At 45.0% G+C, this 72,089-nt stretch overlaps 3 protein-coding genes and 1 pseudogene across 12 annotated transcripts; 2 read left to right on the forward strand and 2 right to left on the reverse strand.

Annotated features, from left to right (window-relative positions):
- Nucleotides 1-3,364: 3,364 nt before the first annotated feature.
- On the forward strand, nucleotides 3,365-6,098 carry LOC125550584 (adenylate isopentenyltransferase 5, chloroplastic-like). The gene is made up of 2 exons (XM_048713633.1): nucleotides 3,365-3,489; nucleotides 4,760-6,098. The coding sequence occupies exon 2, from the start codon at nucleotides 4,770-4,772 to the stop codon at nucleotides 5,931-5,933; it is 1,164 nt and encodes a 387-aa protein (XP_048569590.1). The 5' UTR covers nucleotides 3,365-3,489; nucleotides 4,760-4,769; the 3' UTR covers nucleotides 5,934-6,098.
- Nucleotides 6,099-23,525: 17,427 nt separating this feature from the next.
- On the forward strand, nucleotides 23,526-27,086 carry LOC125545411 (glutamyl-tRNA reductase 2). Its single transcript, XM_048709340.1, has 3 exons — nucleotides 23,526-23,987; nucleotides 25,286-25,527; nucleotides 25,641-27,086. The coding sequence occupies exons 1-3, from the start codon at nucleotides 23,777-23,779 to the stop codon at nucleotides 26,772-26,774; spliced, it is 1,587 nt and encodes a 528-aa protein (XP_048565297.1). The 5' UTR covers nucleotides 23,526-23,776; the 3' UTR covers nucleotides 26,775-27,086.
- Nucleotides 27,087-34,785: 7,699 nt separating this feature from the next.
- On the reverse strand, nucleotides 34,786-40,461 carry LOC125545422 (protein Rf1, mitochondrial-like). 10 transcript variants are annotated; one of them, XM_048709397.1, is made up of 7 exons: nucleotides 37,953-40,461; nucleotides 37,510-37,721; nucleotides 37,198-37,334; nucleotides 36,748-37,115; nucleotides 36,556-36,610; nucleotides 35,987-36,182; nucleotides 34,787-35,287 (listed from the first exon to the last, which is right to left on the reverse strand). In XM_048709397.1, exons 1-2 carry the CDS (start codon nucleotides 40,240-40,242, stop codon nucleotides 37,582-37,584), a joined length of 2,430 nt encoding a protein of 809 aa, XP_048565354.1. In that variant the 5' UTR covers nucleotides 40,243-40,461; the 3' UTR covers nucleotides 34,787-35,287; nucleotides 35,987-36,182; nucleotides 36,556-36,610; nucleotides 36,748-37,115; nucleotides 37,198-37,334; nucleotides 37,510-37,581. The 10 variants fall into 10 exon arrangements, with proteins under 10 accessions (XP_048565370.1, XP_048565354.1, XP_048565361.1 ...); XM_048709404.1 differs by having other exon boundaries at nucleotides 37,198-37,721; XM_048709355.1 differs by having other exon boundaries at nucleotides 34,794-35,287; nucleotides 37,510-40,461.
- An 837-nt stretch (nucleotides 40,462-41,298) lies between these two features.
- On the reverse strand, nucleotides 41,299-47,410 carry LOC125545474 (annotated as a pseudogene).
- Nucleotides 47,411-72,089: the final 24,679 nt, after the last annotated feature.

Consider the following 72,089-nt stretch of genomic DNA (forward strand, 5'->3'; position numbering starts at 1 on the left):
CAGGTTCGCGGCCAAGAGCATGTACACATGCTACGAGATGCACAGGCGGATCATTGACACGACGAAGTGCCTCGTTACCCAAATCGATGAGCCCGAATCGAGCCACAAGAAGAGCAAGCGTCACAAGAAGTAGATTATGATCAGATGATTGTTTATGCTAGTTAATCATGCATGTAATATATAGTTTACTTTATTGGTATGTGTGGAAATGTCATGTGTGTAGTAGCCACCTATGTAATTATGCATGTAATAGTTTACTTTGGTGTGTGCAAATGTCATGGTTGTAGTAGCCACCTATGTAAGTGAATGTTTAATTTGGTTATGCAAGCATGTCCTTAAGCGTGTGTGTGTGTGTATGGGTGTGTATGTATGTTGTTGTTCTGTATGCAATCTCATCACACAACACACACGTCTTATTAGCAGCAACCGTCTGTGTTCTTATCGATCTTCAGACACATTTATGATTACAGACCTATTTGCTGCGTATCACAGACATCTTGTTAAGTTGAATCGTTTCCGTTCTCATGTCTCAACGCAAACAGTTCATCCGAGTGAACCGCATGTCGTATACCGCACACACCTTTGATCTGGCTGACCGTTTCTTTTGTGTTGCCTAATCACAAACAGTTCATCCGAGTGAACTGTATGTTGTGTATCGCACACGCCTCCATCTGGCTGCCCGTTTCTTTTGTTCCTCCTCATTGCAAATAGTTCAATGAACTGAATCGTATGCCCTTCATCGCACACGCAACTAAAACCTAAACTATGTTTGATGCATCCGTCATCGCAAACATTTTACACATTTCTGACGGTTTTCATATAGCACCGTTTGCGATTATGGCATCGCACACAGTTTCTTGAAGGGTTTCTGATCGTAGTGTCGCGTTAGCAGCATCCTGCAGTAGTGCTTGTTTGAGAGAGACCATCTTCATCCTATGCCTCCCACGGATTGATAAATCTTAGGTCATCCACTTGAGGGAAATTTGTTGTTGTCCTACAAAACTCTACGTTTGGAGGCCCAACAGAGTCTACAGGAAATAAAAGTTGCATAGTAGACATCACCGGTCCACGTGGCCGCATCCATAGGACGAGTGACGGAAACCTACGAGCCTGATGACTGCGGCTATGGCACGTCCAAGCCCATCTGGCGGTGTCCGTCCTAGGCCGCTTTGGGCGCCCCATGATGCTCTACAGAGAAGACTCTAGAAGCCTTGACATTCAAGAAAAGGACTGTATCCGTGTAGGACTCCTCTCTACCGACGTGGCCGACTAGGACTCTTGTAATCCTAGGCTTCCGGTATCTTATATAAGACGTGGCTGGGCTAGTCGATAGAACAAAACTATAGACAGACATTGAAAACTCTCAGTACCTTGTACTATTGATACACTCCAATGCAATAAAGCACAAGCATGATATAGCTAGGGTTTTATCTTCTCTTGAGACCCTGAATCTGGGTAAATACCGTGTCCTTGTTACCATCATGCCACATAGCCTAGCTTAGGTACCCGACCGAGGGATCTGCCAAACTTAGCTCCGACACCATCATGGAGCTCAGCCACCAACCCTAGGTTAGGAGGCGCTACCTTCGAACCCATAGTCGAAGGAGCCACCGGCCGGGCGTAAGCCTTCGGCGGCGTCAGCGGTGACCCCCACGATGGAAATTGAGGAAATGCCAGAGGGAAATGCAACGCACATGGCAACGCCATTCCTGCACGCCAAGAAATTGTAACATAGTCCATTGATAGAGATTGTGGGTTTATGCATGTTAAACTCTTCGTTTTGACTTTATCGATAATTTTCACCACCTTTCATTGCCTCAAATTATTAGGTGATAATAGCATAAGAAAAGTTGAATGACATGGCATGTACTTTAGGCGGTTGGATGCTATTGGAGACCTAAGGTGGGGCATTTTCGAGCAGCTGATTTCAGATCTGTGATTGCCAAGGTGATTGCTGTCTGAAATGAAATCTTTGAAAGGTGTATTTTTACTTTCTATTTCTAATATGTCATATGAAGTGAGCTATAGGCCCCGCGAGCATATGTCTCTGTTATGACCAAGGTTTGGCCATGCGAGGGAACATTGTATACGCACTACAACTTGTTTGAAGATTAGACACCATGGGCAATGTAAACCTTTAACCTTGGAATATGAACGTAAAATTGAGTGTAGAATTAGATGCTTGTACAATTTGTGTTAGATCTCCAAAACACATGCTTCATTATCGTATTGTAACCGAAATCTTCCTTCTGGTTAATTAATGACAGTACAACTTTCATCAAATTACATTATTCTATATGCAGTTTGCGGATTATATATGTGCACCCTTGTTATAAGTTAATCAATTGACAAATAATGGACGGCAAAGACCTACTCTTTGAGCATGAATTCGCTTGACTAAACGCCGGTTTACTAGGACCTAGTGATGTGTCAAGTGCCGTAGGAATGAGACGGTTATCTACTTATGACCGTCATCTTTTGTTTCTTATAGTGACGGAGAGAAGTTCTGGAATTGCATTTTGTATTGAAAGTTGGTATTAATCTTAATTTAGTTTACAGAAAAGTAGTTAAGATGCATTTGATTCTTGTAGATCGGTGCCCAAAATAAACATTTTGCGTTACTTAGGATTTTTTTAAACCGGCGGAGAGCTGTGGAATTCTCGAATACACATATGAACTCGGTTCATGTATACCCACCTCTATGACTAGAGAAGTACTACCTCGTTCCAAAATAAGTGTTGTGGTTTTAGTTCAAATTTGAGTACGTACTTGAAAACATTTAACTGCCATGATTTCACAATATTCGTTGTCTTCTCCTACTTTCATATTGTAGTGTTTGAACTGCAAGTGTTTCTTTCCATCCTTAATATATACATTAATTAGCAACTAAAAAAGTTCCTGCAAAAAAACTAGCAACTAAAAAAGGCATTAACTAGCTAATTTCCCCGCATACCATACATTTGATAGGTAATATTGGATATACATTCATATATGGGCATATAAATGGCAGATAATTAATGGATTCTTATCTTACTACAATCTAGATGGAAGCCTTTAAATCATGTCACTAATGATCGTATATCGGTATATGGGTAAGTATATGTACTGCTATATACTATATCTCGAGGCTCATATATCATGTGTATACCTGTGACCCGCAAAAAAAATGTGTATACCTGTGAATGTTTGACATTCTGAATTTGAATAATTAGATCCCAATTAATGTACGCTAAAAAATGGAACATTTTTATGTTATTGCAATTTCAGGTAACGTTAAGCTTGGATCAGGCATTGGGTTCTGATGCCAAGCTGCCTATAAATACAGGAGGGTTAACCTCGTTGTGATCACCCAATCATCATTCTTTCCTGATCCATCAACCCAGAAGGCAACCTAGCTAGACTAGCTCTCTGAGTTAGAAACTCCGGCGGCCGGCGACCACCGTGCAAAGATATTCCACGGCTAGCTAGCTCGTGGGTCCCCTCATCCTGGTAAGCAACTAAACATATATTCTCTCCGTTCACAAATATAGGATGTTTTGAGTATTTCAATATAGACTACATACGAAATGAGTGAACAAAGACAGTAAAATGCGTCTATATACATTTGAATCAGAAAAAAAAAACATCTTATATTTGTGAACGGACGGAGTATACAAGAAAATTACTGTAGCTTTTTTAAGCTAGCATTTAGGGGTCACTTGTGCTCGTCCTGAATCCTCTCATCATATGCTTGTGATTTTTTTATATTCTAGATCCAGTTTGTGATTTTGTTTTAGAGAACAAACAATTAAACATTGTTACCCGCAAAAATAATTAACCATGGTTTAATTTTTATCCTATGTACGTATAACTGAAGCGAGCAAACATCATCATCTGGTGATCAACATCCGATTAAAACATGGAGTTCGAAATTTTAAGCTAAGATCATGCATGTGAACTCAGGCTGGTTGATTTTAGATCTGCTCATCTACATGTTATCATATGATAGAATGGTATTCGCGAAGTGCTGAAAAAATTATGTTTTTTGTTGTAGATCTAGATCTACTGGCTTGCTACTAACAAACCTTTTTTGTTCATGATTATTTAGTGTAGAACAAGTTGAGAAATAAGGATGTACGGTCATCTATTATTTGATGATTAGTTATATTAGTCACATTTTTGAAAAAAAAAATGTCTCATTGTGATAGTGTATTCAAAATTATCATGGCACAATTTGTACTACTTCGTGTTAGACCTTATTAGAACTCATATATTTGGTGAATTCGGACTTGAATATGTATATATTCAACTTATGTACAGTTGGATGGGTGTCGTAGGTACTACAAACCATTACACATTGTGTATGTGATGGTGCGGCATCCCACACATCTTGCCAAGCTTGCTCCATCGTAGACGATATATCAGTCATTCCTTTTATCTTAGCAATGTTCTTGGAGTTGTTTAGCGCATGGTTTACTTGCACATCAAATTACTTTGTGCTTCTGTTCACCTATATTAATCTAATTTATTGTTTGTGTATGCCAATTTACAAGGTTGTACATATGTATATATGTATTTCCCCTATATGTATAGAGAGAAGTCTGTCACTGTAAATTGCCAACCTTGCGTGATTAGAATTGCCATCAAAAAACGTCAGGACTGGAGAGCCACGCACCTGATTGCGTGGCACTTATCATTTTGTTAAATTAACTATGCATGCACGTTCTTCTCTAAGTGAATAACAGTAACCATGGGTTGCCTCGTATTGTTCCATGAGCAGCTGCTGATCAATGGAGTGCAAGGGCGTGAATACCCAGTCCCCCAAGCCCAAGGTTGTTTTCGTGCTTGGAGCCACGGCCACCGGAAAGTCCAAGCTCGCCATCTCCCTCGCCAAGCGCTTCGGCGGCGAGGTCATCAACTCCGACAAGATCCAGGTGTACGACGGCGTGCCCATACTCACCAACAAGGTCACCGAGGAGGAGAGCGCCGGCGTGCCGCACCACCTCCTCGGCGGCGTGCACCCCGACGCCGACTTCACCGCCGAGGACTTCCGCCGCGAGGCCGAGGCCGCCATCTCCCGCGTCCTCTCCACGGGCCGCCTCCCCGTCGTCGCCGGCGGCTCCAACACCTACATCGAGGCGCTGGTGGAGGCCGACGGCGCCGCGTTCCGCGGCGCCCACGACTGCCTCTTCCTCTGGCTCGACGCCGCGCCGGGGATGATGGAGTGGTACACCGGCCTGCGCGTCGACGACATGCTGCGGCGCGGCCTGGTAGACGAGACGCGCGCCGCCTTCGAGGAGGGCGCCGACTACACCCGCGGCGTGCGTCGCGCCATCGGCCTCCCCGAGATGCACGACTACCTGCGCGCGGAGCGGGAGGGCGCCGTCGGCGAGGCCGAGATGGCGGCCATGCTCGAGCGCGCCGTGCGCGAGATCAAGGCCAACACGTTCGGCCTCGTCCTCCAGCAGGCGGCCAAGATCCGCCGCCTCAGCACGCTCGAAGGCTGGGACGTCCGCCGCGTCGACGCCACTGCCGTCTTTGCGGCCATGGCCGAGGGCTTGGGCGGCCACAAGGAGGTCTGGGAGTCGACCGTGTGGAAACCGTGCCAAGAGATGGTGCGCCTTTTCCTCGGTGTGGGAACCCCTACTTTCCATTCTGCATCTGTCACCCTGCCAACTGATCTGGAGGTGGATGAGGCCATGGCTGGGCTTCCCCTCCGTGGTGTCCCTGTTATCCCCGCTCCTGCAGTCGGCGACGATCATGGCAGTGTCATCCTGCTGACCCCGCCAGCACTGCAGGGGCTTGTGAATGGAGGATCCTTAAACAACGGTGCTGCTGCCGTTGTACTCAATGGCACCGACGTCGTCGTGGACAAGGAACCTGCCTGTGGTGCCGGCCACAGTGACGAGCATCATGGAAGCTATGCCGGTATTGCTGAGGCTGCTCCGGCTTAATTGCCGGCTTTGGCACATTCCATGGTGCTTGGACTACTCCGCTCGTGCTTTAGACGTACTCCACACTGTTGCATGCAAGCATGGAAGATAGTGATACAAGTCTCGTGAGCTTATTAAGCTATTTTTACTGTTTAATTTAAGGTTTATCTCTTATATATTTTCCGAATAATTATGAAACATCCCATGACTATGATGATTGTTGAATTTAAAGACATTTGTGTTGTTATTATTATATATATGTTCAATTTATTTATTTGTAATTCGCCAGAAACTATATTTGGGCACCGTTGATCTATACTTTGAGTGCGCCTTTTTCTTCTGGTTTGTTCTCTGTGCTTTTTTGGGTTTGATTTTAATTGGTTTTATCGACTGGCCCCGGTTTTGACAATTTCGATTGCTTATTGGGTGCGGGCCCATTATATGTGCAACCCAGCCTTCCTATGTCTTTTTTAAAAGTTTTTATGCGTTTTAGCATATTTTTCCTTTTCTTTATCAGTCGGTTTTATTTTTTCTTTTGTGGGCATTTTTAGTATATTGTCTAAGTTAACTTTACACACAAATACTATGTAATATGTGTCAGAATGTTACTGTACATGTGGATTGCACTAGCCTTTTTCATCAGTTCGGACATTTGGTTGCGTTGGCTAGTGCGTGAAGCTTAACATGGTATCAGAGCTAAAGTCTTGAGTTCAAGTCCTGGTTTTCGTAATTTATTAAAAAAATTGCTGGTAGCCCCCCCTTGCATCCACGTAAAGGCCTCTTGAGTCATACGTGAGTTTCGCGCGTCGCCGCTTTCTTCCGGTTGCACGTGTTGACTTGTCTCTCCCATCACACGTGACAGAGGGTGTTACAGTACATGTGGATTGCACTAGCCTTTTCCATCAGTTCGGACTTTTGGTTGCGTTGGCTAGTGCATGAAGCTTAACACAAAATTGCACTATTATATGGTTATTTTTTGTATATTTTAAAAAATACAATTATCGTGCAAATTGTTTGCAAGTTTCAATTTTTTGCACTTCATTTCTTCTTAAAAGGAAATACCAGTTCCACTAACTAATTCAACTTTAGAAAACTTTATTATTTATTTTTCTAGTTTTATTCATTTTCATTATTCTTCAAGGGTAATACCAATAACACTAATTCATTCATTCTTATGAATATTTTTTTCTGTGAAAATTCCACTTTTATATTTTTATTGTTTAATATTTTAAAAAGTGCAAATTTTTGTGTATTTTGTGCAAATTTTATCATTGTTTTTTTAATAAATATTTTTCTTCTTAAAGCATAATACCAATGCCACTGATTCATTCTTTCTTAGAAATCTTCATTATTTTGAGTTTGCTTTAGTTTTCATTTCATTTTCTTTCTCCTTTAAGAGTAACAAAACCGCCACAAATTCATTGCTTATTAGGAAACCTTATTCGCAAAAAATTCACTATTTTAGATTATAATTTTCTTTCCATTGTATCTCTTCTTAAAGGGTATACCAATGCCATATGGTTCATTCTTCCTTAGGAAACTTTAATATTTTGGTTTCTTTAACTTTTTATTTTATTTTCTTCTTTAAGTGTGATATCAATGGAGTGTTTATTTAGTTTATATTTTATTTTGTTTCTTCTTAAATGGTAATATAAATGCCACTATTTTATTACTCCTTAGGAAACTTCTATTTTGTAAAAATATATTATATGCTTATACTTGCATATTATAAAATGCATAATTCATGTGCAAATTGGGTGCAGATTTTATCATTAGTTATTTATTTATTTTTCTTCTTAAAGGGTAGTATTGAAGGATATGCCCTAGAGGCAATAATAAAGTTGTTGTTTATATTTCCTTATATCATGATAAATGTTTATTATTTATGCTAGAATTGTATTAATCAGAAACTTAGTACATGTGTGAATACATAGACAAATAAAGTGTCACTAGTTTGCCTCTACTTGACTAGCTCGTTGAATCAATGATGGTTATGTTTCCTAACCATCGACATGAGTTGTCATTTGATTAACGGGATCACATCATTAGAGAATGATGTGATTGACTTGGCCCATCCGTTAGCTTAGACGATGATCGTTTAGTTTGTTGCTATTGCTTTCTCCATAACTTATACATGTTCCTATGACTATGAGATCATGCAACTCCCAAATACCGGAGGAACACTTTGTGTGCTACCAAACATCACAACGTAACTGGGTGATTATAAAGGTGTTCTACAGGTGTCTCCAATGGTGTTTGTTGAGTTGGCATAGATCGAGATTAGGATTTGTCACTCCGAGTATCGAAGAGATATCTCTGGGCCCTCTCGGTAATGCACATCACTATAAGCCTTGCAAGCATTGTGACTAATGAGTTAGTTGCGGGATGATGCATTACGGAACGAGTAAAGAGACTTGCCAGTAACGAGATTGAACTAGGTATTGAGATACCGACGATCGAATCTCGGGCAAGTAACATACCGATGACAAAGGGAACAACATATGTTGTTATCGGTTTGACCGATAAAGATCTTCATAGAATATGTAGGAACCAATATGAGCATCCAGGTTCCGCTATTGGTTATTGACCGGAAGTGAGTCTCGTTCATGTGTACATATTTCTCGAACCCATAGGGTCCGCATGCTTAACGTTCGATGACGATCGGTATTATGAGTTTATGTGTTTTGATGAATCGAAGGTTGTTCGGAGTCCTTGATGTGATCACGGGCATGACGAGGAGTCTCGAAATGGTCGAGACATAAAGATCGATATATTGGAAGCCTATGTTTGGACATCGGAATGGTTCCGAGTGGTTCGGGCATTTTTCCGGAGTACCGGGAGGTTACCGGAACCCTCCAGGAGAAGTTATGGGCCTTATGGGCCATAAGAAGGAAGCACACCAGCCCAGAAGGGGCTGATGCGCCCCCCTTGGGCAGGAGGCCGAATTGGAATAGGTTTGGGGGGCGGCCCCTTTCCTTCTCTCCTACTCCTCCTTCCCTTCCTCTCCTACTCCAACTAGGGAAGGGAGGATCCTACTCCCGATGGGAGTAGGACTCCCCTAGGGCGTGCCATAGAGAGGGCCGGCCCCTCCCCTCCTCCACTCCTTTATATACGGGGGAGGCGGGCTTACGGTCTACGAGGGTACGTAGACGAAACTCTCCCCTCTCGTTGTTATGCATCACCATGATCTTGCGTGTGCGTAGGAATTTTTTTTTAAATTACTGTGTTCCCCAACAGTGGCATCTGAGCCACGTCTATGCGTAGATGTTATATGCATGAGTAGAACACAAAGGAGCTGTGGGCGTGGGTATATACATATTACTTGCCATCACTAGTTGATTCTTGATTCAGCGGTATTGTTGGATGAAGCGGCTCAGACCGACATTACCCGTACGCTTACGCGAGACTGGTTCTACCGACGTGCTTCGCACACAGGTGGCTAGTGGGTGTTTGTTTCTCCAACTTTAGTTGAATCGGATTCAATGAACATGGTTCTTTCTGAAGATCAAAAAGCAATCACTATATCACGTTGTGGTTTTTGATGCGTAGAACGGTTCTTGCTTAGCCCGTAGCAGCCATGTAAAACTTGCAACAACAAAGTAGAGGACGTCTAACTTGTTTTTGCAGGGCTTGTTGTGATGTGATATGGTCAAGACGTGATGAGACATAAGTTTTTGTATGAGATGATCATTGATGGCCCACAAGTGTAGGGGATCTATCGTAGCCTTTTTGATAAGTAAGAGTGTCGAACCCAACGAGGAGCAGCAGGAAATGATAGGCAGTTTTCAGTAAGGTATTCTCTGCAAGCACTGAAATTATCGGTAACGGATAGTTTTGTGATAAGGTAATTTGTAACGGGTAACAAGTAATATAAGTAAATAAGGTGCAGCAAGATGGCCCAATCATTTTTGTAGCAAAGGACAAGCCTGGACAAACTCTTATATAAAGGAAAGCGCTCCCGAGGACACATGGGAATTATCGTCAAGCTAGTTTTCATCACGCTCGTATGATTCGTGTTCGGTATTTTGATAATTTGATATGTGGGTGGACCGGTGCTTGGGTACTGCCCTTGCTTGGACAAGCATCCCACTTATGATTAACCCCTATTGCAAGGATCCGCAACTACAACAGAAGTATTAAGGTAAACCTAACCATAGCATGAGACATATGGATCCAAATCAGCCCTTACGAAGCAACGCATAAACTAGGGTTTAAGCTTCTGTCACTCTAACAACCCATCATCTACTTATTACTTCCCAATGCCTCCCTCTAGTCCCAAACAGTGGTGAAGTGTCATGTAGTCGACATTCACATGACACCACTAGAGGGATGAAAACATACATCTCATCAAAATATCGAACGAAAACCAAATTCACATGACTACTTATAGCAAGACTTCTCCCATGTCCTCAGGAACAAACGTAACTACTTACAAATCATATTCATGCACTAGTAGAAAAAGGGCCTGTTGTCCCGGTTCGTAAGGGCCTTTTGTCCCGTCCTGAACTGGGACTAAAGGGTCGGTACTAATGCCCTGTCCCTTTAGTCCCGGTTGAACCGGGACAGATGGGCCTCCATGTGGCCTGTGCGCGGAGCCCAGGCAGGACGGCCTTTGGTCCCGGTTGGTGGCACCAACCGGGACCAATAGGCATCCACGCGTCAGCATTTCTGTGGCTGGGGTTTTTGTTTTTTTTGAAGGGGGGTTGGGGGTTTTGGGGGGTTAATTTAGGTGTTTCATATATTGTGTTAGCTAGCTATAATTAATAGAGAGAAGTGTCCTCTCTTATGTCCGTGCTTGGTCGACGCTACGTACTATACATACGTATAGAGAGGACTAGACACGCTAGCTAGCTAGTAAGCAAACGAAGGAAACAGAAGATCGTCATGAACATATATGCATACAGAGAGAAGTGATATCGACCACCTCTCCTTCTCCGAGAGATTGGTCGAACAACAAGTTCTCGTATGTTTATCCGACACTACCGGCTACATATATACAATAATTATCTCTTACAAATATAATCTCCTAACATACGGACTCATGGTCCACATAGTATTCTCCGTCTTCAGCGATCACATGGTCAAGAAAGAATGCCGCCAATTCCTCTTGAATTGCTCGCATGCGAGCTGGTGCTAGGAGTTCATCCCGCTTCCGAAACATCTAATTTGAAGAAGGGGGTCAATACATATATATATATGAATGAATGAAACTCAACACAAATGATGGTAATAAAATAAAATTGTGAATGTTGTTATTTATGCACTTCATATTGTTCATCAGAGTAGCCCCGCTCACAGGTCATGTGGCGGATGGACTCGCAAATGTAGTATCCACAGAAATTATTCCCTTGTTCCTTCCACAACCACTTTACAAGAAATAGAGGTTAATCAAACTGATAAGCAAGAATGCCAAATGGTATTGATGAAACTAGTGCTTGAATCAATAGGAGATGCGCGGAACATGCTACTATAGTACTTACTTTCGGGTGTCTAAATTGCAGCTTCTTCGGGAGTCCCGGAGCTTTTTTGGTGAATTTTTTCCAAACCCTGCCAGACAAAGAAAACAATTACTTGATATATCAGGAAATGAACAAAGTTGTTGATGTGGTGGATAATGATCGATTTAACTTACTTCTCGAGCATTTGAGTCATGTTCGCATAGTCCTGGGGATCTTTTCGTCTTGAGTCTAAGACGGTTACTAGTCCATGCTCAAGCTTAATCTCTAGGAGAATATAGTGGAAACTGCACACGCATGCATAACTCATCAATTACATTACTATAACCTTGACTAATATATAAGGGAAACCGAATATGGACAAGACAGCAACACTCACTTGAAGTTGTAAGGAAATAGTATTATATCTTTGTTTTCATTTATTACCAACGATCATAGCAAGTTGGCCTCGGTATCTGCAGGATGAAATTTAACCTCAGTTTCATCTATGAGATATGTGTTAATGAACCCAATATCACCGACTTGTCTTTTCTTCAATTCGGCGATCTTCAATCTGCATAATATAGTGAGGATAATTATAAATACATGCAATGAAAGAGTTGAGCTATATAGAGAGACTTAATGACAGAAGTAGTACTACTTACAGAGAGTAGCAGGTGACTGTTGCTTTATCGAGGGCCAATTGATTGAAAAACTGAAAGAACTCCTCAAATGGAACAGGCAACAGATCAATTCCAACGAGGTCATGCTCCTTTTTAACTCTCACATACAAAGTACTCCTCCCCCCAGACTCTCTGCAGATTTTCAAGTATCAATCATGCAATCTTCACATCATCGTTGATAGAGATCTTTCATCTTTGACGAGAGGCTTCCCATACTCGTATCTTTGTATCTGCACCTCCATGAAATCATAATGTACATCGTCGGGCAGGTAATCTCCAAGATTGCTATAACCGGGCACCATCCTCGGATCATTAGCGACGATGTCGCTAGGCACCTTGAGCGGGGGGGGGGGGCACGATTGCTTCGCTTGTTCGCCGAGCTGTGCAATTTGTTTCCCATCTCGTCGTTCTTTCAGCCTTTGATCACTGACAGTACTTTCCAATCGCTCCGCTTCGACGAATTCCTTTCCAATAATGCGCTCATAGTTTCCTTTCGGCGGAGACTTGGGTGGTTTTGTCAGGGCAGCCAGAGTGCGCTTCGCTTTCACCGGATCTACCTTCTCCTCCGGAGATGGATGTTTCTTTGCTTTCACCCCTTCAAAGAAGTTCCTCACTTCTTCTCGCGCGATCTTGGCATTCTCCTCCGGGGTCCTCTCGTATGGTAACTTCTCTGGAGTCTTCAGAGAAGGACCGAATCTATATGTCCTCCCACCTCTAGCTGTACTGCTAGACACCGGCAGAGCAGACGGAGCGGTTGTCTTCTTTACTTGCTTACAAGGCGGAGGAGAAGGACTACGACGCGCCGGAGCAGCCGGAGTGGCGGCAGGTATCTTCCGCCCTTGCTGACGAGGCGAAGAAGGAGGAGGCTGGCTGCTCGGGCGCGCCGGCGCAGGCGGAGAAGGAGGCGGAGTGCCGCCACGCGCCGGAGAAGGAGCCGGCCGAGTGCCCTGATCGTCACTCGCCGGAGGAGGAGGCGGTGGAGGAGGCGGAGTGCCCTGACTCGCCGGAGGAGGAGGAGGAGGCGGAGGCGTCCAGTTCGGAAGGTTGATGAGCTCCTTCCGCCATAGGCATGGAGTCTTCAGAGCAGAACCCAGCCTAGTCTCCCCTTCACCGGTAGGGTGGTCAAGCTGGAGGTCCTCAAATCCCTCTGGTATTTCATCCACCATCACCCTAGCATATCCTTCTGGAATCGGCCGGCAGTGAAAAGTTGCGCCGGTTTCAGTAGGATAAACAGAGCCAACAGCCGCCTTGACCTTCAAATTCATCCATTGCGTCATAAGGTGGCAATTTTGAGACTCCGTGATAGCATCCACGGGATAGCTGGTAGGAGCCGTCAAGACATGCTCCGACTGAAGCAGCTCGGTGGAAGCCACGCTGCTTCTCCGCTGAGAAGGCGGGGTAGCTTCGGGGGAAGCTTCAGCAGTTCGTTTGCTGCGATTTGCTTCTCGTTCCTCTATCGCTTGTACCCTTGCTTGCATCGCCTGCATTTGGGTCTGCTGCACTTTTTTCCTCCTCTCTTGGCATTTGTAACCGCCTGCGTCCGGAAACCCAACCTTCCACGGAATGGAGCCTGGCATGCCTCGTGTCCGTCCAGGGTGCTTAGGATTCCCGAGGGCCATTGTGAGCTCGTCGTTCTCTCTGTCTGGAAAGAACGTCCCTTGCTGCGCTGCTTCGGTATACTACTGAAGCTTCTTGACTGGTATGTCCATTTGATCGTTTGTCCAAATGCACTTCCCTGATACAGGGTCCAAGGTTTCGCCAGCCCCGAAGAACCAAGTCCGGCAACGGTTTGGCCAATTAATTGTCTTTGGTTCGATCCCTTTATCAACCAGATCATTCTCAGTCTTGGCCCACTTAGGCCGAGCTATGAGGTAGCCACCTGACCCCGTGCGATGGTGATGCTTCTTCTTCGCAGCATTTTGCTTGTTTGTCACCGACATCTTCTTACTCTTTTCCGATGTCTTGTGGGCCACAAATGCGGGCCAGTGATCTCTGATCTTCTCATATCTGCCCTTGAATTCTGATGTCTCTTTATTTTTGACAAACTTATTCAGCTCTTTCTTCCACCTCCTGAATAGTTCTGCCATCCTCTTAAGAGCAAAAGACTTGATTAATTTCTCTTTAACTGGCTTCTCCGGATCATCCTCTGGCGGTAGGGTGAAATTTAACTCCAGCTCAGTCCAAAGATCATTTTTCTGCATATCATTGACATAAGACACCTCAGGATCTTCTGTAGCCGGCTTTAACCATTGCTGGATGCTGATCGGGATCTTGTCCCTAACCAAAACCCCGCACTGAGCAACAAATGCGCTCTTTGTCCAGAGGGGTTCAATCGGTTGGCCGTCGCGCGCGATTGCTATGATCTCAAACTTTTCATCCGAGATCAACTTTTTCTTCGGGCCTCGTCTCTTTACCGAAGTTGTGCTCGATCTGGAGGGCTAGAAAAAAGAACAAAGACTTAATTAATATGTGTACATACCAAAACAATGAATGCATCAATTAGCTAGTCAGCAGAAGCTTAACTAATATATATACCTGGCCGGACTCGGTTCGGTCACCGGAGACGTCATCACGGTCTCCTTCTTGCACCGGCATTGGGTCACCGGAGCCGTCCTCACGGTCTCCTTCTTGCACCGGCATTAGGTCACCGGAGCCATCATAATCATAGCCAGCTGCTTCCAGACCATCGGTGTCGTTGAGAAACAACGAGCAGACGGCATCACTTCCTCGTGCGATTATATCCCCCAACAACTCTTCTTGTACTTCGTCTCGGGCGGTGTCCATAGTTTCTACAAATATTTACAACATGGCAATTATTATTCAAACATGACAGATGGATATATTAGTGGCAAACATAGAACTAATATTAATTAGTGGCCTCGACGCTGCTTCTCTAGGGTTTGGGGTGGCCTCGACAACGCTTCAAGGATAAAAAAAGAAGAGGAAGAAAAATAAAAGAGGAGAAGAAAGAATAGAGGAGTAAGAACTCCTCTATTCTTTCTTCTCCTCTTTTTTTCTTCTTCTTCCTCTTTTTTTTATCGGGAACGAGGGTCGTCGAGGGTCGCCGAACGGTAGAGGAAACCCTAAATAGCAAGTATCGTGGGTGTGAGATACATGTGGCCGTCGGTGTCGGACAGTACATCCACGTCCCACAAGTGATGTGGGCGTCAGATGGAGGACGCCATCCCACCTCTCTCTCTCTCTCTCTGATGAGACTCATATTTCAGCATCTAGAGAACACTGGCATAGAAACAATCTCGGAGGGTGCTCTTGCCCTTTGGGGCATGAAGCCATGAACACCATGAAAACAAAGGGGGAAACTTATCCCACTTAGGTGGGAGGCCAAGGAAGAAGAAACATGGTCCCTCTCTCTTCCGTCTCCATCGCCTCCATCATTTAACCACCATCTCCATGGTGGTCCATAGATCATCCATAAACCTTTGTAATCCCCTACTTGAACATATTGTTTGATGCTATAAATTATTAACCAATGATTTATTGCACTACTATTATGCCTAAGCATATCCTTTTTGCCCTATGGTGATTGGTGAATTATTATGATTGATTTGAGTTGTATGTTATGATGTGTTGTTGTCCTTTGATGCTCATCATATAAGTGCACATACATGTGGATCACACTCTAGGGTTAGTAGTATATTGAGATAACTATGCATAGGGTGGTCGGAGTGATAGATATTACCGAGCCTCGGTATAGGAATTGATGCATATGGGATAAAGAGGAGCCATAAATCTTAATGCTATGGTTGGGTTTTACCTTAATAAATTCTTAGCAGATGTAAAAGCTTGATAAGGGTTTCAATCATATTATTCAATGGCTTTGTCATGCATATTAGCTTAGGCCTCTCTCTCACATATAAAATTACAACATATGATTATCGGTCTAGTATCTTACCGAATTTCCTAGGGACAATTTTGCAACACCTACCATCGCTATTCCTGACTCGCTATCTTTTACTTTTAGGGAAAAGTCAGTCTGTGCCACTGCCAAAGTTGCACATTCGAGTCTTGCCACTCAAATTTGCGTATTTCGGTCAGTGCCACCAGCGTGTGCAAAGAAATTAGCTGCATGCCCCTGGCGCCGTCTCCGTGAGTTACATTCTAATTGTCATCTCGTTTGAATCGTTTCCTCCTCTATAGGACCCACAACTTATCGAGTCAACAACACCGACGACCATACACATTTGACCATAGGCTCCTTCGTGTGGCCTAGGATCGATGGGACGAGTCACGAGATGGGACGACACACCCGTAGTGCTCGACAATGGCACAACGTTGAACATTCTCCTGTTCACACGCCATGTCGGGCTGGCATTTAATTCCGGTGGTCAATTGTTGCTTCTCCCATGATGCCCCTCGATACGCCTATGTCCTATAACTATTGCCCTACTCCGATGTACGCCGCAATACTCACCTCCCACCCAACTGCTTGCCTTAGATCTCACTTAGTCTGCCATTTCATCGCCCACTACTAGGAAAAGGCCTACTAATGGCGCACCAGTTTTGCCTACTAATGGCGCATCACTGGTGCGCCATTAGTATCACGCCACTAGTATTTTTTACTAATGGCGCACCACTGGCTTTGGTACACTAGTATGCCTCTCAGGGGCCATATTTAACCATGTGCTTTGGCACACTAATGGCGCACTGCGGATGGATGCGCCATTAGTATACTTGGCATAGTAATGGCGCACTCTGTAGTGATGCGCCATTAGTATGAATATTAGGTTTTATTTTTTTTACTTTTTTGATTTTTGCACATGTTACAAAATATATTATTTGACAGAATATAGACAGTAGCACACAGCAACAGCAGATTCATCGAATACAATAGAAGATTAGTCTCCGAATACAATTCATCATATTAGTCTCCGAATTCAAAAGACCGAACAAAGATAAAACATTACAAGCCTCGAGACCGCGAGTATCAAGTTTGTCGGAAGTAATACTAATCCTAACAAGTTTTACTAATCATCATCATACAACTTCTACTCGTTATTCATAACAAGTCATACGATCATCATCTTGATAGTCATCGAACCAACCCTACTTAATTGTTCTTAGCACATGATCATCAGTATTAGGCAGGACCTAAATACCCTATTTAAGCTAAAATAGCATAAAACAATATAGACCCTGGCTCTCCATTATGGAGAATGGAGAACATCCTGTCTCCAATTCTTGCGCTTCGCTTCCTTTTGCTTCCAAGAAGCTCCTTACGACTGTACATACATTTTTTCCATCCTTTCATTTTCATGTCTCCACTTCTTTTAGAAATCTCGTATGGACAGTTGAGATTCGTAGGACGACTTGGCTGTATGTTCAAAACATTAACACTACCTTTCTGATACATCATATGAGGCACACAATTCTCTGGGATTATCTGTTGAAAAACATAGTAATAACTTCATAGTTAGCAATGATGTACTAGTTTTAGAAGTATGCAAAAGATGCACGAATGTCGTAATAGTAAAAATCTTACCAGGGTATCTCCATGGTAGTTACCGTAGTTGAACACATGCACTAGTGGCATGTATTTACCATAATGTTGAGGAGTTTGATTGTGGATAATGTAATTCTCAATGTCAGTACAAAATCCGACCAGATGATTTTTCTCCTTGTAAGTTGTTAATTCGGAGCCATCGGTGTAGTGGGTTTTGTCTACCATCTCCCGCACATTCTTTGAATAATAAAAATAAGCTGTCAATGGAAATAAGCTGTCAACTATTTTGAAATAAACAATATAAATTAGCTAATAACTATGTTTGAGAAACTCACATAGCGGTAGAACTGGAGGCGTATCAACAAGGACCCAAATGTCCATATTGTCTTGGTTGATGTCAGGATTACCAAGATCCATGGTGATAAGCATACCCTCATCAAAACCATACATCTTGCAAAATGCTTCCCAATTTTTGCAACCAAAATGGGTTACGCTCTCAGAATTATATAGATTTACTTCAAAGTCCACATCGTGATGAGTCCTTAGGTGAATTTTCTTTGTTTCAGAAATTTCATGGTCTTCAAAATCCATCCTCTCCAAGACATAGCGTCTTGCATGGCATGGGATAAGCTATACTCGAATTGTAAAAGATGAAAATTACACGTTGAAATAGTTGAAGTCATGCTTAATTATGAAAATAACACTTGTCGTCGTTGTGTACCGTTTCAACTTCGAAGGTCTCCTCGAGCTTAATGCTGAAGCGTCGATCATCGTCCAGGTGAGGCATGTCGCACAGACCTCGATCGTCGTGGCACCAGTAGCACTTCGCTGGGAGACTTTCATCGTCCGATGATGATGACGACATATCCTACGTTCATAATTCAAAAGTACGTCATTTAGGGTTTGTCGACACCGAGGCATCCTAAAAGCTAAGCTTTTATCATTTAGGGTTTGTCGATGCTGAGGCACCCTAAAAGCCTAAGCTTTCATCATTTAGGTTCTTATCGACACCGAGGCACCCTAAAAGCCAAGGTTTTATCATTTAGGGTTTGTCGACGTCGAGGCACCCTAAAAGCCTAAGCTTTCATCATTTAGGTTTTGTCGACGCTGAGGCACCCTAAAAGCCTAAGCGTACATCATTTAGGTTCTCATCGACACCGAGGCACCCTATAGAAGCGAAGTTAAGTTTTCATCATTTAGGGTTTATCGATGCTGAGGCACCCTAGGTTGGGCCTAATCACTTGGCACTAATCACTTGGCTCTATTGCCACCTATGTTGGGTTTATCATCTAGGGTTTATCGATGCTAACGAGAATTCTAAGTTGGGCCTAATCACTTGGCTCTATTGCCACCTATGGTTTAATGCAGCAAGAATGGCGGGGCAGTTGATCCTACTTAACTAAGTAGTAAGATACCCCGGCCAATGCATTAGTCGCAAGTACCCCATATGTCCTATTTTTAGCAAAGTCATGCTAAAATTCACGGAAAATTTCAGCATGACCTTTGCTGAAAATAGGACATATGGAGTACCCGAATTTGCCGGAACGGAAGTTAATCGACATTCCGGCAAACTCAAGGGCCTCTCGGGGTACCTGCAAATTCATCACGACACAATGGTCGGAGACAAAACCCAGCCACAGACCATATGGTCCTCTGCTTTCATATGGAAAAAAATCAGCTCAACTTATGTGAGCTTCCATTCCAGATATAATAGGTCACCAAACAAAAAATCATCCAGATATAATGGTACAGCAAAGAAACAGCTTAATCCATGCCTCAGCTTATGAACAGTCATTACTTCAAATATAGAAGAAGGAACAATTTATTTGTGACATAGTTACAAATGATGACAGAATAAAGCAACACCCTGCACTAGCCTAAAAACAAGTGAAGTTTCACCCATATAAGAACAACTTTATAAAATCAGAAAAGTTGCTAAATTTTTTGTATCCTTCATATACACTGGAGTACAATGCTTTATAATGTTCCATCATCATTACAGAAAATTGACAATTGTCCATAACAGTTAACTGAAATTTTTGCCTCATAGCTTGGGTGGTTTAAGTACTAGGAGACTTTGTAATGTGCAGTACAGGTGCAGTAACAGGCAATAAAACTGTTACTCCAACTTAACGAAAACAGAAAACAGAAAACTGGAGTACTCAACTTGGTACAGGCAACTTAATTTACTTGAATTCAGGGTACATGCAACTTAACGAAACCCCCAACTTGGTAGAACTATTATAGCCCCTTAAAAATTGATTATGATCAAGTTAGGTCTACTTAACGAAACCCTCAACTTGGTAGAACTAATATAGCGCCATATGCAACAATTGATTATGATTATTCAGGAGTATTTCACTCGAAGACAAGTGAAGCTGCAACATTGTACTCCAGTCAAATCAGGGTATAGTAAGCTTGAATTTCAGGATACAGTAAGTTTGAATTTCAAGATAAAACACAAATAAAGTTCAGTATAAATCATCACAGGAGTCTTGCTTCAAAATGCGCATGCAGGATTCTATGTTCGCCTCTGTTTTCGAGTTGCTCGACTAGTTGCGACTAGTCGTCGAGTCGCACTGGCAGGGTCGACTCAGCCCGGCGACTGTCGAGCGACTAGTCTCGACTAGTCATGACTAGTCGTGTTTTCTGGGTTGAGCGACTCAATTTTTTGGGCCCCATCTGTCATATGTTTTTATTGTATCAAACCACCACCTGGAAACCTAGATCGAACATGTTCCCCTCCCCTCGACCCAGCCCTCTCCTAGGCAGCCGCCGCCGCCGCCCATGGTTGCTGGCTTGCTGCTGCTCCCCCGGTTGCTGCTGTTGCTGGTCTGCTCCTCCCCTCCTCCCCTGGTTGCTGCTACTAGTCCGCTCCTCCCCTCATCCCATGGTTGCTGCTGCTGTTGGTCTGCTCCTCCTCTCCTCCCCTGGTTGCTGCCCTCGACCTCCCCTGGTTGCTACTGTACAAATTTCTTACTAATTTGTTCCCTGGATAATTCCAATTCCTTGAGAACATGAATAAAATCAAAATTATCCAGAGGTATATCAACACCCATCATTGATGCTCTAAACATAATCTCCTTAGCTACTTAATTTCCCAACCCTAGCTACTTAATTCTCCAACCCCTTTTCTTGTCCAAAATTCTCCAACCCCTAACCCTAGAACACATCAAAAGGAAATCAAGAGGGGGAAGAGGGGGAAGCGGCTCGGGTGCTCACTGGGGAGGTCGAGGGCGACTCGGGGTAGCCGGAGCTAGTCGAGGCGGCGCGAGGGCGGGAGGACGTCGAGAGCGCGGGCGCGGGCAGAGGAGGGACGGCGAGGGAGGCGGCGCTCGGCTCGAGGAGGCGTGGGGCCGGTGACGGAGACGGAGGCGCGGGGGCGGCGGCGGCGTGGGGGCGGCGACGGAGACAGAGTCGCGGGGGCGGCGGCGTGGGTCGGGGCAGCGGGGGGAATTAGCTAGGGGGGCGAGGGAGAGGGATGAAGGGGATCTGGCGAGAGGGAGGGAATTAGCTAGGGGAAATCTTACTAATGGCGCACCTACGGTCGGTGCGCCATTACTAATCTTTTTTTTACATAGCAATGGCGCACCAGGCAGAGGTGCGCCATTAGTAATCTTTTTTTACATAGCAATGGCGCACCAGGCAGAGGTGCGCCATTAGTAATCTTTTTTTATATATAGCAATGGCGCACCAGCCAGAGGTGCGCCATAAGTAATTTTTTTTGTTGCATGTAATAATTTTTTAGAAAATGAATATGAATATGAAACAGTAATATTTTTTTATAAAAAAAGTAATAATTGTTGTTTAACAATAATTGTAGTCTACACTTTTTTATTATTATTTTTTTTAAAATGAAGAGGGGAGAGGAGGCGCGGGTGGGATCGAGATCGAGATGGAGGGGGAATCGAGATCGAGATGGAGAGGGATTGAGATCGAGTGTCCTCATAAATATTCAATATTTTATCATATTGAATATGAAAAAATATCATCAAATTTGAAAAAATATTCATGAATTCAAAAAATGCCCATGAAATTTTAAAATATTCATGATATCAAAAAGTGTCCATGAAATTTTAAAAATATTCATGATATCAAAATATATACTAATGGCGCACTTCTACAGGGTGCGCCATTAGTAGTTTAAACTAGTAATGACGCACTGTGAGGCGGTGCACCATTAGTAGTTTTGCAAAAAAAAAAATAAAAAAAATTCAATACTGGCGCACTCCCTGTCTGGTGCGCCATTACTAGTTAGAACTAGTAATGGCGCACTTCGGTAGGATGCGCTATTAGTATGTATGTAAAAATGAAAAAAAAATTATCGCTAGTGGTGCACCTGTTTTCTGGTGCGCCATTAGTGTCTTCCACACTAATGGCGCATCACCAACTGGTGCGCCATTAATATATAGTAGTGGCGCACTACTTCCCTGGTGTGCCATTAGTGTCAATCCTATCTATAGCCATTTTCCTAGTAGTGGCCCGTCCCTAGCCCGAGGAGGCCAGCTCGCACGAAGGAGGACCCCTCGACACCCCTTGCTGCCCCACAAATACAGATGAAACATTTTGTTTAGGGGATTAAGGGGTAGCTAGCAAACCCCTTACATGACCTTTTCCCTAAATATGACCCCCAGCCCCAAAACTCCCCCATCTGCTCATTTTTAGTTCAACCATGGGCAGTCTGAGTGAAAAGCCGCCTGCAGCCTCCCGCTTCCTCACAATCTCCCTACCCGACACCACTATCCTTATCCTCACCGCCAGCCGCCCCTTCCCCGATGACCGAAGGAATGGAAATGTCGTCCCCCGCCACACCCCTGGGCACCATCATCGGTGCCAAAGACCCACCAGCGGTCATGAACACAAATTCGACATGCATTACCACTGAAAGAACGACGACAAGGGAGGAACATCATCGACAGCACATCGTCGCCGATGGTCATCGGTAGTCGCTCCGCCGTCACAGTCGTGCCATCCTTGCCTAAGCCGTCCGGCAAAAAGGACCGTCGGCCGTAGGCTAAGGCGGTTGGCAACACGGCGGTGGCGGCGATAAAGATAAAGAGGCTGTTTGGTTTGCGCCTATATCTGCCTTGCCAATCACGGGCTTGCCAAATAATTGGCACAGGATTTGGGCGCCCATGCCTTGCCAAAAAGTTGGCTACGAATTGAACTAAGGCTGCTGTGAGGGTGCGGGCGCACCAATTTTTTGGTCTCCATCCAAATGAGCGCCCAAGTTGGGTCAACGGCTAAAATTTTGGCATGGCGTCCAAGGCACTGATCCAAACAACCCCAAAGAAGACCGCGGCCACCCTGACGCTTCCCCCTCGACCTACTGTGGTGTTGGGGAGTACTAAGCGGCGTCCTGCGGCCGCACCGTCACCCCTCTCACCTCCGTCGGCCGGGGACGAGGTGGATTCGGCCGATACCACGAGCACACACTTGGGCTCGATGACATTGCGATGTCGATGCCATGTACTCAAACGAGAGAAGCCGAGGCGGTGAACTGAGATCGAGGAGGTCGAGGAGAGTGAGTAACCAAGAGGAAGAGTAGGGCGGAGAAGTGCAAGATGGAGGAGGACAAGGCTTTTGTGCGGAGCTTGGGCCAACATCTTTCTTGTTGTCACACGTTCAAATTGTCTATGTGCTGTGTTGAAATGTGATCAACGAGACGAGGGACCCGACAAGACGAGGCGCCGAATATGCCGCACAGGATGGTGACCGCCGGGGCCGGGGCCGGGGACGGCGGACGGAGTGTGGCCAGCACGTCGACACGCTGGGCCATCGCCCCGCAGATGCGGGCGTGAGACGGCCATGCGAACCCGTGTGCGTGCCCACCACCCGCCAGGAATCCGCCGTGTCCCCACTGACGAGAGAACGGACCCCCTCCGTCGCCAGCGATCCGCCGCGGCGTCGATAAGGGGAGCGGATAGCGCGCGGGCGCCGCAGCCAATCAGCGGCCGGAGGCCAGCACGCGCCCCTCATCCCCTCCCGGATTCTCTTCCACGGCTTAACCCAACCCCCACCCCCACACCCAACCCAACACGCGCGCGCATTACAAAATTCGCCTTCTTCCTCGCAGACGCTCGCGGCGGCTCATCCTCCCTCCGAGAACGCGCGCACCGGCCGGTGGCGGAGAGAGGGGGAGGGTGAGAGGAGCGGCCGTGTAAGGACCTCTCCGCGCGCTCTCCGGTTTTATCTGTCTATCTGTATCATCAATCTGCCTACGGTTCGTGGGCCGGGCTGGGAAGGGAGGAAGGCCGCCGCTGCATTTTCTTGGTGGTCTGATTGATGATGGCGGGAGCGACGTCAGCCACGGCCGCATTCGCCGCCGCCGCTGCCGCCAGCGCCAAGGCGCACGCCGCGTGCCCCTGGGCCGTCGCCGCCGGCGGCCGGAGGCGGTCCGGCGTCGTCGTGCGCTGCGACGCCGGCGGGGATGCCCAGGCGGCGTCCAAGGCGGCCAGCATCACCGCGCTCGAGCAGTTCAAGATCTCCGCAGACCGTGAGTCCCCCTTCCCCCTCCTCCAATTTGACGGATACGATGTAAGATTGTGCAGGTTTAGTTTTAGTTTGGTGGTGCGCGCATTAGGGAAACTGCATTGTTCTCCCCCAGTTTTGCTTTGATATTTGTGAGCACATGCAGTATTCTTGATCTATCATTACTAGTAATTACTTGTGTTCACAGCCTGTCTGTTCAGGTTTACAGAACCAAAGACAATTGGACCTAGAGATTGTGTGATATCTCGAGGAAAACCTCGATTAGTTTTCTTTTTCTGCACCGAGTGTCGAAAGGTTCGCGAGTTCTAGTGGTAACTCATCTAGGAGGCACGCACTTCACAGATTGATTGGCAGACCATTAGCACCACAGTATGGTTGGTATAGGAGCTTAACAAAAAATGTGTTAAATTAGTGTTTGTTGCAGCCTAAATAAAGGAGCCTGCCTACCTGACTAAAATTGCCAATTACTAATAAGATCACACAACATAACAAGTTAAGAATGGACAGTGGCTGTTGCATGCTTCAGGTATCAGATATTGACCAATTACAGGAAAAAAGTGGGTTCAGCTTCTCTTTGTTGTTTTGTTCTGTAACCTGAGTCTCCTGCCCGCTAAAACTTCAAGATTCGAGATATGCAGTTACTTGATTCAGAATGCATATGTGTGCGACTCCACCAGTGTAAGCACACAATATACCCCTTATATAATTACAACATATCAAGAAATCATTATGTGGTGAAAGTAGCTGTTAAAGGAGCGGAACCACCGACGCATCTTTAATCAAGATCAGCTCCATCTAGTCGGCGTGGCGACCCTTGCTCATGAGGACTTTGCCCCGTGTAGCTTGGCTTTGCTTGTACACTAGTCCGATCGCCCGTAGAAAGTTGCTTGTTTGTTTTGGCTTAGGAGGAGGATGTTTAAGCACTACTTTTTCTTCCTACTCAAGTGATTTCACTTTTCTGCTTATTTTTGCTTGCTGTGGCATAAACTTCCATGCGGCGATTTGTGCTAACGAACTTCCTCTCCTCGTTTGATGAATGAGCAGAGCTCTTGCATCTGTGCTTGAAAAGGGAAATTTGTTATGGTGCTTTGTGCTAACAAACTTCTTTCGTCTTTCCCTTCTTTGTGCTTGCTTGCTGTGGCAAGCTGTGTAACAAACTTCTTTTCCTACTTTAATGAATGGGCAGAGCTCTGGCATCCTTGCTAAAAAAATGTTATGGTGATTTGCAGTCATCCGTTCTTTCATTTAAAAAAAGAATGTCTATTTGCAGTATGTGACAATGTCTTTTATTTTCACTATCAGGGTACATGAAGGAAAAGAGTAGCATCGCTGTGATAGGCCTCAGTGTGCACACAGCACCAGTGGACATGCGTGAAAAGCTTGCTGTTGCAGAGGAACTATGGCCCCGGGCTATTGCAGAACTCACCAGTCTGAATCATATCGAAGAGGCTGCTGTTCTTAGTACCTGCAACAGAATGGAAATATATGTGGTGGCTTTATCGTGGAACCGCGGTATTAGAGAAGTAGTAGACTGGATGTCAAAGGTGAGAGTTATTTGATCAAATGCTTGTTTGCCCTGCTTAGCTCTTTTTGGTTGCTCAAGAGCGCAGTATATTCAATGAAGCTCTAATGCTCATCATGCTGTTCTTTGTTGCAGAAAAGTGGAATCCCTGCTTCCGAGCTAAGGGAGCATCTCTTTATGTTGCGTGACAGTGATGCCACGCGCCATCTGTTTGAGGTATCCGCTGGGCTCGACTCTTTGGTTCTTGGAGAAGGACAGATCCTTGCTCAAGTTAAACAAGTTGTTAGAAACGGGCAAAACAGCGGAGGCCTCGGAAAGAACATTGATAGGATGTTCAAGGATGCAATCACGGCCGGAAAGCGTGTCCGCTGCGAGACCAACATATCAGCTGGCGCTGTGTCTGTCAGCTCGGCTGCGGTTGAATTGGCGATGATGAAGCTTCCAAAGTCCGAGTGCTTGTCAGCCAGGATGCTTTTGATCGGTGCTGGCAAGATGGGGAAATTAGTGGTCAAACATCTGATCGCCAAAGGATGCAAGAAGGTTGTTGTGGTGAACCGGTCGGTGGAGAGGGTGGATGCCATCCGCGAGGAGATGAAAGATATCGAGATTGTGTACAGGCCTCTTACGGAGATGTATGAAGCCGCTGCTGACGCCGATGTCGTGTTCACAAGCACGGCATCTGAGTCCTTACTATTCACGAAGGAGCATGCGGAGGCGCTTCCTCCTATTTCTCTTGCCATGGGCGGTGTTCGGCTTTTCGTCGACATATCCGTCCCAAGGAACGTCGGCGCCTGTCTATCCGAAGTGGAGCATGCACGGGTATACAACGTCGACGACTTGAAAGAGGTGGTGGAAGCCAACAAGGAGGACCGTGTGAGGAAAGCAATGGAGGCCCAGGCAATCATCACCCAAGAACTGAAGCGGTTCGAGGCCTGGAGGGACTCGCTGGAGACGGTCCCGACCATCAAGAAGCTGCGGTCGTACGCCGACAGGATCAGGGCGTCGGAGCTCGAGAAGTGCATGCAGAAGATCGGGGAGGACAACCTGAACAAGAAGATGAGGAGGTCCATCGAGGAGCTGAGCACGGGCATCGTGAACAAGCTCCTCCACGGCCCGTTGCAGCACCTGAGGTGCGACGGCAGCGACAGCCGCACCCTGGAGGAGACGCTCGAGAACATGCACGCCCTCAACAGGATGTTCAACCTCGACACGGAGAAGGCGGTCCTCGAGCAGAAGATCAAGGCCAAGGTAGAGAAGACCCAAAGCTGAGGACTGTCCGTCTGTATATCTATCTACTTATACCACCCCACCCCCAGATAGAATGTCGCTATATTCTAATCCCAGTACAGTATTTTTTTTTATCCTCCACTTGCTGCTGAGTTCTTCTTGTGCCGTGAATTAGCCATGGCAGCCTCCAAATGTGTTGTAGAGGGAGAGGAGCGGCGAAGCATGTTTGCTCCGAAACTGCCTGCCTGTGTACATTAGTTACTGTGGCTGCTGTGGTTAGAGCCCAATTTTCAAGCTGTACTATAATACTTACTCTATTGGACGAAATAAACAGGATGCATTCGTTTTGCGTTAGCTCCTGCATTTGAAATGTTGAGCATTAATAACATTTTCCGAACTCTGAAGGTGCTCGGTCTGACTCCTTTCTTGAGTGTTATCGGGAGCGTTCAGATGTTGTCTCCCTATGAGGCCAAAGTTGCTCCATGATCAGTTGGCCGATTATCCTTTTGTTGGATCAATATATCAGATTTGCTATTTCACATCTAGATGTGAAATAGCCATCTCACATCTAATGTCTGAGCCGTTGGATCTAGCCTCTGTAAGATTCGCGCAAACGCAGGCTCGCGACTCGTTTGTCTCGCGCGTGGCCCGTTCCACGTCGTTGTTAGTTGGGGCCGGGTCGTGTTTGTTTTTCTCTCTCAGATTTTTGGGCTTGGGCCTCTGTTTTGCCTGTCCTCGCCTTGCATTCTTCTGCAGAGAGCGCCCATCGAGTTTTCCCTCTCGCAACCGCCGGTGGATGATACCACAAAGATTAATCTGGACGGTGCTTTCTCTCCGGGTAACTCCTTCAGTGGATGGGGCGTGGTGGCTCGTGATAGCTCCGGTTCTGTCCTCATTGCCCGAGCAGGACGTCAAGAGCAGGTTTTTGATGCCTTCGGCGCGGAAGTCAATGCTCTGGCGGCGGCCGTGACCACAGCGGCTGAGATGGGGATTGTCCGGGCCAACTTCGAGACGGATTCCAAGCTGCTGGCCGAGGCAATGGATGCCCATCGTGTTGATTCTTCGCCTTATGCAGCAATCATTGAAGATACAAAGTACCAGCTCAAGATGTGGTTTTCGAAATGGAGCGTTAGCGCATGTAGACGTACCATGAATTCTGTGGCTCATGAGTTAGCACAGATTGGATGTAATTGCCCACCGAACACGTGTGTCGAGTGGGATAACATTGTACCGCCCAAAGTGGCTGCTTGCGTGTCGGGCGATATGCCCGTCCGTCGTTGATCTATAAAGCTTTGCTTTCCCTCAAAAAAAAAGAGCTTCTCGCACGCGACGGTGATTTTGAAGAGGGAGAAGGGAAGAGGGGGTAGAGACCCGGTGAATTAAGTTTCTCTTCTTGATTCTTGTAGTTTCTTTTCGATTTTTAGTACCATTCCCCTCTGCTTGTGTTGTATGTACCGCATGTTCTAGGGTTTGTCTCCGATCCTCCAGATTTTCATCTGCTTGTTAATGGGGATCCTTCTGGCCTCCCCCCCCCGTGAGGGAAGGGAGATTTTTATCAGTGGTCTTGGATCCACGTAGATGTGAGGGAGGAGGGTTTTATCAGTGGATTTGAACTATCAGTGGTAGTTTTGTGTGTGTTCAGTGGATTGGTAGGTGGTAGTTTATCTGGTTTTTCATTTTCTTGTCATTTTTTGCTATATTCAGTAGAAGTAGAAGTAGGTTCTCTGTGTTTGCAGTAGCTGATTAGGTTTTGATTGTACGAATTGAGGTTCAAGTTGTTTTGTTGGTTGTACGAATTGAGGGTTAACCATTTTTCTTAAGAGGATTAGGTGTGGGGAGCACTTCGCAAGGGTGCGTTGTGTTCCAGATGAGTTCCCAGAACTGTACTAGTAGGATATTTTTTCCGACCATATACTGTTGTTCTTCTTGATACTGTTGTTTGTAGATTTGTCTTTTGTTTTTGCCTGGCTCCGCGCCCATAGCTAGTAAGTAAATTTTGTGAGACTGGTGACACATTCAATTGGTAATTGTTTGCTTTTCTCGTCGTATTTTTTTAAGTAGGGGTGAACTAGTCATTTGATGGTTAACTGTTTTTTGTGTGTGTGTTCTGTCGTGATAGATTGTGTTCCATTTTTCCTAACAGATCAAGTAGGACTTTTCTCACATGTGGATGTTTATCTGTCAGGGTATATGCTTGTACTTTCCAAGGTCGTATATAACCTTTATACATGTTTTCTTTTTTCATGTATAGTATATGAACATCAGTTCTCAAAAAATGGGGATCCATCATAGGGGTGGGGAGCACTTGTAATGATGTGTTTGTGCTCCAGATGAGTTATCAGAACTGTACTAGTAGGGATTTTTTTGAACCATATACTGATGTTCATCTTTGATACTGTTTGTTGTGGATTTGATTTTTTTTTTTAACTACCAGATGATGAGTCATTTTAAAATGGATGCAGAAACTGTACATGATATGTTCTATCATGCTTATTTTATAGTTTTTCATGGATGCAGAAACTGTACAGGATCAGTATTTTTTTCTGTAGCTTTTCATGAATGATGTGAGTCATGATATGTTTTTGTTGCATGCCCATGTCTGTTTCCATCATTTATCTTTGGTGTAATTGGTATTCTTTAGGAACTCACCTTTTTTTTTTGCTTTTTCAGCTCCGAAATCAGGATGTTGTGCCCAGTTTGCTTCGTTCATTGTGGGATGAACAACGGCAGGAGCTTTGGCATGTTATTTCGGGATCTCAATGAAAGCTTTGCGGTAATGTCTGCTGCCACATTTTTTTGCTCTTTTTCATGTGCTCTGGATGTCAATGAAAAATCCACCATCGACTCGCAACTCGGATACCCGCCCTAGTTGTAAGTCCACCATCGACTCGCAACTCGAGATTTTTTTTTTGTTCTTTGTCTCATGACACTTGCAAATTGACCCTTGGCTTGCAACTAGCAATTTTTTCCGTCGGCGAGTTCCAAGTCTACTATCGAGTCGCAACTTGTGGACGTAGTTTTGTAATCGCCCCAGTTTGCAGGTCCACGGTTGACTTGCAACTTGATAACCGCCCCTAGTTGCAAGTCCACCATTGACTCGCAACTCGAGGGCGTTTTTTGTTTTGTTTTTTGTCTCATGCCACTTGCAAATCGACCGTCGACTCACAACTAGGTGGGTGGGGGTTTCCGTGTTCTTTTTGTAACCACGCCCTAGTTGCAAGTCTACCATCGACTTGCAACTCGGGGGTGGGGGGGGGGGGGGGGGGGGGGCGTAGTTTGCATTCGCCCCAGTTGTAAGTCCACCATCGAGTCGCAACTCGGGACATAGTTTCTTTTTTGACTTGTAAATGTGGTTCTTTTCCCTAGTTTGCAATCGCCCTACTTGCAAGTCCACCATCGACTCACAAGTCGGTACCCGCCCTAGTTGCAAGTTCACCATCGATTCGCAACTCGGTACCCGCCCTAGTTGCAAGTCCATCATCCTCTCGCAACTCGGTACCCGCCCTAGTTTCAAGTACACCATCGACTCGCAACTCGAGGGCTTTTTTGATCTTTTTGTCCCATGTCACTTGCAAATCGACCCTTGGCTCACAACTAGCGGTTTTCTCAGTCCGCAAGTTGCAAGTCTACCATCGAGTCACAACTTGGGGATGTAGTTTTGTAATCGCCCCAGTTGCAAGTCCACCGTTGACTCGCAACTCAGTACTCGCTGCGAGTTGCAAGTCCACCATCGACTCGCAACTTGAGGGCTGTTTTTTGTTCTTTTGTCTCATGCCACTTGCAAATCGATCCTCGACTCACAACTAGAGGGGGAGTGGGAGTTTCCGTGTTCTTTTTGTAACAACCCCTAGTTGCAAGTCTACAATCGACTCGCAACTCGGGGGAAGGGGGGCGTAGTTTGCATTCGCCCCAGCTGCAAGTCCACCATCGACTCGCAACTCGAGATGTAGTTCTTTTTTGACTTGTGAATGTGGTTCTTTTGCCTAGTTTGTAATCGCCCTACTTGCAAGTCCACCATCGACTCGCAACTAGGTACCCGCCCTAGTTGCCAATCGACCATCGACTCGCAACTCGGTACCTGCCCTAGTTGCACGTACACCATCGACTCGCAACTCGGTACCCGCACTAGTTGCAGGTCCCCCATCGACTTGCAACTCGAGGTTTTTTCTTTTGTCTCATGCCACATGCAAATCGACCCTTGGCTCACAACTAGCGATTATGTCCGTCGGCCAGTTGCAACTCTACCATCGAGTCGCAACTTGGGGACGCAGTTTTGTAATTGCCGCAGTTTGCATGTCCATCGTTGACTTGCAGTTTGGTAACCACCCCTAGTTGCAAGTCCACCATCGACTCGCAACTCAAGGTCGTATTTTTTTGTTTTTTTGTCTCATGCCACTTGCAAATCGACCCTCTACTCGCAACTAGGGGGGTGGGTGACTTTCCGTGTTCTTTTTGTAACCACCCCCAGTTGCAAGTCTACCATCAACTCGCAACTCGGGAGGGGGGGGAGGGGCGTAGTTTGCATTCGCCCCAGTTGCAAGTCTACTATCGACTCGCAACTCAGGACGTATTTCTTTTTTGACTTGTATCTGTGTTTTCTTTTGCCTAGTTTGTAATCGCCCTACTTGCAAGTCCACAATCGACTCGCAACTCGGTACCCGCCCTAGTTGCAAGTACACCATCCACTCGCAACTCGGTACCCGACCTAGTTGCAAGTACACCATCCACTCACAACTCGAGGGCTCTTTTTGTTCTTTTGCCTCATACCACTTGCAAATCAACCCTCGGCTCGCAACTAGCGTTTTTTTTTCCTTCGGCCAGTTGCAAGTCTACCATCGAGTCGCAACTTGGGGAAGTAGTTTTGTAGTCGCCCCAGTTGCATGTCCACCTTGACTCGCAACTCGGTACCCGCCCCGAGTTGCAAGTCCACCATAGACTCGCAACTCGATGGTTGTTTTTGTTCTTTTTGTCTCATGCCACTTGCAAATCGACCCTCGACTCGCAACTCGGAGGAGTGGGGGTACTCGTAGTTTGTATTCACCCCAGTTGCAAGTCCACCATCAACTCGCAACTCGGGATATAGTTCTCTTTTTGACTTGTAACTGTGGTTCTTTTTCCCAGTTTCTAATCGCCCCATAGTTTTATTTTCATATCACTTGCCATTCAACCCCTCGTCTCGAAACTTTTTGGTGTTTTGTGTAGGTGTGTGATTGCCCCAATTTGCAAGTCCACCGCCGACTCGCAATTATGCACCAATAGTTCTTCGTTTCATGTCACTTTGCAAGTCAACCCTCGTCTCGCAACTTCAGGTGTTTTTTTTGTGAAGCTATAACTACCCTAGTTGCAAGTGCACTTTTGACTCGCAATTTTGTGGCCAATTTGTGTTGCAATTCGACCAGTGTGGGCCTGTAGTTTTTCTTTTCCATGTCACTTTTTGCAAGTCATCCCCCTTGACTTTTTGCAACTAGTTTTTTGTATATAGTCAGAACCATTTTTTGGTATCTTTTTTTAAGATAGACTTGCAAGTCGACGCCAACCAATAACTCGAGAGCCCCGAGTTGCTACTCATCAATGAATACAAAACTATGTTTTTATTTTTTTTTCATTTTTGTTTTTTTTTGTTTATTTTTCGTAGCTGTCCTAGTGTTTTCAGTGACCTATTTTTTTCAGATCACAGTTTTGAGTTCACAAATTTTTACAAGGCAGACCCTCAAAATGCCTTTCCTTTTTGTAGGGGTACTCAACACAGGGTTCTGCACTGAACTGCCCGTTTTAAACTTTCTGTAGGGGGCTTTCTACAAAATCTCCAAAATAACAACGGCTCTCCAATAATTATCTGCGCACTGTTTGAATCGGTGGAGCAGAGGAGGAGGAAGAGACGGGGGCGACAAGCTCGAAGCCCATGGCGACCGAAATCGCCGGCGAGCGCTGCGCGGCTGTCGAGGCCTGCGGCATCCACACCGCCGACGACCTCTGTGTCGCCGATAAGGCACCGTCGTTCGGCCCTGCCTGCGAGCTCTGCGCGGCTGACGGGATCATCGGTATCGGCACCGTCCCGGAGTTCTCCGCAGCTGATTCTCGGCAAGAGGCAGTGAGTAGCTCACTTTTCCCCTCTTATCCTGCCTGATTTTTGTTGGTGCGACATGCTCAAAATTACTGCCGCACAGCTCGAATTTTCGTGCTCTGGGTGTGCACAAGTAGGTATGTACGTTATTTTGAGCCACTGCGGCCCTGGATTTTTTGTGAGGGCAGCGACCCCGTGCCTGTGCTGCCCTATGTTTTGGGCTGGCGAGAATTTTGTATTTTCAGTGCTGTGATTCGATAGGATTTGTTGTTGCATAGGGGGTACAAGAGGTGAGGATGCACAATGAACTCACAGCAAAAAAGGCATGTCGTGCAAGTTGTTTTTCATTTTTGTTCAGTGCATATGTTGAGAGAGCATGCATCATGTTTTCAGTTTTCTATTTTTGTTCAGAGAGCATGCATCATGTTTTCAGTTTTCTATTTTTGTTCAGAGAGCATGCATCATGTTTTCAGTTTTCTATTTTTGTTCAGAGAGCATGCATCATGTTTTCAGTTTTCTATTTTTGTTCAGAGAGCATGCATCATGTTCAGAGAGTTTGAGTTATGAGCCAATGTTCAGAGAGTATGCAGCATGTTCATAGAGTTTGACTCATTATCTTCAGTAATTGTTCATAGAGCTTGCATCATGTTCAGAGAGTTTGACTCATTATATTCAGTAATTTCAGATCGTCGTCACATTTTTTACTGCTAGTCTTTCATCTTCAGAGTTTGACTAATCAGTCATTGTTCATTTCTGTTCATTCATAAAACCTGTCTGGGTTTTTGCACTTTTTCCTGAGCCACCTAAGCTCCTTTCTTGCAAAAAAAAAAATCTACTAACAAGACCCAGGTCTGCGTGCACATGTGGCCTTTTTCGTGTAGAAAAACAAACAAACAAAAAAGCCCAACAAAAACAAGGTCAGGTGGCGGGGGTAGCTGGCTGGAAGGGATGGGCTGCCCACACGACAAACAAACTGGCCGACGCAAACAAACAAGCATCCTTCTGCGGGGGTGATCGGGAGCAACCAGGCTTATTGTTTGTCAACGGATGGGGACATATTATATGATGATGTCAGTTTAGATGTGAGATATTATCTCACATCTAGATGTGACATAGACAGACCCTCAATATATACATGGCTTCCTAACAGTTTTGGTGGTTGTTGGAATTTGGCAAGGTTTTATTTCATGGTGGCGACTTTGCATTTTATCTTACGTCTTGTTCTCTGTCGGGCGACCAAGACAAGAACAACCAGGCGATCAATAGGAGGATCATGTCTCGCTATCGGTCCATGCTGAATAGACTCGAATTGAAGGAGGTGTACCTTAACGGCAGAAGATACACCTGGTCCAACGAACGATAGCTTGCCACTCTGGAGAAACTTGACCATGTGTTATCGACGAACGACTGGGATGATCTCCACCCCTCCCGCTTTCTAGGAGCCGTGGGATCGGCCATATCTGACCATTGCCCGTTGCTCCTTGAGCTTAATGCCGATTGGAGGGTGGACCGGCGCTTCCGCTTTGAAGCATTTTGGCCTAAAGTTGACGGCTTCATGGAGACTGTTCAGGCAGCATGGGGATCGGTACCTTCTATGGGCACACAGGCTAAACAGAGGGCCCACGCGTGTCATCTACCTCAACGCCCCAGTGTAAACACCAGCTGGGCTGCTGGAACATACAATTAGATTAGATCAATCCGTCACGCTCCTGGTACTCCCTAAACGCTCTTATATTTCTTTACGAAGGAGTAGCCGTTAATGACGAGTCCAAATCGGTGCGCAGCAGGAGTCTAGAAGGTGGACTCTTGAGAACTAAGGTATCTGCGCTGCAACACCATTTGGTGTATCCTAGTACACTTGAAGTGGCAACAAATATTTTCTTCATCGGATAAAAAAACAAATATTTTCTTCATTATTAATTAATTGGGCGAGTTTCCTCACCGGGTACTCACTTATGCATATGTATCTGCAGATACTTTCAGGATTTACTTGCAAAGAGAGAGTTTTGCATGACTTTCATAATGGAACTTCTCTCAGGATTTTCTTCATGACTTCTGCCGCCGGCACTACTCCTTTGTGTCATTCTCCTTTTATGTATAGAGAATCCTACAAATTTACCTGCTGAAAATTGAACGTGCATAGTCGCGTATGTACAGAATACAACAATTCATTGCTCCTTCTACGTAAAATCCTAGCATTCATCACAACCCTTTGGGAAAAAGGTACTATATATGTATGCAGATCGCATCTGTAAAGTCATCGAGGAAGCTATGGGGGGCTATTTCGATCAGATGTTCTTAACTTATGCTGATTCTTCTTCATAATCACCGGATGAAGTTCTCTCCAGAACATATCACAGGATGAAACTCGGGGAGGCTGCAGTTCAGTTGCTCAATCAGTTGCAGCCGCGTGATGGTTTTGGCGAGTCCATTGACGTATATAGTATGGCGCACTTTTACAGCCTCAATACATCTGCAGCTCATGTTATTCCTGCTTGTATAGAAAACGGAAAGAAATATGCTTAGCATCTATGTATGTGACACAAAAATCCATATGCAATATAAGACTATAGGCCTTGCATAATCGAGTGTGCATGGCAAGTAAAGAAACATGAACTGTTTAGGAAGTACAATATGTCCATGCAAATCTTTCAAGCATAATCACAGGTAAAGAAAAAAAAGATGAACTGTAGAGTCACACCATGCTGGTTCAGAGATCGCATTTCTTCCCGTTCCAAAGTAAGCTCATCAACAGATGATACATCAGAGGAATGCTTAAGAGTTAAATCAATGAGACACATTTCCTATTGGCTGATTGGATGCAAGAGTACAAGGTTTGGCACTGGTAGAACCTGGACTGCGCTATCAATTTGTCGAAGATAGCAAAGGAAGCAGGATTTATCCTTTGGAAAAGGAAGTTCTGCACGTATTACTTGCTCAGAATTGAATCGGAGGAGACATCTGAGCAACGAGGCCAGAGAAACCTTGCTGTCGACAGATTACCCCTCCGTTATCCATGAGACGCTTCTGTGAGTGCATCATTGCTTGAACACAAGAAATCAAATTTTATACTGTATGTATAACTAAAGCGCAAAGATGGTCGGCATGACATCATAAGTGAATACAAGTGCTTGTTCAGACAAATTTCTTTTGTGTAACACACACAGTTGGTGCTTAAACTGATTCTAACCTGACAAACTTCATTGAATTTGCAGAATTCAACAGTATTCTTCTATTCAAAGCAGTGGGTCAGATTCAGGTGTTGAAAGTATTTCTGGCCATTAGATCTTGCAAGGCACAAAAGAGAACTTTCTGTGAGATTTCCTTTTCGTGTGGCGAGTTCTACTTGCAGTGAGTCCTTCCACATCCATCTTTCGGGAACAGTTCTGAAAGAAGCCATATACCATCAGCACAAACAAAGCATTGCTACAATTAATTGCTTAGCACTACAAGTTAGCAACAACAGAAACATGTCTGCGTTCCTGTTTCTGCGTATGCAGAACTACTGCTGTTTTAATGCAGCTAACAGCTGAACACTACAGACAAAAACGCTAAATAACACCGTATAGAGAAACATGTAAGTTACGCCAGCTGTATACAAAAAGTAATTTGGCTGAATGCTTAGCTAGATATGCTACCGAACCAATTTTTTATGTAACCAAAGTTTCAGCAACATACAGAATGAAGCCTTTCAAGTTATCGGGACAACCACCTACAGCTACTTCTAGAGTTCCATATTTGCAGTTCTAGTAAATTCACCTGCGCCTTCAATCCACCTCAATTCCTTGAAAACACAGTTTACGTCTCAGCGGCGCTGTCCATCCATGATTAAGCAAGAGTGTGAGAAGGGCAGAGCGACCTTCTACTATTTTTCAGATTACACTAGGTAAAAAGAAGCTGGGGTCTGAGGAAGAAAAGAGGGAGACTAATGGGTATGGTGTTGGCACACACCTCATTGTATATATGTGAGCTCCGGAAGCGGAGAGGCGTAAACACAGCGAATCGATGCGAGGCTGGCAGCAGTGCCTCGTCCCACTCAGTGTGATTTAATCAGCAACAAAACATTGAGCACTGGATGACCAATTGACAGGTAAAGGTCGCAGCTTGGATTCTTGGAACAATTTACTATGGAAGAGCAGTAGCGACAGAGAATTGAGGACAGCAGAAATGGAGAGGAATGCACAACATACGCGTACGAGAGCAGGACGGTCTCATCAATCAGATCCATCAATTCTCTCTCCTCTGTCACCCAAGGCGGAGTTGGTGTCACGCGCACTGAAGCTAAAGGTCACAGCAGTGAATTCTTTGCCGTACCTTACCTACATCATGAAGAAAGTAGTTTTTTATTTGGGAAGGAAAGTGGTTGAATTTTCAATGGAGTGAAACAGAAAGAAATCATACTGAAAATATTTCTCCTATGTGTATGCAACAGACTCCACCAGTGTAACTGGCAGCGTAGAGTGGCATGAACTTGTATATCCAATACTTGAGCATAGCATCAGCCCGCTCAAACATCGTTCTTCCAGGACCCATTCGCCCTGACAATAGAGAAAATATCTCAAAGTAAAAGTAAATCCACTTGCATACAGAGCAGATCGTTGAGAATGACATGGCTAAAATTGCATGCATATAAAGGAAAATGACTGTTTTAGAGAGATTGCAAAATCTCAGGAAGCTACTACAAAAGATTGCATTAGTATTCATTGTGGTTACCTTCCCTAATCGCAATCAGAAGCCATTAGCCCCAAAATTGCAACCATTCATGACTACTTGGTCTAACTTTCCTCACCCATCAAAGATCAAAAGTTCCATAGTCATTTCAAATTCTTGTGGTTTTGACACACCGCAGAATGAACTCAATGAAATAGTGACAGATCTACTTTCTGCAAGCAGGCAATCTGGATATCTTTTACTGGCAGGAGGGCCTTGTGGAAAGCAAAAGGTTCAACAATGCTGAGTTAGCCACATAGACAATGCATCAACTAATCAACCAAATCCAATGAAAAATTGATACTTTGCAGGAAGCAATTCAATGTTTTCCCGATATTTCCCTTCCCTTGAAAAGAGAGACAACAACAAAGAAGTAGTTGAAGCTTCAAGTGAGATGATCTTCCCATCAACTTTAGATAAATAATTCCCGGCCCTGGCAATCTCACCTTTTTCCAACAACATTCTGATGATACAATTTATAAGACGAGAGCTGGGAGCACAACCACTCTTCTCCATTGATGAAAACATATTGTCAACTTCTTCCACTGATCCTTCTTTTAGAATATTTTCTATCATTATGCCGTAAGTAGAAGCATTAGGCACCAACCCACTGGCTGATATTGCAGCAAACAAATCATTAGCTTCTTCTCTTCTCCGAACCTTGAACATTGCATTAATCATGGTATTGAGTGTTATAATATCGAACTTGACATTCATTGCTCCTAATTTCTGAAATAGTGTGTTTGCTTCGTCTGCACAATTATTTCTACAAAGACCTCCAAGTATTATATTGTATATGGAAATGCTCACTGGTATACCCCCTTCGATCATCTCATCGAACATTTTCCTTGCAGCAACAGTTCTCCCAGCACGGAACAACCCATGCAGTATGATGCCATATGTAACAGTGTTAGGTTTAATTCTCTTGCGCGGCATTTCTCTGAATAGAATCAAAGCATCATCGATCCTTCCATTTCTACAATAGCCATCAAGAAGTGAACTATACGTAACAACATTAGGCTCAATGCCAGCTGATACCATGGCATCAAGCACTCCAAATGCTTTATCCATCTGGCCAATTAAGCCATATCCATCAATCAGTGAGTTAAATGTAATGACGTCAGGTCTCTCATCTATGCTTATAACCAATTCAAAGATATCTTGTGCATCCATAACTCTTCCTTCTTTGCATAGACTGTTTATTATTGAACTGAAGAACGCAATGTCAGGACGAGGAATACCTTTGTTCATCATTTCAGACACCAACTCCTTAGCTTTAACCAAATCACCAAGCATACAAAAACCCTGAATTAGGGAGTGATAAACAACTGTGTTCGGCTGAACACCCATATCAGTCATCTCATTGAACCTGTCCATAGCATCGGCCAGCCTACCCAATCTGCAAAGTGCGGCTATTACAGTGTAATAGGTGAATACATCGGGACTCACTCCTTTTTCCCGCATTTCAGTAAATATGAGCATAGCTTCATCCATCATTCCACGTTTAGCATATGCATCAATTAATATGGTGAAAACATGGCAGTCGGCTACAAAACCATTGTTTTCCATTGAGTTGAAGAGATCAATCATATCAGCAAAGCATCCCTCAGTGGCATACCCATTAAGCAAAATACGGTACGAGGCAGCATTCGGTTTGTGGCCCTTGGCAGTCATGGAATAAAATATTTCTGCCGCTTCTTTGCTTCTTCGATGCTTGCAAAGGGAAGTCATCAACGAATTGTAAGTAACAATATCTGGTATAAGACCACGGCTTGTCATTTCTGTCAACATTTTAACAGCCTCTTTCAACCGCCCTGACGTGGAATATCCATGAATCATGCAATTATAAGTCACTGTATTGGGCTGAACACCTTTATCGACCATCTGCCGAAGGACTAGCTCTGCCTTGTCCATTGCTCTGGCCTTGCACAATGCATTAATGATCGAGTTGTACGTCACCACATCAGGATCAACCCCTTGATGTATCATTTCATGGAATAGATTGCATGCCTTGCCTGTTATGCCTTCTTTAAAAAAGCCATGGATGACTGTGCTATATGCCACCACACTGAAAGAGCAGGTCGAGTGCCCGCTGTGGAGCAGGTCGAGTGCCCGCTGACTCATGCTATTCTCGCATAAGCTCTTCAGAACAATGGAGTATGAGATTGCATCCGGCACACAGCCGAGCTCGGACATCCCATGAAGCAGCACGTTCACAGCCTCTTCCGTCCGTTTGGCGTAGCAGAGGCACTTGAGGAAGGTGTTGGCAGTGATCTGTTCTGTCTTCAGGCCTGTCCTGAGGAGACGACCAAAGAAGGCAAGCCCTAGGTCCGGGCGATGTGCGCGGCAGCAGCAGCCCATGAGGATGTTGTAGGTGCAAACTGTGGGCGCTGCCACCTGCAGGCCGGTTTCTTCTCGGCACACGCGGTTGAAGAGAGCGACGGCAAGGGCGGGGCCATCTCTAATGCAGGCGGCCGAGGCGGGCGCACGGGCGAGGGCGGCAAGGAAGCCGTTGAGGGAGCGCTCGGGGACCGGGGTGGCCTGCCGTAGCAATTCGTCGAACAGGTGGTGCGCGTCTTCAGGGCTGAGCGCCCCGGCACGGACACGCTCCGTGGCGGCGGCAAAGGCGGCGTGGGGAGACCAGGAACGCAAGGGCGGCGAGGTGGAGGTGGAGGAGGAGCTGCGGCGGAGGAGGTGGAGCATCGGCATGGTGGAGAAGCGACGGAGGCGGGGCATCGGCGAGGTGGGGGAGGAGGAGTGGCGGAGGCAGAGGTCGGAGAATGGCTAGGTGGAGGAGGAGGAGGAGTGGCGGAGGCCGGACACTGGCTAGGTGGAGGACGATGAGCGGCGGCGGCGGCGGATGGGGATGGCGATGGCTTAGGTGGAGGTGGAGGCGGATGGTTCTGCACTGAGAAAGTGAGAATGGCCGGACGAGGAGTATCTTCCAGTCCCGATCTCAAATGCTCCCTTATAAACAGTAAAATAAAATAAAATAATAAATAAATAAATTCCAAAAACTCTGAAATTTTTCTGTGCCAAACTTTGACAAATGTTTTGTTTGTTTCCAAAATTTTATCAGGAGATAACCTTTGTGGAAATCATGGCAAAAAAATCATTTTGCGGAATGCTATTTACGAAAGAATTTTGGAGTACTGATTTTGATATTTTTTGCTGTGACTTCCAGGGATTTCAGTGCATGATGAAAATTCGCAGGCACTCAAAATATTTGTCAAGGTTTGCACCAAAAAAATCAGATTTTTTTTTAATTTTGTTTCATTTTTTTTGGATTTAATGTTCATCCCAGGCTCAAATGAGCTCGAGAGTAGAAGGGGACTTTCGAGAATGGCCTTCCTTTTTTGTATTCGTATATGCAGTGGAGCAATCCAACCTGATGAGTATGATATTTTTGTTACTCCTACCTCTTCTTTTTAGAATGAGTGTGATTCTTCCTGTCACACAACTTCTATGCTTCCTTTCCCTGAAAACTAAAATGAAACTGGAAGATAAAGTTTGAATCTAGAAGAAAAGGTTTCCGCCTCATGTACTTAAGCAGAAGTGTTAATCCTATCATGGTTTTGTAGCTCCGTGTCTAGTTTCCAGACGTCTATGATAGTGTATCCCCACATAACAGACGCAATTGGCATGAATTTGTATGTTTGGCATTTTTTATGAAAATTGGCACTATGATAGCGTATCCCCAAATAACACATTGACAATTTTGTGGATTTCTTTTGATACCCATGAATTTAAAATATTCTAGAGATAAAAAGGTCACCAGAGCTAGGAAGCCAAAATCAATTTTACAGTGTTTAATAAGCTTTTAAAGGTTGAGATTAATTTTCTAAAACATATTTCAAGGGTGCCAATAGCTTCAAAGTTTGACCTGTGAAAAAAATAAATCTATATGCACTGCATTAATGGAACGGAGGGAGTACTACAAACCAGACAAGCAAAGTCTCTTGTCTCAAATCAGAGAGGTTTCTTTCTAAAACTTGTTCAGCTTGTTCCTGTGCGTATCTTCTCCCTGCTGTTTTGTCTTGCCGGCTTCCAGCGTTGATTCTCCAAAGAAGCGAAACTGGCAGACAGGAACGCGTGCTCACAAGCAAAACGTACTCTCTGCTGTTCTGAAGTCTTTTTCAAGTACAGGAATTTCATTCTAGATAATGCAGTAGTAGTGGTAGTTTGTGATTTTCATCGACAATATCTCTTTTTACAGCTATTGTGGCGACAAGCAAAGAATGAACACGGCAACAACAATGCATCACCCTAGCATATCTCTCTACTGCATCGGCGATCCAGCGCCAGTAAAAAAGATCTAACAAATCTCTAGTGCATCAGCTTTAGTGAAAATGTTGAACCCTTGAGGAGACGAGGACGGAGCAAACAACTGCAGATGACACTGAGTCTGCAGTCTGGAATTTGCACCTGAAACCTAATGCCATCAGAGTGCGGCAATGGCAACTCCGGACTTGTTCCTAGCCAAAATCAGAAAGAAGCTCGCCAGTCATCAACACCCATCAGCCAATAATATTTTACCTAAAAAGAGGACAATGGTACATCAGGATTCAGTAACACGTCGCTGTGATTTATGTGTTACCCAAACTTGTAACGAACCACAGTAGTAACAGAAATGGTCCCCGTAAAAAAATAGTAACGGAATCTGGACGAAACCTTATGTCACAGAGGGATCAGTATACGATGTAATGCATCCTTGCAGATTGCTCTAGTGCATAATCACAAGTGAAAGAGACGAGCCAGGCATGCATTTTGGTTTTATTCGGAATATCTAAAGCCCAAAGAGGTATCCAACCTTTATGTGCACTGCAGGAGAAGGAACTCCCTCGTTACGGATTTCTTTTGCTGCATTCCTAGGTGTTAAGAGGACCTGATTGAGAAGATCATTTTTGGTGAAGTCCATGCCCGGGACTCCTCGGTTCCAACACCTCCAGCTGCTATTTGTTCGATGCCCTCGACGTCGCTTGCATGGAACAGTTGTTGGAGCTACTCGTCCCATTTGTTGGTACAAGGAATTCCTCAACTGTCCCAACATTCGTTTCAGTTCTCCTTCACAGAGGATGCCGAACTCTGGCTCTGGGTATCCAGTTGTTGTGCCAGATGCCTATAGTTGAGCTGTCCCTGATTTGACATATTATCCCTCTCTTCAGTCGCTCTCTGCCAAAGATGATACTGCGCCAAGTGAAAGAGGCCCTCCTGGGACATCCTGCATCGAAGAAATCTTTATCCTTGAAATATCTAGCCTTCAGAACTCTGACACACAGCGAACTGGGTTCAGTTAGGACGCGCCAACCCTGTTTTGCTGCTAGCATTGCTTGATTGAGGACCTGAGAATCCCTGAAACACAATTCTCCATCTCCTTTTGCGTGGCACATCTTCTGCCAGCCAAGCCAATGCACCTTCCGTGCTCTGTTTGCTGCACCGACCAGAAATTTGATGAAACAGAGGTCAACTTCTTACATAGATTTGTTGGGAATTGGAAGCAGCTCATGGTGTAGGCTGGGACAGCTTGTAGAACAGATTTGACTGGCTCTTGATCCGTTGACAGCTTGTAGAACAGATTTGACCGGCTCATGGTGTAGGCTGAGACAGCTTGTAGAACAGATTTGACCATGGTCTGCCTCCCGGGCCACAGGCAGACGGGCCGTGGTACCCTGGTTCCCACTGGGCCAACACATCTGATTGTTTGACCGTGGTTACCAAAGTAAAGAGCAATATGGCTGATAGATCTCATATAGGTGCAGTTGTGTTTGATATCAAAAGTAGGGCCTCAAGCTTCTTATCAGTTTATTCATGTAAATCGAGTCTAATGTGGCAGTACATGTTCTGGCAAAATCAGCAGTACATGATGTTGGGTCCTGTTGGTATAATGAGGCTCCTGAAATTATCAGGACCATTGTGTGTACTGAACAATTAGCTAAATGAATGAATGATGCTGCCCATTTAAAAAAAAGCGAACACAGAAGTTCAGGCCCTAAGCTGGACATGCCAAAAAGTGTTCCTATTAAGAAGCATGGTCAGGCTAAACAATTCTACATGCTTATAACAGCAAGAAGAAAGTTATCAAGACAGGGATGATATTACAAACCTGCCGGATAACCTTCCTCGGTATCCAAATGATGCTATATTGCTATTCATGGCTGTTTCTACGGATGGATATTTCCATGTCCAGAGCTTCATTACACTAGGCCATGATCACAAATGATGTCAGAATAAATCTGTAAATGTAAATGTATACAAACGTTTACACTGGAAAAGCATTTGTTGACCACGACTACTTCTAAAACTGTACCAAATAAACCATTATATCAGTTAGCAACAATGGACACCTGTTTCTAGTGCAACTATTCCTATGCAAATATTGTGTAACTACTATTGCCTAAATGCAGTTACAACATAACCATGGACATATTGAATGAAGGGTTGAAGTAGATATCAAATTATGCCACAAAATGGCTAAATCCAAACTTGTACAGGCTGCATATGAAGAGTAACTCGGCTGAAGCTTAGGTAACCATGTGATTGAAACAAGTTTTGTAATGTAACTATAGTTGCAGTAACATACATAGTGAAGACGTTTTCACTGAGCTAAGGAACAACCACCAGCAGATAGTTAAGAGTCCATATTTCCACTTCTTCATCCAATCTCAGAGTTTCAATTGCAATTAATTAAACAATGTCTCCTAATCCACCCCAATTCCTTAAAAAGTCAGTTTCCATTCAAGCACACTGTTCCTCAAATAGTGAGCAAGAACATGAGAAGAGTTTCACTTTCTACTATTTTTGGGATTCCGTGAGGTAAAAATAAGTTGATATTTGAAAAAGCGGAAGACCAAAACGGAAGGGTATGGTGGAGGCACTCATTACTCGAGGTAGACCTTGTTGTGCATCTGTGTATACCTGAAGTGGAGAGGTGTAAAGCAAGGTGAACCAATGCGAGGCTGATGGCAGTTCTCCTCCCAAACATAGCATCAGCAACCTCAATCGTCGATTCTTCCAGGACCCATTTGCTTTGACATATAAAACAGATCGCAACCATTTGTGTTAGACTACTTGGTCTACCTTTCCTCACCCGTCGAAGATTAAATACTCATAGATATTTCACAATCTTGTGATCTTGACACCCCACAAAATGTACTCAATGAAATACGAGGTGTCTACTTTTTACAAGCAGGCACTTTGGATATCTTATACTGGCAGGAAGGCCTTATGACAAGAAAATAGTTCGACTGTACTGAGATAGCCAGCTAGTCAACCAAATCCATAAAAAAACTGATACTTTGCAGGAAGCAATTTGATATTCTCCTGATATTTCCCGTTTCTTGAAAAGAGAGACAACATCAGCGACGTAGTTGAAGCTTCAAGTAAGATGTTCTTCCCATCAACCTTGGACAAATAATCTCCAGCCTTGGCGATCTCACCTTTTTCCAAATATATTCTGATGATATAATTTATAAGACGAGAACTGGGAGCTATGCCACTCTTCTCCATTGATGAAAAAATATTGTTAGCATCTTCCACTGATCCTTCCTTCAAATAATTTATTATCATTATGCTGTAAGTGGAAGCATTAGGCACCAACCCGCTGGCTGATATTGCAGCAAACAAATCCTTAGCTTCTTCTTTTCTTCCAACCTTGTACAATGCATTAATCATGGTATTGAGTGTGACAATATCAAACTTCACATTCATTGCACCTAATTTCTGGAACATGGCTATCGCTTCGTGTGCACAGTTATTTCTAGAAAGGCCTTTAAGTGTTATATTGTATATGGGAATGCCCACTGTTGTTCCACTTTCGATCATCTCATGGAACATTTTCCTTGCAACGACAATTCTCCCGGCATGAAACAACCCATCTAGTATGATGCAATATGCAACAGTGTCAGGTTTTATTCCCTTACATGGCATTTCCCTGAACAAAGCCAAGTCATCGTCAATCCTTCCATTTCTACAATAGCCATTAACAAGCGTATTGTATGTAACAATATCAGGCTCAGCACCAACTGATTTCATGGCATCAAGTACTCTGAATACTTTATCCATCTCGCCAACTAAGCAATATCAGTCAATTAGTGAATTAAATGTAATGACATTAGGCCTCTCATCTATGGCAACAAGCAAGTCAAAGATATTTTGTGCATCCATAACCCTTCCTTCTTTGCATAGACTATTTATTATTGAAGTGAAGAACGCAATGTCAGGACGAGGAATACCTTTGTTCATCATTTCAGAAACCAGCTCCTTAGCTTTAACCGCATCACCATTTATACAACAAACCTGAATTAGGGACCGCTAAACAGGTCTGTTTGGCTGTACTCCAATGGCAATCATCTCATCGAATTTGTCAATAGCATCGGCCAGTCTACTCGTTCGACAAAGTGAGACTATTACAGTTGTATAGGTGAATACATCCGGACTCACTCCTTGTCGCCGCATTTCAGTAAATATGAGCATAGCCTCATCCATCATTCCACATTTAGCATATGCACCAATTAATATGTTGAAAACTTGACAAGTGGCTTCAATACCGTTGTTTTTCATTGAATTGAAGAGATCAATCATATCAGCAAGGCATCCTTCAGTGGCATATCCATGAAGCAGAATAGAGTATGCGACGATATCAGGTTTGAGGCCCTTGGCAGTCATGGAGTCAAAAATTTCTGCAGCTTCTTTGCTTCTTCCATGCTTGCAAAGGGAAGACATGAGCGAGCTGCAAGTAACTGTATCGGGTCGAACACCGTTATCAACCATCTGCCGAAGGATCAGCTCTGCCTTGTCCATTGCTCTGGCCTTGCACAACGCAGCAATAATCAAGTTATATGTCATCACATTGGGCACAATCCCTTGATGTGTCATTTCATGGAATAGATTGCATGCCTTGCCTGTTTCACCTTCCTTAAAGAAGCCATGGATGACAGTGCTATGGGATACCACATCGAGAGAGCCGACACCTCCTTCTTTTGCCACCGTCCAGAGCAGGTCGAGTGCTTCCTGGCTTCTGCTATCTTCACATAAGCTCTTAAGAACTGTGTTGTATGAGATGGCATCAGGCACGCAGCCGAGCTCGGACATCTTGTGAAGCAATACATTGACAGCCTCATCCGTCCGTTTGGCGTAGCAGAGGCACTTGAGGAGGGTGTTGGCGACGATCTGGTTTGTCTTCAGTCCCGTCCTGAGGAGGCGCCCAAGGAAAGCAGGCCCTAGATCCGGGCGACGCGCCCGGCAGCAGCAGTCCATGAGGATGGTGTAGGTGCAGGCCGTGGGCCACGCCACCCGCGAGCCGGCTTCTTCTCGGCACAGGCGGTTGAAGAGGGCGATGGCGAGGGCAGGGCCATTTCTGAAAGTGGCGGAGTCCCGCGCACGGGCGAGGGCAGTGAGGAATCCGTTCAGGGAGCGCTCGGGGACCGGGGTGGCCTGCTGCAGCAATTCATCGAACAGGTGGCGTGCGTCCTCCCCGCTGAGCTTCCCGGCGAGGGCGCGCTATGTGGCCACGGCGAAGGCGGTGTGGGGAGACCAGGAGCATGCGGGCGGCGGGGTGGTGGCGGAGGAGGAGAAGAGGCGGCTGCGGCGGAGGCGGATGCGGATGCGGGATATGGGCGTGGTGGAGTGGAGGCTTGGCATCAGCAATGGCCGGCGTCGCCAGGAGCACAGCGGCTCGAGGGCAGCGAGGTGGAGGAGGAGAGGCGGCGGCGGATGAGGGAATCAGCTCAGGCGGGCGGCGGCGGAGGTGAGTCGTGACAATTCACACGTGGTAATTATGTTCGCTTGTTGATTACAGTAGTACAGTTATGTTCACCGGCCGAACAATTCGCCCCTTTCCTCACGCACGAACGACAAAATGACGCCCTTCATTCCCGCGGCGCCATGGACGCTTCAAGGCCGCCGGTCTCCGCCCTCGTTGTTGGAACCTCAACCTTCTAATCTATCCTCTCAATCAAACGGAGATGAAAGAAAAAAAACAGTTGACACAAGATTTTCTGATCGGCGACGAACACCGTCACGGGCGCTCAAATGCTCCAATCTTTTTTTTTCTTTACAATGACTACATGGTTTACATTCGGCTCGGCAACAAACCAAAACATCTTGATCAGTACATGGGGAGAGGGCTTTATACCCGGACGCGCACACACGACCCGGACACCACACCGGCCCCTAACTTCACGCACTAAGCTAATCACAACATGCACGTCTATCCATGATGACCGGCTGCTTCACAGCTTGTGTGGCTAACTAATTTATCCATGCATGACTAGATAACCAAGTAGCACTAACTACTTCTATCTACATGCACACTCAACAGTCTACGACCGCACAAGCTGCGACACAATTCACATGCAGCGCCCAACTACTCGGTCCACCCTGCTGCTCCACACGGACGACTCGGCCATCACCAGCCGACCGTGACTCGACCAATAGATCGCAACGGCCCCTGCGCATGCAGCACCTCCACGCCGCGAACACAAGCACGGGCTCACGCCGGGACACGCATGTGCTATGGACTCGACCTACTCATCTTCAGGCCGGTCCCATCACCATGTGCATGGCTTATTGCCAACACTCGTCGCCAGCTCGCGGCCCTCGCCCCCGGTCGCCGGTCACCGTCCTTGTTGCTGCCCGGTCATCGTCGCGTCCTCGCCCCGCTTGCCGATCTCCGTTCTTGTCGTCGCCCGTTTGCCGTCCCCGCCCCCGGTCGCCGTCCTCATCACCCTGGTCGCCGGTCGCCATCCTCGTCGTCACCGGTCATTCGCCTGGCTCTCTCAGTTGAAGCTTTTTTGTCATTATCGGTTGAAACTTTTTCTCCTGGCGGTTGAAGCTTTTTCATTGTCGTTTGAAGCTTTTTTTCACCATTGAAGCTTTTCTCCGTGGTGGAAGATTTTTCCTCATGCCATTGTTGAAACTTTTCCTCTAGCTGGATGAAGCTTTTCCACAAACGGCTGAAGCATTTTCTCCCTAGGTGGAAGCTAGACACTTGACTAGTTCCAGCAAAAAACGATGTCGGCTGTAGCAAAAAATGATGCCGAATGTAGCAAAATCTGTTGGTCCAGCAAAAGTGACTCTGATGGAAGCATTTTTGGGTGCTACTTCCAGCAAAACACTGCGCCGGTTCCAGCAAACATGAGCCATGGTTGTAGCATCACCCCGCCCACTCCAGTCCAACTTGTCGTGGTGACCCCAGCAGCTCGTTGGGGTGAATCCCGCAGCTCGCTACCATTACTTGTTCCAGCAAAAACAGTACGCGATTGCAGCTCCCTCCCCATCCTTTGTAGCATCTGTGTGCTCCGCCACCGTGGCTGCTAGTCGAGGTAGTAGCTCGTCCCGTTGATTCTCCCTGTCGGCACTCTGAGTAGTTGGAAAAACGGTGGATGGGGTGGAGACCCGACGGTGGCGGCGCCCTCCGGCGACCGGCCGGCGAGGCGGCGGGGCACGGCTCGCGGGCACGCGCGGACTGCGTGGGAACGATGCAGGGAGGGATGGATAAGATGCACGGTCCCACATCGGGGGAGAGGTTGCTATATGTGCATGTGTGTTGTGCGTGACGAGGCAAGAATCGACCGAAATTTCGGCCGGTGCGCCAGATCTAAACATTTACCATGTTCAAAGTTCAGTACTTCAAGCTTGGAGAGATCATGAGGGCTAGTTCTTTTGCTGGCCTTTTCGAACTTCCAGAATAAGCTGCCCCCTATATAGCTTATTTTAGAAGCCCAACCAAAATTTTCTTTTTAAAAACTTACTAGTCAAGTCTTAACTACTAGGCTTCTAAAAAAAAATACTAGTTAGCACTAGTAAAAAACAAGGCTTTGGTTCGGGCCTGGCCAGCCCATTAGTCCCGGCTTCACGAACTGGGACCCATGGGGGGCATTAGTCCAGGTTCATGAGCCCAGGGGGTCGGCCAGGGCCTCGTGGGCATTGGTCCCAGTTCGTCTGGATCCATTTGTTTCGGTTCTAGGCACGAATCGGGACCAATGGGCCGGGCTCCTGGCCCACAGCCATTGGTACCGGTTCGTGCCTAGAACCGGTACAGAAGGGGGGCTTTAGTCCCGGTTCCTGTCATGAACCGGGACAAATAAGTTGCCTATATATACCCGTCGCCGCGGCAGAGCACTCCATATTGCTCTGTTTTTTCTGGCCGGCGAGGGGAGGGCATTTGGGTGCTCTAGCTCACCTCCTATGCACATGAGGTGTTTGATGAAATGGCCAAGCCACACTAGTTAAGATTTCTCCTCTCAAAGCTCGACCTCGGAGCTCCATTTTTCCCGAGATTTTTCTAGATTTAGCGGTCCATCACGCCCCGTCCCCGTTTTCACCGCCGTCGATCGCCCGCGCCGATCTCGTCGCCGGCACCACCGTGGTGAGCCTCTTGTTCTTATCTTCTTTCTGATTTCTTTTACTTTAGATAGATACTTGTCTGATTTTCCTACTTTAGATAGATATTTGTCTGATTTTTTTTACTTTTGACACACATAATTATATCTAATGCACACAGATGAACCGGCAATGGATGTATGGTGACAGACACACCTCCGAGTACATTAAGGGCATGCATAATTTTCTCGAAGTGGCTGAGGCAAACAAGCAGAATGGTTTTATGTGTTGTCCATGCCTTATATGTGGGAATACGAAGTCTTACTCTAACCGGAATATCCTTGACACCCACCTACTTTATAACGGTTTGATGCCACACTATAATGTTTGGACGAAGCATGGAGAAATAGGGGTTATGATGGAAGACCACGAAGAAGAATAGGACGATGACAACTATGTGCCCCCTGAATACGGTGATGCTGCAACGGGGGGAGCTGCTGAAGATCAAGAGGAACCAGACGATGTGCTCGATGATGCTGCAACGGGGGAAGCTGCTGAAGATCAAGAGGAACCAGACGATGTGCCTGATGATGATGATCTCCGCCGGGTCATTGTCGATGCAAGGACGCAATGCAAAAGTCAAAAGGAGAAGCTGAAGTTCGATCGCATGTTAGAGGATCACAAAAAAGGATTGTACCCCAATTGCGAAGATGGCAACATAAAGCTCGGTACCGTACTGGAATTGCTGCAGTGGAAGGCAGAGAATGTTGTGCCTGACAAAGGATTTGAGAAGCTACTGAAAATATTGAAAAGAAGCTTCCAAAGGATAACGAATTGCCCAACAGTACATACGCAACAAAGAAGGTCGTATGCCCTCTAGGATTGGAGCTGCAGAAGATACATGCATGCCCTAATGACTGCATCCTCTACCGCGGTGCGTACGAGGATTTGAACGCATGCCCGGTATGCGGTGCATCACGGTATAAGATCAGACGGGATGACCCTGGTGATGTTGACGGCGAGCCCCGCAGGAAGAGGGTTCCTGCGAAGGTGATGTGGTATGCTCCTATAATACCATGGTTCAAACGACCGTTCAGAAACGAAGAGCATGCCAAGTTGATGCCATGGCATAGTGAGGACGTAAGAAAGACAGGAAGTTGAGAGCACCCGCTGATGGGTCGCAGTGGAGAAAATCGAGAGAGAGTACTGGGCTGAGTTTGCACGTGATGCAAGGAATGTATGGTTTGGTTTAAGCGCGGATGGCATTAATCCTTTCGGGGAGCAGAGCAGCAATCACAGCACCTGGCCCGTGACTCTATGTATGTATAACCTTCCTCCTTGGATGTGCATGAATTGGAAGTTCATTATGATGCCAGTTCTCATCCAAGGCCCTAAGCAACCCGGCAACGACATTGATGTGTACCTAAGGCCATTAGTTGAAGAATTTTTACAGCCGTAGAATGGAAACGGTGTACGTGCGTGGGATGAGCACAAACAGGAGGAATTTAACCTGCACGTGTTGCTGTTTGTAACCATCAACGATTGGCCCGCTCTCAGTAACCTTTCAGGATAGACAAACAAGGGATACCACGCATGCACGCACTGTTTAGCTTACACTGAAAGTATATACCTGGACAAATGCAGGAAGAATGTGTACCTGGGCCATCGTCGATTTCTTCCGGCCAACCATCAATGTCGAAAGAAAGGCAAGCATTTCAAAGGCGAGGCAGATCATCGGAAGAAGCCTGCCATGCGTACCAGTGATCACATACTTGCTATGGTCAATGATTTACACGTAATCTTTGGAAAGGGTCCCGGCAGACTAGCTGTTCCAAATGACACTAAGGGACGCGCACCCATGTGGAAGAAGAAATCTATATTTTGGGACCTACCCTACTGGAAAGACCTAGAGGTCCGCTCTTCGATCGACGTGATGCACGTGACGAAGAACCTTTGCGTGAACCTGCTAGGCTTCTTGGGCGTGTATGGGAAGACAAAAGATATAGTTGAGGCACGGGAGGACCTGCAACGTTTGCACGAAAAAGACGGCATGCCTCCAAAGCAGTATGAAGGTCCTGCCAGCTACGCTCTTACCAAAGAAGAGAAGGAAATCTTCTTTGAATGCCTGCTTAGTATGAAGGTCCTGACTGGCTTCTCGTCGAATATAAAGGGAATAATAAATATGCCAGAGAAAAAGTTCCAGAACCTAAAGTCTCATGATTACCACGTGATTATGACGCAACTACTTCCGGTTGCATTGAGGGGGCTTCTACCAGAAAACGTCCGATTAGCCATTGTGAAGCTATGTGCATTCCTCAATGCAATCTCTCAGAAGGTGATCGATCCAGAAATCATACCAAGGCTAAGGAGTGATGTGGTGCAATGTCTGGTCAGTTTCGAGCTGGTGTTCCCACCATCCTTCTTCAATATCATGACGCACGTCCTAGTTCATCTAGTTGACGAGATTGTCATTCTGGGCCCCGTATTTCTACACAATATGTACCCCTTTGAGAGGTTCATGGGAGTCCTAAAGAAATATGTCCGTAACCGTGCTAGGCCAGAAGGAAGCCTCTCCATGGGCCATCAAACAGAGGATGTCATTGGGTTTTGTGTTGACTTCATTCTTGGCCTTAAGAAGATAGGTCTCCCTAAATTGCGGTATGAGGGGAGACTGACTGGAAAAGGCACGCTTGGAGGGGACTCAATAATATGTAGGGACGGATATTCTTGGTCTCAAGCACACTACACAGTTCTACATAACTCTACCTTGGTGACCCCGTATGTCGATGAACACAAGAACAGTCTGCGCTCCAAACACCTGGAGCAGTGCGACGACTGGATTACATGTGAACACATCAGGACTTTCAGCAGTTGGTTGGAAACACGTCTCAGAGGTGACAACGCTATTTGTGATGAGCTGTACTCGTTGTCCAGGGGACCATCTTCGACTGTATTGACTTACAAAGGATACGAGATAAATGGGAATATATTTTACACGATCGCCCAAGATCAAAAGAGCACCAACCAAAACAACGGTGTCCACTTTGATGCAGCAACCGAGAGGGGAAATGATACATATTATGGTTACATAGTGGACATATGGGAACTTGACTACGGACATGATTTTAAGGTCCCTTTGTTTAAGTGCAAATGGGTCAATCTGTCAGGAGGCGGGGTACAGGTAGACCCACAGTACGGAATGACAACAGTGGATCTCAACAATCTTGGGTACACTGACGAACCGTTCGTCCTAGCCAATGATGTGGCACATGTTATCTATGTGAAGGATATGTCTACCGAACCAAGAAAAAGAAAAGATAAGGAAGAGAATACATCATACGATGAGCCAAAGCGCCACATAGTTCTTTCAGGAAAAAGGGACATCGTGGGAGTGGAGGGCAAGACAGACATGTCCGAAGATTATAAATTTTTTTATGAAATTCCTCCCTTCAAAGTCAAGGCTGACCCAAGCATCCCGATAAATGATGAAGATTATCCATGGTTACGGCGCAATAAGGAAAGGACACAAGTGAAGAAAAAGTGAAGACTTTCTCTCCACAACTATTATGATGATACCATGCCAACTTTCAACCTTTTCGTAGTTCATTTGAAATGCATGTTGTAACAGACAAGTTTCCGTATGAAATCATGATACTTTGAAAGAGAGTGTCCGTTTTGTATACGAAGTGCATCCAGTTTTTGCCGTACCCTCTCAACTTTCTTGCACATGCTATGTGGATGAAATGATCATACCATGCCAACTTTCAACCTTTTCAGAGTTCATTGAAATGTTTTTCAATTTCAGGGTCTTATAGCTCAAAATAATCAGTAAATGCATGAAAAATAACAAATGAAGTCAGAAAGGGTTGAAAATTGATGATGTGGCTTTGAATGGTGCATTTTGAACACACAAAAAGTCAGGTTGTTCACAGAATTTTCATAAAGAACTTTTTTGTTACAAACTTTAATAGCAAAAAGAATTATCATAAAATAAAATAAATAAGTAATTAGAAACAAAATAATATAAACTTTAATAAAATATATAAGTAGAAACAAAATAAAGTAAAATAAAATAAACTTTAATAACATAAATAAAATTTATGAAACTAAAATTATCAAAGTATTTTCTGTTCAAAACATTATAAGCAACCTCTAGTATTATTGAAACTAAAATTATATAAAATTGATGCAACTAAAATTATCAAAGTATTTTCTGTTCAAAATCATTAAAAGCAAAAAGAATTTTCATAAAGAATTTTTTTTGTTAGAAACTTTAATAGAAAAAAGAATTATCATAAAGTAAAATAAATAAGTAATTAGAAACAAAACAAAATAAAATAAAAAAGTTTTTTGTTGTAAGTAGAAACAAAACAAAATAAATAAAGCAAAAAAGAAAACAAAAAAGGGAAAAAATAAAAAATATTGTCGTGGAATTGTCACGATAGATGTCCTTGTGAAAGGAGTTAGTCGTGGAGCCATCGCTACGGGTTAGCTTAAAGGGGTTTAAAGCGGACAAAGGACACGAGAGTTTATACTGGTTCGACCCCTTACGATGAAGGTAAAAGCCTACTCCAGTTGTGATGGTATTGCTAGGGTTTCGATGACCAGGGAGCGAATCCACTTTGCCTGGCTCTTGAGTTGTTGTATATTGTCCCTAAACCGCCGATGGGTCGCCCCTTTATATACATAGGTCAACACTCGCCGGTTTACAGAGTCCCGAGGCCGGATCATAAACGTGTCCAGCTCGGTCTCTACTCCTATCTTATCATACAAGCATACATCAATATCGGTTTACATCTATAGGCTTTAACCCGCCTTTGGGCCTTGGGCCTCCATGAAGCGCCATCCTTCATGTCTTCATGGGCTTCAAGTAAGGTAATCATTATGAGGATAACCCGACCTCTCCTGGACGGTTTATGTCCAGTAGTAATATCCCCAACATTAGGCCCCAGATTGATTTGAACTTGTTCATGTCAATCTTCAACACTTAGAAGAATTCCTCCCTTTGCACCTTCACATAGATCTTGTAAACCGCCATGATGCCATCCTCCAGATTTGTAGTAAACCGCCGTGATGTCATCTGTTCATTTAAAGCCGAAGATACCCTTTCATTTATGAGCATCCAACAATAAAAACGACAACCTCGTTATATATCTATTTATTTGGGCTCCTCGATTCCCGCGCCTATCGCTTATCTCTTTACCCTTATAAATAGGGCTGAAGCCCCCTTTATCTTTCTTTCCTCTGCCTCTCCATCTCCTTCCTCCTTGCGACGCTCCTGCACCCGAGCGCCGCCGTTGTTGCTGAGCTTCACCTCTGCCTCACCATTGGCCGCTGCATTGACCTGATCGCATCAAAGAGACGCGGCGCACCACCGCTACTTCAACAGCTGTTGTAAGTCTCTCCCTTCTCTCCTCTGTAGATCCACTTAGGGTTCATATGGGTTCATGGCGCTCTCTTCTTGTTCTTGTCAGTCCATAGATAGCAGACCTCAGACTTGATGCGTTCCGTGCAGTAACTATGACATTCCTTATCTCCGCCATCAAACCAAACTTTAAACGCATAAGAACTAGGTCTCGACCTTTTGTGAACTGCTTCAGGACCAAACTTTTTAGGTCTAAATCTTTTTTATTTTCCTGACTTGTGGTAGATCCAAAATTCCAACGCAATCTTGTGAAACCTGTTTTTCCTCACTTAGTCGTTTTTACCTTAGATCTGCACCTTCCTTATCTGCGTAGGCGGTTTATCCTTGTAGAAAGTAATCTGTCATATGCCATTAGTCCCCTTGTAAACCGCTCATCGCTTTAGCATTTATAAACGCTATGTCGTAGGCGGTTTATAACTTCCTCCGGTTTAACAATTCTACATGCTTGAATTCCTTTTTTCTCAACCTGTTACACTTTATGCGTTGTCATTTATGAATCATAAACTGGCAGTAATATTTTCTAGCTCTTCACTTGCAATGGCAAAACAATTCTATTCCTGTAACTGGGTCCCTTCCCGGTTTACTGAGGAGCAACTGAATGGATGTGTTAAAATTGGCACTTTACCGAAGAAGAATGAAATCCAGTGGCGAGTTCCCGGTCCAGAAAATCCTCCTACACCGAGAGATGGCGAAGTAGTAGTGTTTGCTGATCATAGAGGCCGTGGTTTTAAACTGCCTGGATCCAAGTTTTTCCGGGATGTACTAGCCAGCTTTTAGATCCACCCTCAAGACATTGGACCCAACTCTCTATCCAATATCTGCAACTTTCATGTGTTTTGTGAAGCCTACCTACAAGAAGAGCCGACTGTCGAGCTGTTCCGGGATTTCTTCCACTTAAACCGTCGCACTAAATTCGTAGACGAGCCTAATACTGAACTTGGTGGCGTCTCCATTCAGAAAAGGAAGGATGTTAGCTTTCCTCATGCCAAACTTCACAGTCACCCAAAGGATTGGAATTAGACTTGGTTCTATTGCAAGGACACTTCTCCTGAAGATGAGAACCCTCTGCCGGGTTACCGTGCTCACCGGCTTAGCAACACTCATCCGCTTCCGCAACGACTAAGTGCCAAGGAACGGGCCTCGTATGCACCACAACCCGCCAAGCTTAGAGCTTTCATGGCGAACGGTTTGACAGGTGTGGACTTTGTCCATTGCTGGCTATCCTGGAGTATCTTGCCGTTAAGTCACCGCTCTGGTTTAATGTGCGAGTACACCGGTGACGTAAAAGACTCCCAATGTCATATTGACATTCAGCTAACAGATGATGAAGTTACTGAGTCTGTCAACAAAATGTTGAATGAACCAGAAGCTGTCTGTAGCAAGACCGGGCTAAGTCCCTTTTATACACAGAACAAACCGCCCGCTGTAAGAGTTGTTTTGCTTCTGCTTTATACCTGATATTTTTGAACTGTGCAACTTTTAATATCCTCTGCTCATCTTTTATACAGGGTGATGATCCGTTCTGGAAAAGAAACCTTAGGATAAAACGGTTAAGGCTCCTCGTCAAAAAACAAAGGCGGTCAAGAAATCTGCTAAGAGGAAAGAAACTGAGCCAATCGGTTTAGAGCTTGATGACGACCCTGATGAACCGGATGCAGAGGTAGAACTTGATTCTCTTGGTTCACTTTTCATACACCTCATTGACAATGATATTTATCAGGATGACGCCGAGGGCAGCCAAGCTGACGACTCAGAGGTAATTATCCTTCCCTCCGGTTTAGATCCTCTGCCAACACAAAAAATCTGTCAAGCAATCCGGGAAGTAAGATTTTCTCACCCCCTAGCTTACTTGGACCCAAACTTTCTTTGAAGAAGCAGCAATACGAAGCTTGCCGCACAACCCGTCATAGCGGCCAAGTAATCACTTCCACCGGTCTACCAAATACTCCGGTTCGGAAGCGCCAATCTGAGGTTTCGAATACTTCCAATACTTCTTACCCCAAGGCGGGTTATTTCCGACAGCCTCTTAATCCATCCGATTCGAATTATCAGGGAATGCCACCTTCATCATCCGACGAATCAACTGCCACACAGCTTCCACCCCTCAAGACTGTCCCTGGGTAAATGTCTTAAGCTGTCTCTTTTTGACGCTTTATGCTTATGTGCTATACTGATGTGTATATCTTCCTCTTTCAGAGCCAAGGCTAGACCCAGTAAGAAGGGTCGTGTAGATAAACCGTCTGATGACCATGTGACAGTTGAACCGGCGACAATTTCAGAACCAGAGAGAGCAACTGCTGACGCCACGCTCGATGACCTGCCACCCCCAGATCATGTTTGTACTGAACAAGTAGAAGTTGATACCGCGGTGCAAGCTGATAAACCGGCAAGTCCAGTCTGTAATGATGATGGACCGTCTAGTCCAGTTAAGGCTACTGATATTCCACCAACTCCGGTAAAGGCTGCTGGCGACAAGGAAGATGAGGTTATCATTACTAGCGTTGGCCACACCTCCCCTAGCCATCATGTTGCCTTAGCAAAACATAGCGCCAAAGAAGAACGTGCTGCCATGGAGAAAGGCAAATGGAGCACCGATTTATCAAGCTATGCACACCTCAATGCCCAGGAGCTCCATTCTGGTTTTTTAAACCGCCTGTACACAAACCGTGACTATGAAGCCGGTTTAGTGAACTTAATGAAGGAACGCTATGAGGTAATTACCAATCCTTTTCTTTCGCCCGTGTAGTCCCCAAGGGCCGATTTACCTTTCCAAGGTGAACCGAGACATTAAACACTGTTACTTTTGAGCAGATGTACATTAGCCCCAAGTGCCAAGAATAATGCTTGCATTATACTCGGGACTTGAAATAATTTTCTAGAACGAAGCGAGGAGGCATTAGCCCCCAAGTGCAAAGTGCATAACTTGTTATACGCTTGGTACTTCAAATATATATAGCCCGTTGAAGACATGTCTGTTCTTTATAGGCCGAGCTGAGCAAAAAGGACGCCCAAACCGCTGATCTTCAAGAGAACATCAAATCTCAGCAAGCGGAGGCTTCTAAAGCCAAAGAGGAACCGACCAATGCCTTAACAGCCATGGAGAAGCTGAAGGAAAACTTCAAGAAGGACCATGCATATTGGGACACAGAGAAGGCCACTTTAGTAAAGAAGGCCGAAGACGCAGAGGCAGCCCTTAAACCGGTGGTCGAAGAACTGACCGGTTTAAAGCGGCAAATAAACGCTATGACCTCTGCTGTATTTGGTAAGTATCCTCATCTGATGTTTTTCAAGTCATTCTACCGTATCAATTACCGGTTTACTGATGCTCGCAATGTCACAGGGACCCGCATTAACCATCTAGGCTCTGACATGCAAATGAAGCTGAAGGCAGCCTATACTTTGATAGAGCAGTTGTATTCTGGATCCCAACGGGCTATCTGCACTGCTGCTTATAACAGGCCTCCTCCAACACTGATAAAAGAAACCGTCGAGAAGTTGTCAATGTTGCCTGCCCGGTTGGATGAACTCAAAAGATCAGCTACAAGGTCAGACGAACTAACTGCGCTAATCCGGGCCAAGGCATGGATTCCAGATCTTGAACCGGCAGATATTGGTCAAGGCTACCCCGACGTAAAGGAAGACAACTCAGAATTCAATAATGATGATCTTCGAAGGCTGACAAGGGAACTTCGACCCATAGCGAGCAAATTGGCGGATGAAACGGATCTATCTCATTACCAACCAATTTATGATGCTGACCAAAAAAGATATCCTGCGCCAACACATGATGTAGAAGATCTTGTTCCGCCAATTCGTAAGCACACTTATGCCCCTGACATTGATCCTTCCACCCTTATAAGTGAAGAAGCCGTGTTCCAAGCTTTAACTGGAATCGATTGGACAACGATTGATTTCCAGCCACTAGGTAGAGAAGAGGAGGATGCACCGACTCAAGATGACCCGCAATCTTCAAGTCGTCCTGATGATGAATCCTGAACCTGACACCAGTTTAATCTGATGCAGCCTACCATTCTGACTGAACAATTATCCTTTGTGGGCATTTAAAACGCCTTGTAATAGGCTAGTTCAAACACTTGTCTGTTTATGCCATCAAGCATACTTATTTTGCTTGACACTGATAACTCGCCATGCTTTTGGGATCTTTATTATATGCATAATCCGCAGTGGCTGTATTGTAACTTGTCCCTATATACAAGAGATAGAAGGGGTCCTGGCGGTTTACCGCTGGACGGGTCACGCTACCCAAATATATAGCCTAGTCATACATCCAAGGCTGTTTAAAAACAATCAGATATAAAATAGAGAATACCTGTTACCTTCGTTGTTTGACCCATGACTGTTATAAAAGGGTGATAACGCCAAGCTGGAGTATAGATGACTCCTTCCAGGTTTGCCGGTTTACGATAAAACCGTACCGGGTTATGATAAACACCGGTTTTATCCATATAATACTGGTGACTTGTATTCAAACCAGACCGGAACAATAAAGGCCGGATTATAGATGATCATGTACTAACAATTTAGCATTGTAAGCCACGCCGGGTTGTAATAAACGCTGGGTTATCAGAAAATACTTATGAATTTTATCAAAAGAGAAGAAACACTTTGCAAAAAATACAAGAAGAATATGCGAGGCTTTTCATGGGCTGCCAGGCCCTAAATCGAGGCTTTTCATGGGCTGCCAGGCCACTGAGTTAAACCATTTTTCAAAACCTTTTAAGATGGACCTCAATCTTTAACCAATCATCGTTTTAACTTTCACAAGTTCAGGGTCTATGAGATTGACTTGTCAAACGTTCGATGGGTCATACCAGGTTTACCTGGACGGAGTGGCTTACTTAAAGAGGCAGGATAACCCAGGGTTTTAGGTGAATACACCTGGCTTCCAAGCCTGGCTTGATAGCCTACTGCAAGGGTGCAGACTCTTTGTTCTTTGAGAAGCAAAGAGACCCCAAGCAATATTTGAGCTGTGCTTGATGGGTGCCTATGTTTGAGTTGTGCTGGTGCAACACTCTCTTTGGCCCCACATAATTTCCTTTTGGCTTTAAGCCTATCAAGAGGTGTAGCTATGGTGTGAATACAACCAAGCCCCCTAGTGATCTCCCTTTGGCCCTAAGACGATCAAGAGGTGTAGCTAAGGTTCAGATATGACCAAGCCCCCTAGTGATTTCCTTTTATATGTGTGGCTTTACAAGCCGCATCAACAGAATTCCGCTTTGTAAACAGAAGCCTCCATGTAAACACATATGATGTAAAACAACAGAGACCCCGCTTTAGCTGAGGCTCCGGTTTATTGTATTAATTATAATATATACATTGTCATAATTATGTACATAAAAAGAGCCTATGGCTCAAGTATAATAAGGCCTAAGATGAGCTATATTCCACGGCCGTTGGGTTTCCTCCTCCAATTTACGTGAGTCTTTGTGCTCTCGAACATCGATAAGGTAGTACGATCCATTGTGCAAATTTTTGCTGACCACAAAAGGCCCTTCCCAAGGTGGGGATAACTAGTGCATATCAGTCTGATGCTGGATGAGCCAGAGCACCAGATCGCCTTCTTTAAAAGTTCTGGTTTTAACCCGGCGGATGTGATAACGTCGCAGATCTTGTTGATAAATCGCCGAACGTGCCGCCGCAAGATCACGCTCCTCATCTAGCAGGTCCAATGAGACCTGACGTGCTTTTTCATTATTAGCTTCAACATACGCCACCACACGGGGTGAGTCATGACGAATGTCACTAGGGAGAACTGCCTCTGCTCCGTAAACCATGAAGAAAGGCGTGTAACCCATAGATCTGTTTGGTGTGGTGTTGATACTCCATAACACGGAAGGTAACTCCTCCACCCAACAACCCGGCGTCCGCTTTAAAGTAACCATAAGCCGGGGTTAGACACCTCTCAAAATTTCTTGATTGGCCCTCTCTTCTTGACCATTAGATTGGGGGTGAGCCACTGATGACATGTCAAGCCGGATGTGCTCACGTTGACAAAATTCTTCCATAGCACCCTTGGACAAATTAGTACCATTATCCGTTATAATGTTGTGTGGAAAGCCAAACTGGAATATCACCTTTTTGATGAATTGAACCACCGTGGCCGCGTCACACTTACTAACTGGCTCTGCCTCGACCCACTTGGTAAACTTATCAACCGCCACCAGTAGGTGGGTCTTCTTGTCCTTGGACCTCTTAAAAGGTCCCACCATATCGAGCCCCCAAGTTGCAAACGGCCAAGTTATTGGAATCATTCTTAATTCTTGAGCTGGAACATGAGCGCGGCGTGCAAACTTTTGACAACCATCACACCTCTTTACCAAATCCTCAGCATCAGCATGAGCTGTCAACCAATAGAAGCCGTGACGAAAGGCCTTAGCCACCATGGATTTTGAGCCAGCGTTGTGACCACAATCTCCTTCGTGGATCTCACGCAAAATCTCACAACCTTCTTGAGGAGATACACAACGCTGAAACGCTCCTGTGACTGATACCACTTGATAGAGGCAAAGGTGTCCCGATGTTTCGATGAGATGGCGGCTATCGTTTCTGTGGGCGTCGACCATGATGATCCGACTACGAACGTGCGAGACGTCGCGCCTTAGCAATCGCTAAACCAACTTCCGAGGGGTTATTGACCATGCCGGAGCACGATCAACCTGACCATGAGGGTATGTTTCCTGCGAGCAAACGAAGAACAAGCAAGAAAATGAGATTACAATCTGGATATTGCGAATATAAGATGAAAGCTTTATTGATCAAGGTGGGGTTCTGTGACGTCTTGGTCTGGTCGTTGGACACAAACGAAGTACGCGAAGTTGCAGCTATGGTGAACTTTTAATCTAAACAAAACCCAAAGTCTAAATGACGCCCTAAGGGCTGTATATATGGAGGGAGAGGGGGGAATTTCGTGGCCCTTGGAGGAGGGGTCCGAAACCAACCCTAACTCTTATTTCCCCACACATACGGACTCTAAAAAACAGCCTATACTTAAGTATTTCGAAAATACATGGGCCTGGCCCAATAATAAGGTGACGCAGCACCTAAAATAGCCTCTGAACGAAATTTATGAAGTTGCATCTTGTATATTTGGTCCAAGGCTTCATGCATGTAACTCCCTCAATGCGGCTATATCTCCCACGTGTCGAAGCACGACTTAGAGGCATAACCGCATTGAAAGCAATGTCGCAAGTGAGGTAATCTTCACACAACCCATGTAATACATAAGGGAAAGAGATACATAGTTGGCTTACAATCGCCACTTCACACAATTACACGAATAAAACACTACATCATCCAGATACAATCAAGGTCCGACTACGGAACCAAAATAAAAGAAGACTACCCCAAATGCTACACAGATCCCCGATCGACCCCACTGGGCTCCACTACTAATCGACTAGAATGAAACAACACAAAGGACAAGATATTCATCGAGCTCCTCCTTGAGCTTGGTTGCGCCACCTGCACGGTTCAACGGCACCTGCAAACTGGTTTTGGAAGTATCTGTGAGTCACGGGGACTCAGCAATCTCACACCCTTGTGATCAAGACTATTTAAGCTTATAGGAAGGGTAAAAGGTATGGGGTGGAGCTGCAGCAAGCGACTAGCATATATGGTGGCTAACATACGCAAATGAGAGTGAGAAGAGAAGGCAAAAGCACGATCGAACAACTATGATCAAGAAGTGATCCTAGAACAACCTACGTCAAGCATTACTCCAACACCGTGTTCACTTCCCGGACCCAGCCGAGAAGAGACCATCACGGTTACACACGCGGTTGATGCATTTTAATTAAGTTAAGTTTCAGGTTTTCTACAACCGGACATTAACAAATTCCCATCTGCCCATAACCGCGGGCACGGCTTTCGAAAGTTCCAATCCCTGCAGGGGTGTCCCAACTTAGCCCATCACAAGCTCTCACGGTCAACGAAGGATATTCCTTCTCCCAAGAGAATCCGATCAGACTCGGCATCCCGGTTACAATACATCCTCGACAATGGTAAAACAAGTCCAGCAAAGCCACCCAGATGTGCCGACAAATCCCGATAGGAGCTGCACATATCTTGTCCTCAAGGCACACCGGATGAGCCAAACATCAGGTGGGCCAGCCCAGAGTTGCCCCTGGTAGCTCCGGACATCGCTCAGTTGGACCAACACTCAGAGGAGCACTGGCCGGGGGGGGTTTAATAAAGATGACCCTTGAGCTGGCCGACCCAAGGGAAAGAAAAGGCTAGGTGGCAAATGGTAAAACCAATGTTGGGCCTTGCTGGAGGAGTTTTATTCAAAGCGAACTGTCAAGGGGTTCCCATTATAAACCAACCGTGTAAGGAATGCAAAATCCGGGAACATAACACCGATATGACGGAAACTAGGGCGGCAAGAGTGGAACAAAACACCAGGCATAAGGCCGAGCCTTCTACCCTTTACCAAGTATATAGATGCATTAATATAAATAAGATATATTGTGATATCCCAACAAAATAACCATCATGTTCCATCAAGGAACAAACTCCAATCTCCACCTGCAACTAACAACGCTATAAGAGGGGCTGAGCAAAGCGGTAACATAGCCAAATAACGGTTTGCTAGGACAAGGTGGTTAGAGGCTTGGCTTAACAATATGGGAGGCATGATAAGCAAGTGGTAGGTATCGCAGCATAGGCATACCAAAAGAGCGAGCATCTAGCAAGCAAAGATATAAGTGATTTCGAGGGTATGGTCATCTTGCCTGAAATCCCGCAAGGAAGAAGAACGAGTCCATGAAGAAGACAAACGGATGTAGACAAACGGGTCCTCACAAACGCAACGTTATTGGAATCAATCCGAAGAAGCAACACCGGAAAGAAGCACACAACATAGTAAACAACCAACACATGAACATGGCATGATATGCGGGATGCGGTATGTGATGCATATGCATGATTTGGAAAGGAATGATTGAACCTGGCCTCAACTTGGAAATCCAAGAGTGCCACTGGAAAGATGATTTGATTTCGGTTGAAATCGATATAAAGATCACCGGAATCAGATGCACGGTTTGGAAATGGCAAGCAAAACAAATATGGCACCGGTCTGCGATTAACAGCAAGTAGCCTCCTAAATGCATCAAGATAAATATGCTACGTCTCTCACACATGGCAACAAAATACATGGCAGGGATCCACTCATGATGCTTAACAAAAGATGAACACTGAGCTACGGCTAATTCACTCATTAACATGTTCAAACAAGCATGGCAAAAGTGCAAATGATAACATGTTTCAGACTTAGTGAAATAACAACAAATCAGGAATTTATCATCAGGAAGCAATCTTTAGAGCATTAAAACTACATGCTACAGGAACATATCATGGCAAAACAAGGCACGGCATGAAGCTACTCATAGAATATAACAAAAGTCCCTTAGTGACCATGAGCCAAAAGGGATCAGAAAATACAATTGTAAGCATGTGAACATAGCAAAAACATAAACAGATTCAGACTTGGTGAAAAACTGGAGCATGGCAAAACAGATAACAAGTAGGCATGTTTACGAGCTTGATGCACTCACTACAAAGCATGGCATGATAATCTAAGCATACACCCAGCAAGAAGACATGGCACAGAAGCTAGACATGGCAAGAACAACATCATAGCATGCATGGATCAACAACAACAAGCTTGGCAAAATCGCTAAACATGTTAACAATCTGCCAGGAACATTTTATAGCAAAAGTAGAGCTCGATTAACTCAAGCTAGGGTGCTTCATAAATGCAAACAAAGACATGGATGGATAGAGCACCACAATATCTACAAAACATCCTTACTGATCATCCTTAAAAGAGGCACGGATCACTAGGAAACAACATGAACATATGGCATAAAAACAATAACAGGACAAGGACTTAGTGAAATTCTAAGTCCCTGAAATCAGCATCATTGAGTAAGCTACTTTGCATGCTTGTGCTAGTCACCACAAAGGTCACAAAAATACATGTCATACACCCCTGTAAAGATGGCATGGCATATTACAAAACACATGTAGAGCTCAGGATCATAGCACGCACACATTAATCATGGCAAAAATGACAAAAGGCCATTTGCTGAAACAGATATGAAATAATCATCACATAGCCCTCTTCTAACGACATTTCAGGCATCAAGATGAGCTCAAAAGAAAATGATGCAATGAGATGAAATGATTTACTCGTCGAGACGAACATTTTGATATGCTACACGCATGAATCGGAGCCACGATGACAGAGTTATGACATGATGAAATATGCTCAAAATTACTGGGACTTAGTGGAATTTCAGGGAAAAAAAAGGTGAGCGCTGGATAGCTACGGGGCGCACTGGGCGAAGGATAGCGGGCTTGCTCACCCTGGGCTTGGCCCATGCGAAGAGGAGGCGGCTTGGGCCGGAGGAAGCGGGCCGGCGGGGACGGAGCTGGGCCGCGGGAACGTCGTCCTCCTCCTGATCCTACCTGGATCGGGGAGGCAGGAGGCAGCGGGCGGCTGCCGGTGTTGGCGAGGCGCCGCGAGGCCGGAAGTGGCCGGGGCGAGGCGGAGGTGGCGGGATCCGGCCGGCCGGCACCGGATCCGGGCGGTGCGGGCGGCGGGGATGGCCGGGAGGCGCGGATGGGCACCGGGCACAGAGAGGCGGCGGTGGGCGGAATCCAAGGCGATGGCGAGGGTCGCCGGCGTCGGGGAGGCGCTGCGACCGGCGATGGGATCCTCTGCGGCGGCGGGGCATGCGCGGGAGGCCGTGGGTAGGCGGCGGCGACAAGATGGGCCCGGGCGGGCCCGATCTGGGTTCCGCGGGCCACGTGGTGGAGACGGCGGCGGTCGATGACGTGGCCGGCGCGGATTGGCTGTGGCGGGCAGCGTGATTTCTGTCCGGGAATGTAGTAATTTCAAAAATTTCCCTAGGCACATGCAAGATCATGGTGATGCATGGCAACGAGAGGGAGAGTGTTGTCCACGTACCCTCGTAGACCGAAAGCGGAAGCGTTATCACAACGCGGTTGATGCAGTCGTACGTCTTCACGATCCGACCGATCAAGTACCGAATGCACGGCACCTCCGAGTTCTGCACATGTTCAACTCGATGACATCCCTCGAACTCCGATCCAGCCGAGTGTTGAGGGAGAGTTTCGTCAGCACGACGGCATCGTGACGATGATGATGTTCTACCGACGCAAGGCTTCGCCTAAGCACCGCTACGATATGATCGAGGTGGATTATTGTGGAGGGGGGCACCGCACACGGCTAAGAGATCAAGAGATCAATTGTTGTATCTTTGGGGTGCCCCCTGCCCCCGTATATAAAGGAGTGGAGGAGGGGGAGGGCCGGCCTTCTCTATGGCGCGTCCTAGGGGAGTCCTACTTCCACCGGGAGTAGGATTCCCCCTTTCCTAGAATTAGGAGCCCTTCCAAGTAGTAGGAGTAGGAGGGAAGGAAAGGGAAGGGAAAAGGAGAAGGAAGGAAGGGGACCCCCCTCCCTAGTCCAATTCGGACCAGCCCATGGGGAGGGGTGCGGCAAACCTTTGAGGCCTTTCTCTCCTTTCCCGTATGGCCCATTAAGGCTCAATACGAATTCCCGGAACTCCCCGATACTTCCGAAAATACCCGAATCACTCAGAACCTTTCCGATGTCCGAATATAGTCGTCCAATATATCGATCTTTATGTCTCGACCATTTCGAGACTCCTCGTCATGTCCCCGATCTCATCCGGGACTCCGAACTCCTTTGGTACATCAAAACACATAAACTCATAATATAACCGTCATCGAACTTTAAGCGTGCGGACCCTACGGGTTCGAGAACTATGTAGACATGGCCGAGACACGTCTCCGGTCAATAACCAATAGAGGAACCTGGATGCTCATATTGGATCCTACATATTCTACGAAGATCTTTATCGGTCAAACCGCATAACAACATATGTTGTTCCCTTTGTCATCGGTATGTTACTTGCCCGAGATTCGATCGTCGGTATCTCAATACCTAGTTCAATCTCGTTACCGGCAAGTCTCTTTACTCGTTCCGTAACACATCATCCTGTAACTAACTCATTAGTTGCAATGCTTGCAAGGCTTATAGTGATGTGCATTACCGATGGGCCCAGAGATACCTCTCCGACAATCGGAGTGACAAATCCTAATCTTGAAATACGCCAACCCAACAAGTACCTCTGGAGACACCTGTAGAGCACTTTTATAACCACCCAGTTGCGTTGTGATGTTTGGTAGCACACAAAGTGTTCCTCCGGTAAATGGGAGTTGCATAATCTCATAGTCATAGGAACATGTATAAGTCATGAAGAAAGCAATAGCAACAAACTAAACGATCAAGTGCTATGCTAACGGAATGGGTCAAGTCAATCATATCATTCTCTAATGATGTGACCCCGTTAATCAAATGACAACTCATGTCTATGGCTAGGAAACTTAACCATCTTTGATTCAACGAGCTAGTCAAGTAGAGGCATACTAGTGACATATTGTTTGTCTATGTATTCACACATGTATTATGTTTCCGGTTAATACAATTCTAGCATGAATAAGAAACATTTACCATGATATAAGGAAATAAATAATAAGTTTATTATTGCCTCTAGGGCATATTTCCTTCAGTCTCCCACTTGCACTAGAGTCAATAATCTAGTTCACATCGCCATGTGATTTAACATCAGTAGTTCACATCACCATGTGATTAACACCCATAGTTCACATCGTCATGTGACCAACACCCAAAGGGTTTACTAGAGTCAATAATCTAGTTCACATCTCTATGTGATTAATACCCAAAGAGTACTAAGGTGTGATCATGTTTTGCTTGTGAGGGAAGTTTAGTCAACGAGTCTACCACATTCAGATCCGTATGTATTTTGCAAATTTCTATGTCAACAATGCTCTGCATGGAGCTACTCTAGCAAATTGCTCCCACTTTCAATATGTATACAGATTGAGACTTTGAGTCATCTGGATCATTGTCAAATCTTGCATCGACGTAACCCTTTACGACGAACCTTTTGTCACCTCCATAATCGAGAAACATATTCTTATTCCACTAAGGATAATTTTGACCAATGTCCAGTGATCTACTCCTAGATCACTATTGTACTCCCTTGCCAAACACAGTGTAGGGTATACAATAGATCTGGTACACAACATGGCATACTTTATAGAACCTATGGCTGAGGCATAGGGAATGACTTTCATTCTCTTTCTATCTTCTGCCGTGGTCGGGCTTTGTGTCTTACTCAATTTCACACCTTGTAACATAGGAAAGAACTCTTTCTTTGACTATTCCATTTTGAACTACTTCAAAAACTTGTCAAGGTATGTACTCATTGAAAACTTATCAAGCGTCTTGATCTATCTCTATAGATCTTGATGCTCAATATGTAAGCAGCTTCACCGAGGTCTTTATTTGAAAAACTCCTTTCAAACACTCCTTTATGCTTTGCAGAATAAATCTACATTATTTCCGATCAACAATATGTCATACACATATACTTATCAGAAATGTTGTAGTGCTCCCACTCACTTTCTTATAAATACAGGCTTCACCGAAAGTCTGTATAAAACTATATACTTTGATCAACTTATCAAAGCGTTTATTCCAACTCCGAGAGGCTTGCACCAGTCCATAAATGGATCGCTGGAGCTTGCACACTTTGTTAGCTCCCTTTGGATCTACAAAACCTTCCGGTTGCATCATATACAACTCTTCTTCCAGAAATCCATTCAGGAATGCAATTTTGACATCCATCTGCCAAATTTCATAATCATAAAAAGCGGCAATTGCTAACATGATTCAGACAGACTTAAGCATAGATACGAGTGAGAAACTCTCATCGTAGTCAACACCTTGAACTTGTCGAAAACCTTTTGCGACAATTCTAGCTTTATAGATAGTAACACTACTATCAGCGTCCGTCTTCCTCTTGAAGATCCATTTAATCTCAATGACTCCCCTATCATTGAGCAAGTCAATCAAAGTCCATACTTTGTTCTCATACATGGATCTCATCTCAGATTTCATGGCCTCAAACCATTTCGCGGAATCTGGGCTCATCATCGCTTCCTCATAGTTCGCAAGTTTGTCATGGTAAAGTAACATGACCTCCAGAACAGGATTACCGTACCACTCTGGTGCGGATCTCACTCTGGTTGATCTACGAAGTTCTGTAGTAACTTGATCTGAAGTTTCATAATCATCATGATTAACTTCCTCTCTTGTTGGTGTAGACATCACTGGAACTGATTTCTGTGATGAACTATTTTCCAATTCGGGAGAAGGTACAATTACCTTATCAAGTTCCATTTTCCTCCCACTCACTTCTTTCGAGAGAAACTCCTTCTCTAGAAAGGATCCATTCTCAGCAACGAATATCTTGCCTTCGAATCTGTGATAGAAGGTGTACCCAACAGTTTCTTTTGGGTATCCTATGAAGATTTACTTCTCCGATTTGGGTTCGAGCTTATCATGTTGAAAACTTTTTCACATAAGCATCGCAGTCCCAAACTTTAAGAAACGACAGCTGAGGTTTCTCGCCAAACCACAGTTCATATGGTGCCATCTCCACGGATTTAGATGGTGCCCTATTTAATATGAATGTAGCCGTCTCTAATGCATAATCCCAAAACGATAGTGGTAGATCGGTAAGAGACATCATAGATCGCACTATATATAATAAAGTACGGTTATGACGTTCGGACACACCATTACACTATGGTGTTCCAGGTGGCGTGAGTAGTGAAACTATTTCACATTGTTTTAACTGAAGGCCAAACTCGTAACTCAAATATTTTACTTCTGTGATCATATCGTAGAAACTTTTATTTTTGTTACGATGATTCTCCACTTCACTCTGAAATTCTTTGAACTTTTCAAATGTTTTAGACTTGTGTTTCATCAAGTAGATATACTCATATCTGCTCAAATCATCTGTGAAGATCAGAAAATAATGATACCTGCCATGAGCCTCAATATTCATCGGACCACATACATCAGTATGTATGATTTCCAACAAATCTGTTGCTCACTCCAATGTTCTGGAGAACTGAGTCTTAGTCATCTTGCCCATGAGGCATGGTTCGCAAGCATCAACTGATTCATAATCAAGAGATTCCAAAAGCCCATCAACATGGATTTTCTTCATGCGCTTTACACCGATATGACCTAAACGGCAGTGCCACAAATAAGTTGCACTATCATTATTAACTTTGCATCTTTTGGCTTCAATATTATGAAAATGTGTATTACCACGATCGAGATCCAACAAACCATTTTTATTGGGTGTATGACCATAGAAGGTTTTATTCATGTAAACAGAACAACAATTATTCTCTAACTTACATGAATAACCGTATTGCAATAAACATGATCCAATCATATTCATGCTCAACGCAAACACTAAATAGCATTTATTTTAGGTTTAACACTAATCCCGAAAGTATAGGGAGTGTGCGATGATGATCATATCAATCTTGGAACCATTTCCAATACACATCGTCACTTCACCCTTAACTAGTCTATTTCATTCTGCAACTCCCGTTTCGAGTTACTATTCTTAGCAACTGAACTAGTATCAAATACTGAGGGGTTGCTATAAACACTAGTAAAGTACACACCAATAACATGTATATCAAATATACCTATGTTCACTTTGCCATCCTTCTTATCCGCCAATTACTTGGGGTAGTTCCACTTCCAATGACCAGTCCCTTTGCAGTAGAAGCACTCAGTTTCAAGCTTAGGTCCAGACTTGGTTTTTTTCACTTGAGCCGCAACTTGTTTGCCGTTCTTCTTGAAGTTCCCCTTTCTTCCATTTGCCCCTTTACTTGAAACTAGTGGTTTTGTTTACCATCAACACTTGATGCTTTTCTTGATTTCTACCTTCGTCGATTTCAGCATCACGAAGAGCTTGGGAATCATTTCCATTATCCCTTGCATATTATAGTTCATCACGAAGTTCTACTAACTTGGTGATATCGACTAGAGAATTCTGTCAATCACTATTTTATCTGGAAGATTAACTCCCACTTGATTCAAGCGATTGTAGTACCCAGACAATCTGAGCACATGCTCACTGATTGAGTTATTCTCCTCCATCTTTTAGCTATAGAACTTGTTGGAGACTTCATATCTCTCAACTCGGGTATTTGCTTGAAATATTAACTTCAACTCCTGGAACATCTCATATGGCCCATGACGTTCAAAATGTCTTTGAACTCCCGATTCTAAGACGTTTAAGCATGGTGCACTAAACTATCAAGTAGTCATCATATTTAGCTAGCCAAACGTTCATAACATCTGCATATGCTCTTGCAATAGGTTTGTCACCTAGCGGTGCATCAAGGACATAATTCTTCTGTGCAGCAATGAAGATAAAACTCAGATCACGGATCCAATCCGCATCATTGCTACTAACATCTTTCAACTTAGTTTTCTCTAGGAACATATCAAAAATAAAACAGGGGAGCTAAACGCGAGCTATTGATCTACAACATAGATATGCTAATACTACCAGGACTAAGTTCATGATAAATTTAAGTTCAATTAATCATATTACTTAAGAAGTCCCACTTAGAAAGACATCCCTCTTATCTTCTAAGTGATCACGTGATCCAAATCAACTAAACCATAAATGACCATCACGTGAAATGGAGTAGTTTTCAATGGTGAACATCACTATGTTGATCATATCTACTATATGATTCACGCTCAACCTTTCGGTCTCAGTGTTCCGAGGCCATATCTGCATATGCTAGGCTCGTCAAGTTTAACCTGAGTATTCTAGGTGTGCAAAACTGGCTTGCACCC

Source organism: Triticum urartu, chromosome 1 (assembly GCF_003073215.2).
Source record: "Triticum urartu cultivar G1812 chromosome 1, Tu2.1, whole genome shotgun sequence".
NCBI classification, from domain to species: Eukaryota; Viridiplantae; Streptophyta; class Magnoliopsida; order Poales; family Poaceae; genus Triticum; species Triticum urartu.

Bases quoted from the DNA above. Each gene is read 5' to 3' on its own strand.
- LOC125550584 (XM_048713633.1), top strand. From the start codon at position 4,770: ATGGAGTGCAAGGGCGTGAATACCCAGTCCCCCAAGCCCAAGGTTGTT.
- LOC125545411 (XM_048709340.1), top strand. From the start codon at position 23,777: ATGATGGCGGGAGCGACGTCAGCCACGGCCGCATTCGCCGCCGCCGCT. The intron at 23,988-25,285 runs GTGAGTCCCCCT...TTTCACTATCAG, and splicing joins GTTCAAGATCTCCGCAGACC to GGTACATGAAGGAAAAGAGT. The intron at 25,528-25,640 runs GTGAGAGTTATT...TCTTTGTTGCAG, and splicing joins TAGTAGACTGGATGTCAAAG to AAAAGTGGAATCCCTGCTTC.
- LOC125545422 (XM_048709355.1), bottom strand. From the start codon at position 40,242: ATGCCCCGCCTCCGTCGCTTCTCCACCATGCCGATGCTCCACCTCCTC.